The 67,244-nt window shown below is 42.5% G+C and overlaps 3 protein-coding genes across 3 annotated transcripts; 1 reads left to right on the top strand and 2 right to left on the bottom strand.

The window, feature by feature from the left end:
* Window positions 1-3,269: 3,269 nt before the first annotated feature.
* Window positions 3,270-15,473, bottom strand: LOC115369608 (cytochrome P450 2F5-like). Its single transcript, XM_030066236.1, has 9 exons — window positions 15,303-15,473; window positions 14,976-15,138; window positions 14,673-14,822; window positions 11,059-11,219; window positions 9,520-9,696; window positions 4,521-4,662; window positions 4,118-4,305; window positions 3,857-3,998; window positions 3,270-3,451 (listed from the first exon to the last, which is right to left on the bottom strand). The coding sequence occupies exons 1-9, from the start codon at window positions 15,471-15,473 to the stop codon at window positions 3,270-3,272; spliced, it is 1,476 nt and encodes a 491-aa protein (XP_029922096.1).
* A 4,708-nt stretch (window positions 15,474-20,181) lies between these two features.
* On the bottom strand, window positions 20,182-26,767 carry LOC115369611 (uncharacterized). Its single transcript, XM_030066238.1, has 5 exons — window positions 26,713-26,767; window positions 23,757-24,015; window positions 23,557-23,590; window positions 22,901-23,087; window positions 20,182-21,494 (listed from the first exon to the last, which is right to left on the bottom strand). The coding sequence occupies exons 1-5, from the start codon at window positions 26,765-26,767 to the stop codon at window positions 21,139-21,141; spliced, it is 891 nt and encodes a 296-aa protein (XP_029922098.1). The 3' UTR covers window positions 20,182-21,138.
* A 4,383-nt stretch (window positions 26,768-31,150) lies between these two features.
* On the top strand, window positions 31,151-66,643 carry axl (AXL receptor tyrosine kinase). Its single transcript, XM_030067699.1, has 20 exons — window positions 31,151-31,783; window positions 36,750-36,960; window positions 37,818-37,918; window positions 38,050-38,232; window positions 42,347-42,427; window positions 42,632-42,747; window positions 45,657-45,852; window positions 52,351-52,490; window positions 54,652-54,796; window positions 55,122-55,139; window positions 56,435-56,564; window positions 56,854-56,945; window positions 59,273-59,368; window positions 59,787-59,864; window positions 60,520-60,612; window positions 61,549-61,670; window positions 62,287-62,396; window positions 62,519-62,678; window positions 64,154-64,290; window positions 65,157-66,643. Exons 1-20 carry the CDS (start codon window positions 31,621-31,623, stop codon window positions 65,620-65,622), a joined length of 2,838 nt encoding a protein of 945 aa, XP_029923559.1. The 5' UTR covers window positions 31,151-31,620; the 3' UTR covers window positions 65,623-66,643.
* The last annotated feature ends 601 nt before the right edge of the window (window positions 66,644-67,244 follow it).

Raw genomic sequence — 67,244 nt, 5'->3', positions numbered from 1 at the left:
GGGAGGGTGTCAAATGCAGACCTGATGAGGAAGCTCAGCCTTGCCTGAGGGATCCTCCACATATCAGCCCATGTTATGTCCCTGTTGGTGACTGCTTCCCAGGTAGTCCACCTTCCTTGGTGCTGTTGACTCACAGCTATGATCTTATAGCCCTTCTCCTCCAGTCTGGTCACTTCCGACACCACAAGCTCTTTCCTCTCCTTTCTGGAGGCTCGAGACCACAGCTTAGGTGCTGGGCCCCATCCGAGCCCAGTCTTGCCTGCAACCACCCAGCTATCTCCTAATGTTTCAGCTGGCTGATGGCTTGTGCCACTGCTTGTTCGGCTTTCCACCTTCACCCTATTCGAACTGGGACCGCGGCATTTTCCATGCACCGGTAAGCTGAATCTTTCAGCTCGAAGATGATATATAAGTTCAAAAATAGCAAAAGGAAAATCAACCAACTTACAAAAAATGCTTAGTCTCAAGCAAACAGTCCTAAAAGAACAGCTGTCTTTCTGATTATAATTTAGGGCAGAGCTCTCAAGAGCATCGTGCTGCACACCATCTTCACTCTCCCCTCACTCAAGGCAGACTGATCTTATATTACCTGAACCTGGCCTCTCCTTATTGGACCAAACCATCTATTCTGCAGATGGCACCTCAGCCACATATGGGATAACAATGTTATTGTTATTGTTATCCCATATAAGGCTGAGGTTAAACACCTGACCTCCCCACCAATTAGTTAAACTAACCAGTCTAGTCTAGTGAACAGCATGAACTGATGAAGCCACTTGGATAAGGGGCAAAACGTCTTCTAAGACATATAACTAAGTCCATTCGACCTCATTTCAATTTCCTTGAGATCTCTCTGATAGATTTTTTCGCCTTTTGAGCCTAATGATGGCCTCCTTCACTTGGTTATGATAAACAGCTAACAAATGCAAATGCAAACATTTGGAATGAAAACATTTATTTTCTTACTTTTTCATGGAATAACGAGGGAAAAGGCTACACTTAGCCAAGAAACTGTCTTTTAGTCAAGTGTCCAGTTACTTTTGAGCCTCTGAAAATGGGGTGACAACATAAAAAAATGGCTGTAATTCATAAACAGCTAATGCCATATTTTTGTTCAACCCCTTAAATCAAAGCTCAGTGTCTGACTTCAATCACGTCTTGATTACTCCATTTCAAATCCATTGTGCACTGTGTGATGTACAAGGGCAAAATTGTGAATATTGTGTCCCTGTACAAATACTTACGGACCTGAGTGTAAAATAGCCCTGCTTTGTCTTTGCTATTGTGTGTCATGTGTTTGTTTCTGTTTTCTCCTGGTTTTGTTTTGCCTGACTCAATGTGGACCGGTTAATTTTAGGTTGGCTCATTTTTGTCAGACATGTTTGTGATGAACGACTATATGAATGTGAACTTAGTACTGTTTACTTACCTCTCTCACTTTAGTGCAGGAACCAAACCCCCAAAATTAGGATATACCCCTATGCGGGGTAGAACACAATGGGACAATTTTTATATCTTTAAGATGTCCCCGACATGAAATGGATTGTCCCAAATTTTACTTTTACTGCAAAGGTCATGAAATTTATCCATGAAGTCCAAAGGGCCCCTTATTACACCATTTGGTACAGTGACTCACCACATAGCCAAAAAAAAGTGCTAAAAAAAAACAAAAAACACCTGCCCTCAAAGAGGGACAAGTCAATGCTTTGTCATTTTCTACCTGCTGGTTGGTTTTACTTCATACTTACACAGATGGTCTACAGGTAGTGTCCCTACATCCCAAAGCAGCCAGAATGCCAATATTTATTCTATTGTGAATCAGCAGCCTTTTATGTAAGGCCTTATTATAGGCGAGAATAGCAAAAAGTTACATTTTCTGAGGAATATTCACATGTAATTCTGGTCCTACTCTTCTATCAGGGGTAGAACCAAACTTGACCTTGTTTTTTCATAACTTTTATTTGTCCTCTTCATGAAATGGATGGTCACAAGTTTTACTTTAACTGCAAAAGTCATGGAATTCTTCAATAAAGTGATTCATCACATTTGCAAAAAAGGGCATAAAGTATCCACCTTCCCTGAAAAAGGGAGTTCAAAGTTATTCCTGAACCATTTTCCACCTGCTGGTTGGATTTATTTATTTGCACATATTGTCTACAGGTAGGACCCCAATAGCCAAGCAACCAGAAAAATATAAAGTATGCTTGTATTGTGAATAAGCCGGCTTTTATAGGCTTCTAGGCCTTGTTAAAATCAGGAAAAGTCTTTTTTTTCCCCCCAATTTCCCCCAAGTTACCCTCTAATTCTGATCTATTAACACTGAAAAATGTCTACAAATACAACAAAATGACTGCTTAATAACAGGAAATACAATTTGATACCATGTTTTTTAACCAATTCATATTCATAATTATGGAATCTATTGATGATTTTCAGGTAGGCTTAGGGTTAGGGTTAGGTTTAAGATATCAGTGAAGATATCAGTGTCTCAGGGTTTGGGTTGGATGGGTTGGTTTGCACATAATACATATGCAAAAACTGAGTTTGAATTATTGCTCTATTCCACTCATAGACTGTGTTATCAAGTAACTAGTGATGCTACTACCTTGATGTGCACTTAATACATTTATATTTGTTGCATGTAAGGGCATTTTTGTAATAATCAAGAATGGGTTGAAACAGATATTAAAAATTATATACAATATATAGCCACAAGCGGCAATTGACAGGGTCCAAGCAGCATAAGAACATTACAAATTCACAATAATTTATCTCTTGTGGATAAAATTCTGGGGGGAAAAAAATCACAGAACATTCTGCTCATATGGCCCAAAAAAAATTGTTTGATTGAACATTTGACAAAATAATAATGTTGTGCATACACCAGTAATTACAGTAAGCCAGTGAAAGTCACTGCTGACTCATAGCTGAGCACTATTTGTAACATGTAATATCTAGAAGCAAGATGTTGAAAATAGGATTTTGAGAAAATCGAGAAGAAGTTGCAAAATTTGACTTTTTTTTTTTTTAACAAAAGACAGCATATCGAAAACAAAAACAAAAGGGTTGTAGCAGCTTCACAGTTTGGAACCCTAACTCCAGAGCACTCTCAAAATCGTATTTGAAAAGCGGCCATTCCTTTACTGTAAAGTTTCTGATGTTCCTGCCTATCACATCCGAGAGTTAACAACAAGCAGCCACACAGTGTTTCCTGCTGAATCAAAAGCAGAGGCCCCGATGATAAACACTGGATGGAACTCCTGACTGGCTCATCTGGGGGTGGCGATGATTTGGTGTCTGCGGGGCAGATTGGCGAAGCTGCTGTACTCGGGACTGAGGTCTACACTGTCAGGGCCTCCAGGGCAGGAGAAGGTGAACCGCTGCAGCAGAGCTACCAGGAAAAGGAATAATTCCATGCGAGCCAGAGACTCTCCAACACAGGCTCTCTTTCCTTGAGTAGAGAGACAGTAATTTATTTGCAGGAGGTTGTTGTTGATCATTAACATGAGCACTGATAACCTCACCAAGCACTGAGATTTCTGGCTCTCAAACTCTCTTTCCAGCTGATTCAGTGTTTTGGAACAAAATATCCAATTTGACCATAGCTCTGGGCCATATAGATATGCGGATAAGTACTAAAACATACCCATAACTGACTCAGCCATATATTTTATATCCTTGATTTAATTGTTAGCTAGACTGCATGCAACATTACAACATCGCTAATTACTGGTATGAGCCAAAAAGGCTGAAATCCACTCCACTACAGTGTAGTGGGTAGTTTTCTCACAAATATTAATGCATTACATATATTTTGAAACTTTTAATGTGAGAGTTTCTGAGTTTTGTCTTTTACCTGCAGAAAATGGCAGAAATGCAGGATTTTTCTTAAAGTTGCCATTCTGGTCCAGGAAGTGCTGGGGATTGAAGGACCATGGGGTCGCCCACTGCTTGTCTTCTCTCAGTACAGAGTGCAGCATGGGAAGGATAACTGTGCCCTGTTGAAACAAGCTATGATGTTTACCTGATAACAAGATTATGCAGTAGGTTGTACAGGCTTCATTTAATTCTCTGACAAATATTAATATATAGTTACAGCCTGCATCTATCTCTATACCTTGGGAATTATATAGCCTCTGAAACAGATGTCCTGGAGTGCGTAGTGAGGGACGCTTAAGGGGACAATGTCCAGGAAACGCTGCACCTCATGGATAACTGCATCTGTGAAAGGGAGGGATTTCCTATCCTCCATACTGGGACGACACTCTTGTCCAATGACAGTGTCAATCTCCTGCTGCATTTTCTCTGAAAGGTCAAAATACATTGACTGTAAACAATAGTTTGTGTGTGTGTGCGTGTGTGTGTGTGTGTGTGTGTGTGTATACTGTATATACATACATATATAATTTTATAATAATAATTAAGTGTAATTATATAAGTATGTAAGTATATATAATTATATAATAATTATATAATATAATTTTTTAATGTCTTTGATATACTAATTTTTGTGGACGTACCCTGTATGTTGGGGTATTTGATGAGTACGCTGAGTGCATATCTGAGAGTTGTGCTGGTGGTCTCTGTTCCTGCCAGGAACAGAACCAACACTGTAGACACCAAGTTGTCATAGTGAAACTCAGATGTGGGTATGTCCTTTTCCTAGAGTTACAAAATTGCAACAAATTCATTAGTAAAATACACATTTGATACAAAATTATATTGGCATACATTTTGATAAAATACATTTCACATTACATGCTTCTCTGGAATACATTTCAGAAGCAGAAATATATTTTGGCATGCATTTGTAAAATGTATTCTGAAAACCCAGTGCATTGGAAATTGATTTGAAATGCACCATGGCTCAATAAATAAATAAATAAATAAATAATTGTCTTATATCAATGATAAAGGTACCATTTGCATTGACATAGGCTATATAAGCAGTCACCTAAGGCAGCCACTGGCAAGGTATAGCACACTGTTTTGTTTATCATTACATTATTTATTTTAAAGAAGGTTTTATGCTCATGTGCAGCCCATTAGCTGTGTCTCACTACCACTCTCCTCCTCCCACTTGGCACCTGCCTTTGGTGCACACAGGAGTCGGGTAGCAATTGACTCAGGTGCTGGGACAGGAACTATATATCAAAAAGCACTGCACCACAATAGAGGGTATATCTTAAGTTGTCAACACACAAAATGCAGGGAGCCATAGGTGACTGGTCCCTCCTCTATTTCACAAACACAAAAAATGCTTCAATCCATCCTTGAGATGTATCTTAGAACCTAAATATCTGGATCAACCAGTGACTACTGGGAGCAAACCAGTTGACAACCAAGAACAGATTGGTGACTACTGGAGAGTCAGTTGACAGCACGGAAAGACGGCTACTTGGACAAGTCGGGCTAGAACCCCTACTTGCATCCCCAGTGAGGAGGAAACCAAACTAAGCTACAAGCAAACCTTAAGGAACATACCCCCAGGGGATCCCGAGAGGGGGGTGGAATGAGATCCCCATCAGGATGGACCCAAGGCTTTTGACCCATGCAAACGGACAAACGACGATGACTGGAAGATGCATCTGTGGCAAAGAGCAACCTGATCTCACAGAAATCCGTGAAATGAGCACGACCTCTTAACAGCGCATTGCGTGCTCCTGGCACATAACCTGTTATAATTACGTGTGGCCACCACAGAAACAGTGTCCACTGAAAGTCTATTAGGATCCGTGTTGTGTGGTCACCACGCAAACAGCGTCCACTGAAAGTCAATTAGGATCCGTGTCGTATGGCCACCACGCAAACGCTGTCCACTGAAAGTCACTTTCATGTGGGTGGTAGTTCATAGATCCCGGAAGTGCAAATTTAATCAAAATAAAATAATAAAATAAAAAATAAAAAATCGCCAGTTTTCTAAACTAGGCCTACCATATTGACCCGCATAAAAGACGACCCTGATTTTAAGATGACCCCTCTTTTTCAAGACCATTTTTTGGAAAATAGGCTACTTTTTATATGGACAAAATCTTGTTTGAATAAAAAAGCCACCGGCCTGCATCAGGCGGGTCGGCCGCGGCACCGGCTGGTACCGCGCCCACCCGGTCAGGTCTGCGGGATCTGACAGGTGAGTGGTCAGTGCCGCGGTTGGCCCGCCTGGTGCCATGGCCGGTAGGAGTAGTAACATGGAAGGGCGCAAGCCAGTAACCGCCACTGTATAGTTTATAATGTCATCATTTTCATATTTTTCTAGTCCACAAAAATCACATTTTAAGCCATTTTGAAATCAATGAATGAAATTTTATTTTAATCTGAAAAACACCGGCGTTACCAAGGCAACGCGCTTCATGCTACCTGATGACTCCCGGCTTCTCGGCTTCAAAGACGTCACGCCGTGGGTGGTGGTTCATAGATCCCGGAAGTGCAAATTTAATCGGTATTCTGAAAAAAAGGTCTGATTATTAGCCATAACGTTGTAACCACCCAAGGCAGACTTACCACGAGCTATGAGGTTGTGTAACGATGGCATGTGTCCACAAGTCCCGTATAATATCAACTTTATTTTAAGAAAACACGTTTTATTTGCGATATCATATCACGGAGAAGCACTACATTACCCATAATCCTAGTGTTTATCAGCGACGTGTCTGATTTGACAGCTTTCATCAATAAAGTCAATAAAATCTAATAAAGTGCATGAAAGTTGATAATATGCTGATATGTTACGCCATTGAACACAACCCTTTCAGTCAGCGAAACAGAGTGGGTGGAAAAACCATGGAAACACGTCAAAAATAGCACTAAAGATTTATATAGCCTATATATATATTTTTTTTTTCATAACACATCTTTACTCGTGGTATAAACATAGGCTACATGTTAAGGTTATGCTTTTGCTGTTGAAAAACTACCTTATGTATGGTTTTTAAACCTAAATTCACAATGTTTATCCTAACCCGAAAGAGGGGTACCAGAACTACAATTCGTGCAGAGTTGCAACACACAGAGGTGTCCTGCGCCATAGCTTTTGTAGTTCTAACATGTTATGTCTATTATGTGATGTTGTGATCACTAATTTTGCAATCTTAATCAAAGTTTTTGGGTGTGGGAACAACGCCTGAATGGTCAGATTTTAATTTTTTTTTTCTTAAGATAGTGACATCATGTTTTTTCCATGTTTTGACACTAGTCGGTGGCGCCCCCTATTGGTTTGCCATCGGGCATGATAGTAGAGGTCAAGAGCTTTCCAAAAATGTTGACCCCATGTCTGTGCCATTTTTTGTTGCTGCACTGTAAGCCTTTAAAAGTGTCTCAGGTGCAAGGTTCAAAGGGCACTCGTGGGGAGCAGGAACTGCTCCCCTGGAGAGCTCCCGCAGCACTCGTGGGGAGCAGTAACGGCAAGAAACGGCAAGAAACCCTACACCAAAAACCATAGGGCCATCAAGATCCAGCAGCTGCGGCAAGAATTGAGAACACTAACAAAGCAGTACAAGGCGGCAAGTGAGGAAGAACGCCAGCCACTTGCAGAGTTACGTGAAATAAGAAGGAAGACGCTCATGACAGCTCGCCGTGCAGAGTGGCACAGAAGACGAAGGAAGGAGAGGGCTAAGAAGCGAGCATCCTTCATTGCCAACCAGTTCAGCTTCACCAAGAAGTTGCTTGGTAACAAGCAGAGTGGCCATCTTGAGTGCTCCGCAGAGGATGTTAACAACTTCCTACTTAATACCCTGACTGACCCGCTAAGAGAACAAGAGCTTGGCCCCAACAACAGTGTTAGACACCAAGGAACCAAGCTGGAAAGAGGTCCAGGAAGTCGTGAAGACTGCCAGATCTGCCTCGGCCCCTGGGCCCAGTGGGGTTCCATACAGTGTGTATAACCGGTGTCCGAAACTCCTACAGCAGCTGTGGAAGATCCTAAGAGTGATCTGCCAGAGAGGGAGAGTAGCCAACCAGTGGACATGTGCTGATGGTGTGTGGATCCTCAAAGAGGAGGATTCCAAAGAACTTGACCACTTCAAGATCATATCACTGCTCAGCACAGCGGGCATGATATTTTTCAGCATCTTGTCCAGCATGACCAGACCTGGTCATCTTTTCAGATTCCACCAAACAAGTGATCATGTGGGAGCTGACCGTGCCCTGGGAAGAGCATATGGAGGAGGCACATGAGAGGAAGCTGGCCAAATACGCAGAGGTAGTGGAGTTGTGCAGGAGCTGGGGATGGAGGGCTCAGTGTGAGCCAGTGGAGTTGGGATGCCGTGGATTTTCGGGATGTTCCATGTGTAAAGCTCTGACAGGACTTGGCATTTCTGGAGCTGCAAAGAGGCGTGCTTTACGATCAATCGCCGACACCGCAGAGAAAGCCACATGGTGGCTTTGGTTGAAGAGGGTGAGCCCGTGGACTGTTGCTGCTGGGATGCAATCCGGGACTTGATCAACCCCGGATGGGTCACGTGGGTGAGGGGGTATGACGTTGAAAGACCCGAAACTCCAAATCATCCCAGGAACATCACTGATGACGTATTGCAGCACATACTTGAGATGTATCTTAGAACCTATGGAATTGTACTGTAACTAATGAAAAGCTGCAAATTGCACAATTTGTACAAAACACATAAGTTATTGAAATACCAGAGTTGGGACATCATCCTTTATCAACAGGGGGAATGGGCACTCTCTGTTTCTATCCTTGAACAATATCCTTACATGTTTTTGTAAATCGTTACTCTTGTGCCCTAGTCGCTTCTTGACTCAATATAGACTTCAATTATAATCACGAGTAACCAAAAAGGAGCTGGAAATATGTCATATAATTTGTATGTGATTTTTGAATGCTCAATAAAGAAACATGAGAAAAAAACAGGGGGAATGGGCAGTTACTCAGTCAAGCATGCCATTTTGATGCACAAACAAGAAGTACCACAGGGGAAAGAAGGAAATCCTGCAGCATCATTATGAGCAAAGTCTGTCTTGATGGTACGTTTCCTCCTATTTCTGGTTCAATCTGCAATGTTGACAGGCCCAACACAACAGCAAAGACAGTGAAAGAATTACAAAGCAGACAGTCACATTTCTTGCAGACTTAGTTTGCCCTGTGCACAGTGGCAGCAAATATCTGTAGAGCACGAGATTTCAACCAATGGTCTGCACGCCAGGTCCATGAAGGTATTGCGGGTGCTTCCTGACCAAACGTTAAAAAATGATTTTGCATGCTGGAAGTGATTTTATTGATTGATTGATTGATTGATTCATTCATTCATTCATTCATTCATTCATTCATTCATTCATTTATTGTATTGACTCATTTCCAATGATTACCTCTTGAATAATCAAATTCACCACCCTTGAAAATAGTAGCTGAAAATATTAACTGATCATGCAAATGAAATACAATTTGCAAGTTTCCATTAAATTTAAGTCATAATAATTGAGTCATAATAAGCTGACAATAAACTTTTCTTAAATTATATTGTTTCGATATGATAACATTGCAAGTAATGATCATCAAAGACCAACCTGACTGAGTCGTGTGAGGAAGCAGTCAATGTAATCTCTTGGAACACTGGGGTTTATTGTTTCCATGTGCTCCTGGATCTTCGTCATGATAAACTTTTTCACCTCCTCAGCCTGGGAGAAAACGGTGTGCTGGTGTCCTGGCAAATGTTCCATGAGCCAGGGAAAGACATTGTACATCTATGGGAAGTAATCAGAGGGAACCAGGATGTAGTTTTGGGGATTTTTTTTTTTTTTTTTTTGTCATGATTTATGATAGGTACAAAAAGTGCTTTTAAGAATTTCATGTAAAAAATAAATAAATAAATAAAAATAGCACACTTTGTATGTGAGATCAAAGTGGTTGTATGGGATGTCTAAGTGATGGACAAATTTGCTATTGGTGCGGTACTTTTGTCTGATTCCTGCGTTTAGTTTGATTTTTGATCCCACAATATTTATTTAATATAATAAACATTTAAGTATGATTTACAGACCCTGTACTGCTTTTACAAATATCTCAATGATAATAATTGTTATTTTTCTACTTTATCTATGTATCTCTCTATGTAGTAGATTTTTATAATGTTGTTTTATTTCTTCTTCTTTTTTTTTTTGGATGACTTATGTGATTTATGATATATATTTGAATTAACTGTTGATGTGTTGATGCAAGTATCAGATTCTGTCCAGTTGCTAGGCTGAGCCTACCTGGACTCTTAAAAAAATGGGGCAAGTAGTATATGACTATTTTTTTCTATTTCTTCCATGTATTTTTCTATGCACCTGTATACGCTGCTTGTTGTTTTTGCTCTTCTCATAGGGGAATGCTCTGTCCCACATGTGGGAGCATCAGACAGTGTTGTCCAGCTCTGCTCTGATTGGTCCAGTTTGAGATTAGACTGACTTTCAATCATGTAGATCACATCAATGTCTGATGAGGATCTCTGTTAGATCGAAATGTTCCTCAAATAAAATTGCTGGAAGCTATCAGTGCAATGTCTGAGTGATATTCTGTTCAACAGAAATATTGCCTTGTTTGTATTGTTCGTATGGGGATAATTCTACCTCTTGTTGTTGTAGATTTTCCAACCAGAGTAAATTCTTCCTACGACAGTGTAGCACAGTCATACAAATACTGTGCTCGCCCAACTTAACAATGAACATATAATATGACACAGAAACTTTTATTGAACTTAAAATTTAAAAATTCAAATTCATTAAAAATTTCAGTGTTTTTGTTATTTTATCTCATTGTATTATAATGTTTTATTTTTGTGAAGTGCTATGTGTGTTTTATTTTTTTTCAAAAAGTGCTATAGAAATAAAGGTAATAGTAGTGGTAGTGGTGATGGTTTTTCTTCTACACATTATTTTTCAAAACAATAACTGCATGTACCTGCAATTATCAGGTATCATCCAATGCTGTCAGTACTGAGGATTGATCTGTTTTATAATTTGTGATTTTGTCGGTTGTTGATTGGGCCATCACTTTCATGAGCTATTTGCAAAATCAACTTCTGTTTTGCTCCTGTTCCCTCCCTGAATGTCATTTGCTCTTACCCCACCGAGAGGACTGCTTTCAAATTCAAGAATTTCAGAAATTATCTTGAGAAGACGGAGAAAGTGTTCGTCATCGTAGCTGAAGCGTTGGCCAAACACCAGGCAGCAGATTACATTGGACGCCGTGCAGCTCAAGAGGAAGCTGGGATCAAAGGGCGCAGCTGGGGAAGAGAGAAAGACACAAGCAAAGCCTCAGTGGGACTTACAGTCCTGTGTTACAGCAGATTATGTAACATTCTGCATTCATGGTCGTCGACTTTCGGAGAATATACCGAAAGGGACAAAGTCGGCTACGCTTGCTTAGCAGACTGAGATCATTTGGCGTCTGTAGATGACTTTTAAAGACCTTTTATGACAGTACTGTAGCATCAGTTGTTTTTTTATTCTGTTACGTGTTGGAAGGGGGGAGCTCAGAAAGGGACAGGAAAAAAAATAAACAAGCTGATTAAGAAAGCGAGTTCTTTCCTGACGTGACCTCTTGAGTCTGTGGAGCCGGTGGGAGAGAGAAGAATGTTGCATAAACTGTCATCTATAATGGACAACTCCTCCCACCCCCTGCATGTGACGGTAAGCACCCTGGAGAGCTCCCGCGGCGGCAGCCGGAAACAACCCCAGTGTAAAACAGAGCGTTTCCGGAAGTCTTTTATCCCGATGGCAGTCAGACTAACAGCTCCATGTAGTCTCATTGTAGTTGTTGTGGTTGTTGGTGTTGTTGTTGTTTCTGCTGTAATCATCAAGTGTCGGTCACATGACACACAGCCATCCACTGTAGCACTTTAACTTTAAATTGTTTTTTATGTTTTTATCTACCACTGAACACTTTTTAATGCTATTTTAATGTTATTTTATCCAGCAAGCAGAGCACAGTTTCTTTAATGCTTCTCATGTAATTTCTTTATTTATTGTTCGTCTGTCCTGTTGCCTTTTTATGATGTGCTGCTGTGATAAATGAATTTCCCCCTCGGGGATGAATAAAGTCTACCTTACCTTATCTTACCTTATGTTTAGATTGCACGTTACCACTCAAACAGAGACAAGGATTAAAGGGGAAACTGCAGAGAGAGATACCCTGCAAGTTTCCAAAGTCTCCAGTGTCTTCAATTTTTGACTTTAAGTTTTTGAGGGCCATTTTTTCATGTGGCTGTTTTGGTGTTTAGTTCTATTTTGATAGCCATGTTTAGTTGTCACTACTTAGAGGCTCCTGTAGGTTGATTATGAAAAAAAAAAAATCATTAACCCAATAAGTGACATTAAAGGCCTTCCCCCCAGCCTCTCAGTGAACTTCTTCTAACTCTGTCTGTCACAACTTCTCTTAGGTGATGTTGACAGCAGCACCATTCAGCAGGTCCTTGCAGGTCCTGCAACATAGCAGCACTTGAGTGTTGTTTTCAGCTGGTCCTTATGACTCTTCTTCTGGGCTCCTTTTGACCACTGGCCATGATGTACACTATTTTGCCAAAAGTATTCACTCAGCTATCCAAATCATTGAATTCAGGTGTTCCAATCACTTCCATGGCCACAGGTGTATAAAATCAAGCACCTAGGCATGCAGACTACTTCTACAAACATTTGTGAAAGAATGGGTCGCTCTCAGGAGCTCAGTGAATTCTAGCGTGGTACCATGACAGGATGCCACCTGTGCAGTAAGTCCAGTCATGAAATTTCCCCGCTACTAAATATTCCACAATCAACTGTTAGTGGTACTATAACAAAGTGGAAGCGATAGGGAATGACAGCAACTCAGACATGAAGTGGAAGGCCACGTAAAATCACAGAGCGGGGTCAGCGGATGCTGAGGCACGCTACAGACCTCCAAACTTTATATGATCTTCAGATTAGCTCAGATTAGCGTAGAGAGCTTCATGGAATGGGTTTCCATGGCCGAGCAGCTGCATCCAAGCCTTACATCATCAAGTGCAATGCAAAGCTTCGGATGCAGTGGTGTAAAGCACGCTGCCACTGGACTCTAGAGCAATGGAGACGAGTTCTCTGGAGTGACCAATCACGCTTCTCCATCTGGCAATCTGATGGACGAGTCTGGGTTTGGCGGTTGCCAGGAGAACGGTACTTGTCTGACTGCATTGTGCCAAGTGTAAAGTTTGGTGGAGGGGGGATTATGGTGTGGGGTTGTTTTTCAGGAGTTGGGCTTGGCCCCTTAGTTCCAGTGAAAGGAACTCTTGCTTCAGCATACCAAGACATTTTGGACAATTTCATGCTCCCAACTTTGTGGGAACAGTTTGGAGATGGCCCTTCCTGTTCCAACATGACTGCACACCAGTGCACAAAGCAAGGTCCATAAAGACATGGATGAGCCAGTTTGGTGTGGAAGAACTTGACTGGCCTGCACAGAGTCCTGACCTCAACCCGAGAGAACACCTTTGGGATGAATCAGAGTGGAGACTGTGAACGAGGCCTTCTCGTCCAACATCAGTGTCTGTCCTCACAAATGCACTTCTGGAAGAATGGTCAAAAATTCCCATAAACACACTCCTAAACCTTGTGCAAAGCCTTCCTAGAACAGTTGATGCTGTTATAGCTGCAAAGGGTGGGCTGACATCATATTAAATCCTATGGTTTAAGAATGGGATGTCACTCATGTTCAAGGCAGACAAGCAAATACTTTTGGCAATATAGTGTAGGTCACCATACAGGATCTTGGTAGTCAAGGTAGTCGGTCATGAGGTATTGACACGAAAATGTCAACCATGCTCCTGGTCATGCCCCTTTCTGAAGCCACACCATGACTCTGGCGGCAGTGCCTGTGTGATGCTGTGTATCAGCCTGTGCAGCATAACCCTAGCCAGGACTTTAAAGCTTCTTATAAATGCTGACTAAACTTGAGTCTTAAAGTAGCATTGCTAGGAAATAGCATCCCAGTCCTAGACCTCAGCAATATTGGTGGAACATTCTGGTACAGAGATAACCTCCATCCTTGAGTAGCTCTGCATGGATACTGACCGTGCCAGTGGACTTGCTGTTGCAAGAATCTGGATCCACATCTGCATTCTCCTTTCTTCTCATAGATGGTCTGAGTTTTTACTTTATAACATTAAAATGTGGATGTAAGACGTTGGGGTCTGTGAGTCTTCTTTCCACAATGCAGATTAAAGCCAGCCTGTTGTTATTTTCTGGATTTCAACTTCTACATTTCTGTATGGAATGGCAATAAGCTCCTCCTCTGGCCTCCTGCTATCAACGTCATGCAAAGCTTCTCTGAAACAGGGCATTCTGCAGATAAATGTATCCAAATTTCAGATGAATCGTGAGTGCTGCTGGCACTGCAATCAGCACTGCAACAACAAATTGCAACTTACCTTGCAGCTTAAAGTCTGCAGGTTCACCGCATTTTCAAATTGGGGGACAGAGACAAAATAAGACAAGTAATCCAACAAGAGCCTTGTCAGTGTGAAATGCATCTGTCATTGGTTCTCCCCTTTTGTCTACCGTGTACCTGCAACCAGGATTGAGTTTGAACTCTCAACACCCTCAAGAGGTCAGAAATCACTAACAGCATTTTTATCACATTACAATACTCCAAAAAAAAAACCAAAAAAAAAAAAAAACACATGTTTAAATATGTGGAGTTGGATCTAAGAGCTGAAAAGTGTACATACCTTTCAATGTACCTATGTGAGTCACTAGATGCTGGCTCTCTTCTTGGATCCACTCTTCCATCCCTTTGCGTCCCATCCCAAAGTCTCGAAGTGTTGTGAGGGTGAAACGTCGCAATTGGCGCCAACGTTCTCCATTACTAATTGCCAAACCTGAGAGGATGTAATATTGAAGCATAAATTAGGCTTTCTGACCAGCCACTGGTAGTATAGCATTACAGGAGTGCAGATGTTTCAATGGGAGCCACAAAAAACAAATCATTTATTTCATGACATTGAAAACAGATGCAAAGCATCCTGTGTTACCATAGCCCTTGGTAACTTTGAGGATGAAGGGCACTGGCCCCCTCCCTACGAAGTCATCTGCCTGGTCCACCAGTGCCTCCTTCACAGTGTCATATCCTACCAGAACCACAACCCGCTGCCAGCCTAAGTGCAAAGTCATCACAGGTCCATATTTTTCACTGAGCTGGAACAAGACATATAGTTTATTACTGCAAGAAACCTTTTCAATTTAATTGGTCAAAGAAAGTGCATCTTGATTTAAGGGAAAAATATGTGTCTTAAAAAAAGAAAATAAATGGCAGTCTGCCCTTAGTCTTTTTAGCATGTAAAACAGATTCAATCTCTCACCTTCAGCATGCTTTTGAAAGGTACATGTTTGTCCACCTGCAATAGGTTTCCTATGAGAGGGAGTCCAGTGGGCCCTGGAGGTAAAGGATACTTTCTACGATTCTTCATACTCCACAACCACAGTAGGGCTAAGATTAGCCCTGCCAAGATCATTGTACCAGAGAAGTCCATAATTCTGTCTACAAGAAAATATCCCATTTTGTCTTCTAGTTGTCTCCAAGCTGGTTAAAAGATCTTTGTGTTTTTTGCTGTTGTCCTGTTGGCTTTTCAGGATTTATTCAGAGGTCACCTTTGGACTGCATGTCAGAATGGTACAGGCGGGGGGTGGTGGATGATTTCAGAGAACAGGTCCAAAGGAAATAGAGAACAAAAAGATGACAAGAAAATTCAGCAAAATTATCACAGGGGCCAAAAAAGTATACAACAAATACAGTGAAAAAATGATGAGATACAGAGTGGAGCAAACACTATTGCTGTCACTCTGAAGCTGCATGTGTCCCAAAAGCACACTACTTACTAACTCTAAACAGTACCTAAAGTATACTCATTTCTACTGTGCACTCTTTTGGCAATTAGTATGACAAAAAGTCAACATACTGCACTAACCAGAAATGATGCAACAGATCAGCTGACTTTGGTGTCATATGATCCACATCTGGACGTCCTCTGCTGCCCTCCAACTTGCCAATTGAATCCAACTGAATATTGATCCAACTGAATATGTATGTTGACATTCTTGAATATATACATTGTGTACACATTACATACTCAAAATATGGTTAGAATCACTATGTAGTATGCCTTTAGGGGGTCAGCTTAAAGGCCCCATGGCATGAAAAATGCAATTTTTCTTGTTTTTGCATGATAGGGAAGGTCTCGGGGCCACATAAATACTGTCCCATGCATTAAACTTGTGATCAATGGAAAAGTGCACATTTTACAAAAAAAATTATGTCAAATAATGTCTAAAAAAATATAAGTTCAAAAATAGCAAAAGGAAAATCAACCAACTTACAAAAAATGCTTAGTCTCAAGCAAACAGTCCTAAAAGAACAGCTGTCTTTCTGACTATAATTTAGGGCAGAGCTCTCAAGAGCATCGTGCTCCACACCATCTTCACTCTCCCCTCACTCAAGGCAGACTGATCTTATATTACCTGAACCTGGCCTCTCCTTATTGGACCAAACCATCTATTCTGCAGATGGCACCTCAGCCACATATGGGATAACAATGTTATTGTTATTGTTATCCCATATAAGGCTGAGGTTAAACACCTGACCTCCCCACCAATTAGTTAAACTAACCAGTCTAGTCTAGTGAACAGCATGAACTGATGAAGCCACTTGGATAAGGGGCAACACGTCTTCTAAGACATGTAACTAAGTCCAGTCGACCTCATTTCAATTTCCTTGAGATCTCTCTGATAGATTTTTTCGCCTTTTGAGCTTAATGATGGCCTCCTTCAGTTGCATAGACCCCTCTTTGGATTGCATGTTGAGGGTTATGATAAACAGATAACAAATGCAAATGCAAACATTTGGAATGAAAACATTTATTTTCTTACTTTTTCATGGAATAACGAGGGAAAAGGCCACACTTAGCCAAGAAACTGTCTTTTAGTCAAGTGTCCAATTACTTTTGAGCCTCTGAAAATGGGGTGACAACATAAAAAAATGGCTGTAATTCATAAACAGCTAATGCCATATTTTTGTTCAACCCCTTAAATCAAAGCTGAGTGTCTGACTTCAATCACATCTTGATTACTCCATTTCAGATCCATTGTGCACTGTGTGGTGTACAGGGGCAAAATTGTGAATATTGTGTCCCTGTACAAATACTTACGGACCTGAGTGTAAAATAGCCCTGCTTTGTCTTTGCTATTGTGTGTCATGTGTTTGTTTCTGTTTTCTCCTGGTTTTGTTTTGCCTGACTCAATGTGGACCAGTTAATTTTAGGTTGGCTCATTTTTGTCAGACATGTTTGTGATGAAGGGCTATATAAATAAATGAATGTGAACTTAGTACTGTTTACTTACCTCTCTCACTTTCCTGATCATCTGTGAATGACAAACATCTCCTAACTACACACAGGCTCAGCTTCTCATAAAACAACAAATGAGAGTACTGTGCAGTCCAATCTTATAGTTAAAATAAAACCCATCTGCAGTAAACATGTCTGATAGTAAGTGGGACAGAGGAGAAAGAATTTATGGCATATGTGTGTGTGTGTGTGTGTGTGTGTGTGTGTGTACCTGGTATTGCTAATGTTGTGGGGACATAAATCTGTTTACACAGTCATGTTGTGGGGACTCGCCTCCCTTATGGGGACAAAAAGCAAGTCCCCATAAGTGAAAATCATTCATTTTAGGGTGAAGACTTGATTTAAAGCTAAGATAACTTTAGGGTTAGGTTAAGGTTAGGGTTAGGGTTAGGCAGGTAGTGGTTAGGTTAGGGTTAGGGTTAGGGTTAGGGTTAGGCAGGTAGTGGTTAGGTTAGGGTTAGGGTTAGGGTTAGAGTTAGGCAGGTAGTGGTTAGGGTTAGGGTTAGGATAAATCTCCAGGAAATGAATGTAAGTCAATGTAATGTCCTCTGAAGTGATGGAAACACGACTGTGTGTGTGTGTGTGTGTGTGTGTGTGTGTGTGTGTGTGTGTTGGAGTGCTTGCATGTGAGTGTGTCTATGGCAGTGATGGTCAATTGGCGGCCTGGACAATACTACTGAATTCAGAAAATGTGAGGAAGAAAAATGTATTTTGGTAGTTAGGATATGTAACATTTTTTTTCATCATATAATGAAGAAAACGTTAAAACATTAGCCATGTGCCTTGGTCACCTCCCTGACTAAGGCCCTTCTCCCCCGATCGCTCGGTTTAGATGGCCGGCCAGCTCTAGGAAGAGTCCTGGTGGTTCCGAACTTCTTCCACTTACGGATGATGGAGGCCACTGTGCTCACTGGGACCTTCAAAGCAGCAGACATTTTTCTGTACCCTTCCCCAGACTTGTGCCTAGAGACAATCCTGTCTCGGAGGTCTGCAGACGATTCCTTTGACTTCATGCTTGGTTTGTGCTCTGACATGCACTGTCAGCTGTGGGACCTTACATAGACAGGTGTGTGCCTTTCCAAATCATGTCCAATCAACTGAATTTACCACAAGTGGACTCCAATTAAGCTGCAGAAACATCTCAAGGATGATCAGTGGAAACAGGATGCAGCTGAGCTCATTTTTGACCTTCATGGCAAAGACTGTGAATATTTATGTACATGTGATTTCTTAGTTTTTTATTTTAATAAATCTGCTAAAATTAAAAAAAAAAAAAAAAAAACATTTTTTTTTCACATTGTCATTCACTTTTTTTTATACCTTACTGTTTTTTGAATATTGGTTGACTTATGCACATGGCCAGCTCCGTCCGTGGCATTTTTTAGGATAATATCAATAAGCAGAACATCGAATTGATAGCGCAGATTTTTCCCCACTATAGTGGTATTTGTTGGCCAATGCAAGTGTTACACATCCATCATGTTTGGTCCATTACCTCTTTCCCTGTCATGAGAACAAGAGCTTCATTGGGTGTGAATGTGGAGGGATCACACTCGCTTTGACCAGCAAATACCACTAAATGGGTAAGAATCCAGACTACCACTTTGTGGAAATCAGGGTTGGAGTCCTAATGGTACCTCCATGCTCAATCAATCTTCCTCTTGATTTGCATTTTATGTGGACTACATAAAAACAACCACAATGATACTCGGGGCAGGTATCTCCAAACCAATTTGTCCTCATGATGAATATCTCAAATACTGTTTGAAAGTGTTCAGCATGTTCAGACCTCCCAAATTGCTTCCCAATTTTTGGGGGATTTAAATTTGTCTTGGGCTCTTCAAAATTCCCACTCTGATTCTCAACTACTAGCATTGTAGGTGTATCACAGTGCCACCAGTATGGCACATAGATATTGCTGTACTACCCATTGAAAATTAATTTTTGTTCACCTTTGGCTAGTTTTTCCACTTTAGCAAGTACAGAAAGAGAAAACAAGTAAAAATTACAGTAAATTTATTCTTCTGTGGATGGCATGGAGCAGGGGTAGGGAACAGTGTACCATGGAGGGCTGAGAATCTGCAGGTTTTCATTTCAAACAAAAACTCCACCAGTTGATTTCACAGATTACCTCCCTTCAAGCAGGGAGAAAGGTGTAAGCAGTGAAATCACCTGGTAGAGTTTTTGGTTGGAATGAAAACCTGCAGACTCTCAGCCCTCCATGGCACATACTGTAGTTGCCTAACCCTGGTCTAAATGCTGTGTCAGAGGTTTTTCCACACTGTCAAAACATAAATTTGATAGATTTTTGGATTTTCTTTTTTTCTTTTCTTTTTTTTTTTTTTTTTTTAATTAATGAACCCTTGCTCTAATTTATGGCATCTGTGCCATTGCTGTGTAGTCTGAGCTCTTACTGTAACAGAGGAGTTCTGGTTAAAGTTGTACGTTCACAGACAGTGCCAAAACATTTGCAGTTGACATTTATAAGGCCTGCCTCTCATCAGCGGTCAGTAAACACATCATGTGGTGCTGTCAATCTTCTCAGTGCCTAAACCCACTGTGCTGCACATAAACATACACAAGTTGAGTGTATACACAAAGACACATGCACATATATGAGTCTAGTTTATGAGCTCTAAGCCCAAGGGATTATTTTTGCTGTAATATAAAATCTCAGATAAGCACACATAACCGTCCAAGCTCCTCTATCCTCCTCTTGCACAATTCTGCTCCATCATCCATCCTTTCCAAACTTTGGCTTGCTGTGTGTATGTCACCCCATGCTAGCCAACAAACAGCAGATGGACGCAGAGACACAGAGTCATGATGATAGCAGGATTTATTCAGAGCTCACCTTTGGACTGCATGTCAGTGTGGTACAGGAGGGTGGGGGGTGGAGTGGGGCGTGATTTCAGAAAACAGGTCAGAGGGAAATAGAGCGAAACAATGGAATGGACAACAAATAGATGACAACAAAATCATCACAGTGGTCAAATTTAAAAAAGTATTAAAAACAAATACAGTGAAAAAAAGATGAGATGCACAGTGGAGCAAACACTATCGCTGTCACTCTGAAGCTGCATGTGTCCCAAAATCACACTACGTACTAACACCTAACAGTACCTGCAGTGCCTCATTTCTACAGTATATTATTTTGACTGTTGGAATGAAAGAAATTCAACATACTGCACTGACTGGAAATGATGCAATATGTCAGCTGATTAGTGTCATGTGACCTACTTCTAGACATCTTCTGCTGCCTTACAACTTTAAACACATCCTGTGCACAAATACCAAAAAAAGATGCATCTTATGAACTTCTCATTCACTGTTGCCCCACGAGTACCTCCGCCTTTCCCTCAACTCACTACATTGTGGGAAAATAGTGTGCAATACGTACGTACAATACTTACATACTCAATACTCAAAACATGATTAGAATCAGTGTGTAGTATGCTTTTTGGACTTGGGGTTAAGAGTTCTTCATAAATGGCCTTATAAATGGCATTTGTGTAGTTTGGAATCATGTAACCGTTCACCCAATTAACCTCAAGCCGTTCTGTGGCGTGGAAAGAGTGATACAACACAGACACATTGTTCAGAGCAAATCATGATCATGAATCATTTACCTGAGGAGCATGGGCTCAAACCCAGGAAGATCACCTTCATTAATATATATATTAGAAGAACAGACTTCCAAACAAATAATTAATAATTAACAATGCCCTTTTGTGAAGAGATACTAACACAAGGATTCTGATGATAGTAAAAGGTCTTTAAAAGAGGGTTTTTTCCCTTAAAAAGCAAATCCTCCACAGTCAAACGCATCAAAGTCGGAGTCTCCTTCGAAGTCAAAGCTGTTGAAGTGTGGGGAGTCGACATCCTGGCTGCAGGCGTGGAAGGAGCTTCCTGTGGGGAGCTCTGAGAAGCCCCCTGTGCTGTGGGTGATCTCTGTGGCTCTGCTGTTGAGCGGGGAGGAGGGGGTGCAGGAGTTGAGGTAGCCCAGAGCAGAGGAGGCTGCCGCTCCTCCCATCAGCAGGCACACCGCCCTCACCGCCCGAGCATCACTGCTGTTGCCGTGGCGAAGACAATCCGACACACGATGGGGGGGGGCCACGGAGACACTACGCAGAGGTCGCCGTGCTCCACTGGCTGTGGAGGAAAATACACGTCACTGACAGATAATCACAGACAGTACATGAGTACATCATATTTTTGCCCACTGAGCATCTTACCTGGTAAGTGTTGAAATCACAAAATTACCCATATGCTCCCAGTAAATCCTTTGCTCCCCATGCAAGTACATTAGTATACCGAATAGTGATAGTAGGTGATTATTATTCCATATTTGTTTGCTTTTTGTTTGTTTGTTTGTTTGTTTTTGGAGGGTTGAATCTAAAGGGTCCCCTAAAGAGTGCACACCTTAATTATGTTGTTACTTGCATTACATAAGTTCATCAATTATCTGCATAATGGGCGGATAGAAAAAAAAATCATCAGAGGTGCCTTTTATGCAAGCTTGCGTGACAGTTGCCAGATCTCTCTTGACTTTGGCTAGCGTTTGTAAGGGACACAGGACAAAAATGTCAGAGCGGTCTACAGCCTTTGAGGGGTGGAGGATGCACATCACTTCAAATGTGTTGCGCAAAAGGAGACGACTGTGAAAGTTAAGTGCAAACTGTGCCCAGCCAGGGCAGAAACAACTATCTAGTGCTGTGGGCACAACATCAGATCTCTCCAAGCACCTGCAATGGCAACATGCTAACACAAAGGTAGTAGCAAATGACCCCTGGGTGCTTGATTTTCAGCTGTTGATGAAATGTTGCTATTTGTACAGTAGAATCACCGTCTTTCTTTTGTATGTCCTCCTTAGTAGGACAGGATTTTGGTTGGATATGTGGGCATATATCTGCTCAAATGGAAGGTTTAATGTTATATTGTTAAATGGCAATTACACGGCAAAGCATCTCAGGCAATGTTGTGGAGTAACACTAAAGTAATGGTACAACTCCTTGTAATAAGTGTTTGTTAATAGGTAATAAGGCCCTTATGTTCTTTCTAAGATGATTAACCACATTAATAAGTGTTAATAACACTACATAAGTGTATTAGTATTAGTAATAGTATCATAAACTATAAAATATTTATTGTTAGATTATAGAATATTTATAAGTACTTCCAAGAAACAGTTTATAGACTGCTTATGATATTAATAAAAGCCATATAAGTTGCTTTTTATAATTATTTTTCATATTGTTACAAATAAAGTTATTGAGTTTAACCTATCTAAGATGTTAATATTAAACCTTTACTAAACTTTTGTTGTTGCTTTATGAAAGTGTAAGAAATGTTATTCTTTTATTAGCAGTTAACTATGCACTTATTAATAGTTAATAAGTGCATGATTGATCTACCTGGGACACATGGATAACTCTGGTGTGTGTATTCACTTGATGGGTAAGCTGACCAACAGTACAATCTCCCATAAACAATGTTAATGTTTGTAAATGGTGAGCAATTACACCTGTAAAGTTACAGCACAATAAAAGATTGCTGACCTGGACTCTGGCCTCTCTCTCTGAAGGAGCCCCCCCGCTCAGTGACACGGGACACAGGAGGGGTGCCATCGCTGACTCTGGGTGACCCGGGGTCTTTGTCACTGGAGGAGTCCGGCAAGGGGTCTCTGTCTGTGATGCAGGGAGCGATGCTTCGCTGTCTCTGAAGGGTTAAGGGTGAGGTGACACCCTGGAAAAGGACAGACGGTTATTTAATCTGGAAAAGGTGAAAAGGTGTGATAGACACACACAGGTCACATGCATGATGAAACTTTGGGATTAAAAGCATGAAACCAGAGCTAGATGATACAAGAGCAGGGCCAGTCCTGTGTCATTGCTGTATCATGTTCTACTGCATCATATGTTCCTTTGTCTTTGTCCATGTCACTGTTCATTTGTTTGTCCTGGCACCTGTTGCACGCTAAGCTGTCTTAGCGGGAGATCCCTCTTTGCCCTCGGCTCACCAAAGCGTTCTTCCGTTTTTTCACCAATAAGATTTCCATGGGAGTTTTTTTTTCCTGTATGCTGCAGAGGGTCTAGGGCAAGGCTGTGTCAGTAAACCTCATGGGCTCTTTTTTTTTCATCAAAGTCCTTTGAGACATGTTTGTGATGAGGGGCTGTATAAATAAATCAAAGTGAATTGTGAAGCGTTAACTTACCTCTCTCACTTTCCTGATCAACGTCAGCCACAGACTGGAAATAACAAACAACACCTGTCAGTCTCATTTCACTAGTCCCTGATAAAACCCATCTGCAGAAAACATGTCTCCTAGTAAGTGGGACAAAGGAGAAAGAAGTTCTAGCATCTGTATGTGTGTGTGTGTGTGTGTGTGTGTGTGTGTGTGTGTGTGTGTCTCACTTGCAGTCATCAGGGTTGTCTGAGAGCAGCAGGAGGAACTTGTCCTGAGGCAGGATGAGGGCGAAGCAGCAGTCCCTTCTGCCCCCTGGAGGCAACTTGGGCAGGTCCAGGATTTCCCTTCCCTCTACTATGGACTCACAGTGGGTCTGTAGCGCCACCACCTGGTCTGGTGGAGACCCAGCATCACGGCACACCAATAGGCTGCCCTCTATTGTCAGAACCAGGTACTTCTCCTTCCACTGTTTAAACATGAAGCCCCCTGCAATAATAAAAGTAACTCAGACAAGAGACAGGTGAGGAGGATGAAGCAGAGGGCCGAGGCTGTCAGGGGTGGTGGTCACCAGCTGGTTCAGATCGTGAGCCTGGGAGTAAACATTTATCAATTTTTACTTGCATTTGAGACATTCAGATAAATGCGCTTATCCTGAGTGATTTATTATGAGTGCAACAGAAGGTTAAAAGTAGATTAAAATCCCAGACTGGAAAAAATCAAAGTAGAGAAAGTGAAAAAAATAGGATAATACTGGTGTTTTTTGTTTGTGTGTTTGCTGTACTAAGAATCTAGGTTATTCCTCTCATTTACATTATTCCTGGTGGTTTCTGCACACATTTAGCATAATAGGATATTTCAGGGCTTTCAGAGTTTCCTGCTTTCAGCCGTTTGGTCTGCCAGTCATTGGCATACAGCAAGAAAAACTACTTCCACCAGCTTGGAAGGAGCCTCTGCTAGGTAATCCATCACAGTAAGCACAAAGCTTTCAATTAGTTTTGTTATTTCATTATGCCAGAGATGAGTGTGTTCATAGCACGTGACACCTACAGGAAGAAATGGAAGCCTCTGTCAGTGAATGATCAATTTAAAATTTTATTGACTCATCCATGTTTTCTGATTTGCAGCGTCTTTGTTAATCAGGCTAGCAGTTCATTTCAAGCTAAATTTGACACAGTAAAGTTTGGATTTTGAAAACAACAATGAGTAAATGTTAGGAAAATATAACATATAATCTCCACTGGAAAATGATTGGAGAAAATGTAAACTAGACAGACAATTTGGTAGTTCACCACTCCTAGTGGTGAATAATTCCATCAACCTGCTCCTCTCTCCCTTGCAAACACTACCCCAGTGCATTTCTGCAAACAAGAATTTTCAATATTAAGTCAAATTTTCTGCTTAAGGAAGGATTAGAGAAGTGAAAAGATGTGTATCTCTCAAAGGGAACCTTTAACCCTGCAAACTGCAAACAAAAGCAAAAAGCTCTTTTTGAACACAGGATTTTAGCACACAGGTGAGGTGGCAGACTGTAAGTGTGCCAGACAGCCATCCATTCTGTAATAATGATTATAGATGGACCGCACAAGGGAAGGTCTGCTCTATTTCTCCATACAGCGGATTAGCGATGAACAGGTGGATTTTGCATGAGAGGCAGAGAGAGAGAGAGGTGTGTGAGTTCACATGGACTGCCTGCTGCTGGGAGTCAGTCTGTACTCTGAAACAGACACACCACCAATGTTCTGCATACATTGCATATTATAATACATTATGTTTTCACAATTTACTATTACTAGGTTGCACAAATGAGAGAGACAGGACAGATGAGAGCGAGGGAGTGTGATTTCCTATGTTTTTTACAGTAACCACAGTTTTATTATGATAACAAACGATTACTGTTTTCCTAAAAGCAGCCATGGTTTTACCATGGTACTTTAAGGTAACTATGATGAGTATAATCCTAACCATGGTGCAACTGTGGTACTTTATGGTAACAGTACCATAGTACTACTTGTATTTTAGGGAAGCTATGATTAATTGGTAGTAATACTGTAGGAAAAACAGATGGTTAAACCACTGCATGACCATGGTTTTCGAACCATGATTTTACTTTTTTGTTTTTTTACCAAAAAAACCCCAAAACGAAACAAAAACAAACAACAACAAGCAAACAAACAAACAACAAAAAAACAAACAAACAAACAAACAAAAAAAACAGTTACCATAGTTTGCTTGCCATAGTAAAACTATTTGAACGATTGGCATTTCTAGTAAATAGTATCAGTCCACTTCGTATCAAAGGAAATTGAGAGCGATATAAAACAGATGCAACATGAGCACAGAGACATGAAACGCGAATGTGGTCTTGTGTCATGACTTGGCTTTAAATTGAACATCTCGTCATTCTGCAAAAGCACATCTGGGAGCGATCACGTCTGACAGAGTGACTCCAAGGCTGTAAGATATCAAGTGTCAGAGTAGGAGTGCTGATCTCAGACTGTTTCTCCTCTTAAGTCATAGTTAAGAAAACACTCTTATCACCGCTGCTATTCTTAGAAACTTAACACATATTATGAGTTCATTTCACCTTTGGAGAAAAAATATGAATACAAATTCTTTACTCAATACATCTAAAATATAGAGTCCTCATTTTGTTAATCAAGGACTTATCATGATCATACAAAAAACAATTTGTTTTAATTTTCTTATGAATCATTTTGTAAGAGCAGGTGTCACTTTTTCCAGAAGGCTGATATCTAATTTTTAAACATAACCCTACTCATGAAAAAAAATGTGGTTCATCATGCATGATATCAGTGCTTATTGCATAATGTTACTTATTATATTGTAGAAGGTACGTGCAAAAACACAGCAAAGCAAACACACTGAGATTTTTAGTACAAACTGCAATGATAGAGAAGTGAAACCACAGATCATGGTTGTGCTGGTAACCCCAAGCATTTTAACCCTAAGCAAATTAACTAAAAATACAATACAAAGAGATGCAGTGAAATGCAGGTGACCTTGACCCAAGGCATGTAGAATGAGCCCAAAAATAGACTAAAAACAAAAAAACAAAAAAACAAAACAAAACAGAAAGCTGGTGTGACACAGAGTCATGGTGTATCATCCACCGCATGATAGCAGACAACCTGCATACAAATGAAAGAAAAGATGCTATCCTACCATATTTCCTCAGGAAGCCCCGATGTACGCCTGCCGTGCTCATGCCTGCAGTCATCCAAGCAACAGGAACTGAAATGAGGGACAGAGCTGATGCTCAAAAATAGGGTAAGAGAGAGAGAGAGCAAGAGAGAGAGAGAGAGAGAGAGAGAGAGAGAGAGAGAGGGAGAGCGAGTGAGAGAGAGAGAGAATAATCCCCACTATTTAGGCCTTCCTTAAACCCGTGTTGTTGTGAGTGGAATTGGAGCTGTCCCCGGTCATGCACACATAAACATCATATGAGTGAAAGAGGCCCAAATAATCATAACAGCGATGGATAAATCCCACCAGAAAGATCCCAGGATTTTTTTTTTTTTTTATCGTGGCCCTTACCAGATGTCACGCTGGACTCTTGCACTCTCTCCTGCACTGCCCCCCTCTCTCAGCAACACACATGGATGAAAAACGTACACAAGAACACAAAGATTTAAACCCCTATTTGCAATCCTACCCACAACATATGGTGCAATTCATAACATTTTATCATTTAACTGTCATCAAGAACTACCTGGTCCTCAGTTGAGTAACTTTGGGTAGCTTTCCAGCTGCGCCTTGGATCACCTCCTGCTCCAGCAGATTAGGGCACAGCTTATCCACACCACGGCGACACACACGGTGTCGCTGTGGTGTGGATAGGCTGGTGTAGTAACTGTGTTTCAATGTCATATGCCAGAGTGGGATTAAACCCTGCTCACTGTATCCGCCTGTGCTCGCTCATCACAGTTAGAAATAAGATTATGTAAGAGGGGATGAAGAACAGGCCTCTTGTTATCACAATCACAGAGGTCGTGTATTCACAAATGGATGATTTGTAAGATGGTTGGCAGAGAGAGAGACAGATGGAGAGAGAGTGAGACAGAATGCGGGACAATGAAGTGAAGCAGCCTGAAACCAAAAGTAGCATAAAAGATGACTGATTTCTTCTCTCTCACTCAAAATAAAAGGAATCTTTATTGATCCTTTATTGATCAAAAGTAATAGGATTCCACAGGTGAAAAAGATAAATATGCCAGTGCATCACATGCAGTACTAAGGCTGGGCTCGAATCTGTCCCGGTCCCTTTGTTGCTCTCATGCCCCCTCTCTCTGCTCTGTCCTTCTTGTCTCTCTTTATTGTGACTGTCCAATAAAGCAGAACTATCCCAAAAAATAATCTTAAAACAACAACAACAACAACAACAAAAACGTTAAAACAGGCCAACAGCTGAGCAAGATCTGTGCTAAAGTCACAGCTGGAAGTTAAGGCTGTTTTGTGCTAAGCCCCACCCCTTTCTCAGCAATATTGTTGTCATAGGACACGCCCCCAGAAAGGTGGTCAGTGCTAACTTGATGCATGACCAGCCTCCCCACCACGCTTTGTGATATTACATGGATCCGTTTAGAAGCTATGGCCCCGTTGGTGCTAAAACTTGGCCGCTGCCATATCCCTCAAAGCCAACTGGCCCAAAAAGTCAGTCACTTCTCCACTGGACCGGGATCAACGTTTCCACCAACTATTGTGCAAATCCATCCAGTGCTTTTTGAGTTATCCTGCTGATCACATAACCCACTGCTGATTTCTGTCACTGGAGTGCTCTAAGGATTTAAAAAACCAAATATACAATCAGTAATAAAAACATTAAAAAGTAATGAAGCAAAGCAATGATGCCAATAAAAAAGGAATGCAAACAACACTGGTTGTTACTCCCTGTTGATAAGTTCTCTTATCATTTGACCTCATCCTGCGAGGTCAGAGTCACATTCAGCCACAGCAGAACGCCCTTGGATCTGGTAGCAGTTCAGTGACTTACCTCAGCAGACTCAGCGAGCCTTACGCCTGTCGTCACAGGTGATTGAAGCCTGGAAAGCCTCCTTAGGTCTCTCTATTCTCACTATTCTTGCTCAGACAGTGCCTTTCACACTGGAGTCTGGGGATGTCCAGAAATCTTTGCATGGTTTCCAGGGTGTCCCCAAGAAAAATAACAGTTTACCTCCACATCATAATTCACTAGAAATGATCTTGATTTTGAAAATGTATATGATTAGCCTTTCCAGGAAGTTTTTGTCTTTCTCTTGTCTCTGTCTACAGTGTAGACAGTTCTACAATTCAACAATAAATCACCTATAAAAAATCACTCAAAGTTACAGGGAGTTAGTTTTAAATGACAGTGGCCTGATGTGAGGAGGATTTCTGACATCCCAGAGTACTTGTTCTGCGTAATAACCACCAGAAGGGGGCAGGAGAGCCTTGCTGAACCTTAGGCAGTCAGATCACAGTCACTCTGGTGGAGCAACCTGTTAGCTTACTGTTAGCTGCCACCCATGGGACACCTGGTCGTTGGGTTAGCTGGGTGGAAAAGCAGTATGGCAGGCATATTTTCATTCTGTCATTCAGCCAATAGGAATTGGCCTCCAAGAGTAACAGGTTGTTTTGTTAAGCAGCCAAAGACACTAATGGAAACTAACAAAGATACAGACACTGTAGCCTCCCTTTGTGGAAGAACATAATAACTGGTGTCTGGTGATACTAGTGTGGTGATAAATAACTGGAAATATATCCTTTGTGCGCTGAGAATCTACTGTGCTTCACTTATACATGCGTAAGTCTTGAAGTCGTAGTGTAGAGTCAGTCAGGTTTGCTGGATTTTGGTTTGGCATAAACCTAAACACAGACCCAAACCCAGAGCCGATGCCCATCCCCCATGCCTTACATCCCAGCAACAAAACCCAAACACTCGCTCCTCCCTGGCTGTCCAGCCCCAAAACTTTGTGTTTTTGAGTAGAACTCCCCTCTTTCTTGTACAGGACCCCCTCCGTGACCCTCTTCCCTCCCTCCCTGTGCCTCTATCTGGGAGCAGTGAGAGCACCATTGCTCAAGTCCCTATTGAAAAGAGAACATATACAATGGGGTCTTTCTCAGTCCCTCTCTGTCTCCATTAAAGACCCTGGGAACACAACACTGTCCACACAGCCACTCTTAAAGGGCCAATGGGACTCAGGTCTTTGCAACCTGAGTCCCGGTGGCTCCCATCATTTTCATGGGAAAAAAACAAGGATCTACGCTTCAAATCAATTATTCATGAATTGTACGTGAACTCTCCGGGCCCTTCTCCCAGGCAGCGAGCCAGGCTCCAGCATCACCTCTGTTGTGTCGTTGCCCAAACTCGTGCAATCACTGCAGACATCTGAAGTCGCACAAGCCCCACACTGCTCCCCATCTGATGGGAATCAGGGACATGGGTATTTATTTAGACTACAGTGGCTGATGACGTTAGTGTCTGTCTAGCTGAAATGTTATGTTCAGATGTTTTGTTTGGAATCTGAGACATTCTGATTACATAATCCTGTATATATTGAACAATAATAAATAAAAATGATGATGATGATGATTCTTCTTGTTACTGCATTTCATTCTTTTTTCAATCTTTTACCTCAGTGATCCATCAAGAGGAATTTTGGCTCATTACAAAAGTTTTTAACTGTAGATAAGACTTTTTTTCTGGTTGACTTGTATGGTTAAATAAAGACCATTAAACAGTGATGTTTGTAAGTCAGTTGATCAAATTTAAACTGTAAAGTGTTATATAAGTCAAGTTTATATGCATGCTAGTGGTTTGCCTTTTTGTCATTTTGTCAGAAAGAAGATAAAGAAAGTTATAAAGAAGCCTACTGAACAAACTGATGTCCCATTAGATTTCATTTATTTGCTGTTTTTTTGTTTTTTTGTTTTTATAGGAACAGTGCACATCAGTCAACATTACTGAGCCCAGTGTGTGCAAGTCATCTGCTCTCCCTAAATAGCCATTAAAAATCAACAAAGCAAAATACCATGTGATGCAGAAAGCTGATAAGATATTGTATGAAACAATACAGTGATGGCCACAAGTCTAATAAAAGCCGGCAAGATTGCATCATGCTGGCAAAAAATAACCATGAAAAATTGGCTTTGACATGCCACTAAATCTGGCATGTAAAATATTAAAACAATGAGACAGACAAACAAACAAACAAACAAACTGTGTTGGTTCTCATATACAGGCCTTACTGGTTACTTTGCAGCAAACACTAGGAAAGGAAATAACTGCCTTTGTTGCATTTGGGGCTTATTTATTGTATCTATAAAGAAGCAGATCGATTTAAAGGCATGTTTTTATAGCACCTATGGCCGCTGAGCAGAGATACTGCTGGTTCAGGCGGGAAGGGCTGATCTACGGAGCTATTTACAACTCGTGGGGATCCGTGTGTAATTAAAAAGGGAACCGGGGATTGTGCTGAGACAATCAGCATGCAGCAGGGTTTCTCACATCCTCTGAGAAAAGGAGGAGGAGGGGGACAAGGAGAGGGGAGGAGGGGGAGGAGGGGCAGGAGAATGGAAAGAAGTTGAGTTGAGGAATTTGAATCCTGAAGGGGGAGAGAGGGAAAAGAAAGGGCTGACGGAGAATGTGAGTGTGACGGACCTGTGGGCAGGAGTGAGACTGGGGACACCACGCTGCTGAAAACACTGCTTTAAAAATACTCCACCGACTACTACAAATAGACTTAGAACTCTTTCAGAAGTGGCTGAAAACTTTGGAGGACATTCTGCTGCGCGCTTTCGGTCCGTCCTGCTCCGGCCGACCTGAGCGCGTTTCCTCCGGGATCAACCAAAACAACAGCACGACTGGAGAGGCAACGGGACACTTGAGCGGCGCTGAGATTTATTTTGATTTTTTTTTCTTTCTTTCTTTTCTTTCTATTTTTTTTTTTTTTTAACAGACTGCCACGGTCAGAGGGAACCGAAACAGGATCCGCTCTGGTTCCTACCTGTGGATAATCGCAGTTTCATCGCCTGTCGGAGCCTTACCAAAAAGTTTCAGCTCACAGCTTGGGGTTTTTGCGCTGTGGAGATGCGGTGATGTGGTCTGGTGATTTTCACAAGATGTGTGCTTTTATGATGCAGCGTATTTTCAAAGGTGCTCTCCTCAGAAGAAAAACAATGTGCAGCTCTAAGTGGTCACTGGTCCTGCTTACGGTCATTTTATTCGCATGGAGGCCAGTAGCTGCCGGCGAAGTGACAGGTCAGTCGTGGCTCCTTTATTTTTATCCAGTCCGGTTGCTGCTATCAGCTGCTGCCTACAGAAGAGCAACATAATGCGCAATTAGTCAGTTTTCTGCTCCTTCCCAGTAAAATCAATTTGCTCTGGGGTGGAGAGAGCAACCGCAGCAGCAAATGTGTTCAACATCTGGCCAAATCGTATTAAATGCACATGAAGCAACAGAACGCCCATTAAAACGGGGTTACGCAAGTCATTTAGAACAAGGTGTGAAAAATAAACATGGAAAATAAAACATCAGGTGTATAATTTCTGCGAGCCTTTGTGTAGTCCACCTCAAATAGAGGTAAAAACTTAACAGTGTCTGCTGCTGGTGTTGTTGATGCTGGATCTCTGACATGATCATGATCAATTTCTAAAGAAATGTCTGGAGAGCATTTCCTACTAATGTTGTGCAATGACGTGTAATTTACCTAGTAAGTGTTAATAAATGGACTTGGGAAGGACAATTGGTGGCTACCAATTTTAAAAGTGGCTGGTGTTTTCTGAGATCAGGTACTTCCTGACCCCCTTGGGTTGAAAATAATCTCCAGGTGGCAGCTCAGATCTGGTAAAGTTTGACTGTGGCTGAAAAGAACTCTTATTGGCCCACTTTTTCAGGTGTCTGATGCAGGGCTCCTACTGGCCAAAGACTTCTGGGATGTCATGGAATTTTTAAAGATGCATTCCAGGCAAGGAATGTTTGGGAATTTGTGAAATTTTCTGGGGAAGTTAGTGAAGATCAGATAGGTTCCTTTACTGCAGCAAAAACACATTTTACAACTGGTTTCATCTCACTGGTTTTCAGCAGGGTTTTTTTTTTTCTATTCACAGTAAGCTCAGCTGTAGCCTTGTGGAAACCAGTCAGTTAACCCCTTTAGAAAAAAAAAAAAGCATAAACAAAGAAGGCAAGAATAACAACAATGATTGAAGTTTTTCCACTGTATGTAATGCAATGTATGTAAAAATGGAGTTCCCTGCCCTGCTGCCTAGTGTTGTCACAGGGGCCTACACCTGTCAGCCCATGTGTTTTGATCATTGTGGTTCTGCTGAAGAGAAGGGGCCATTCCTCTGCCCTCTAAAGATATATGATCAGGAGGGACAGAGATTACTAGACATCACTGTGATTTACAGGCTCAAAGTAATGGTTCCAAAGTAAAGTTTTGCCCTGGTTTGGAATACCGATGCCTCAGTTCTTATTTGGATGACGGCCTGGGTGGGGGAGTGCAGGGGTGTAGCAGGAACGTGGGCGTCTGGGACCGAATGCTTTAGCTTGTGAGTCAGAGCCGGTCTGGAGAAAGGGGCAGGGAAATGATGGATGGGGTACGGCGGCAAAAGTGGAGGAGAAAGACTTGGGAGGGGAGGTGGCAAAATGTGTAGCAATGAATCCAAAGAATGGCATGAAAAGGAGGGCAAATGAAAAAAAAAAAGAAAGAAGGGGAGGGGGGCATTGAATGGATGGGCTGAGTTATGTAGCATTAAAAAGCCAGAAAGATAAAGGAGGGAGGGGTGGAAGGATAAATGCTCGGTCTGTGTTGGGTATTTTTGGTATGTGCATGTCCAGTGACATTTCACATCTGAGAGTTTTCTTTGAAAGAGTGAGTGGGAAGAGAGGAACAGGACAGAGAGAGAGAGAGAGGTCAGGAGAGAGAGTGAGGGCACCTCGCTGGAAGATGGGGGGACAAAAGAGAGGAGATGGAGCAGTTAAGCTCAAGTGAATCACTGCAGACAGGCCACACACAGTCACACACACACACACACAGAAATGTACACTCATACTGTTTTATCATGGCCTGTTCCATCTGTGCACCTCTGCATTCTTATAAAAGGTTTACAAGCTTATTATTATTTGAACGTTGCGCTAACAGAAGGAGACAGAAAAGTAGAGTTCTTTTGACCCAATATGTCAGTGAGGGAAGAAAAAGAAGTCCAGGCTGTGCAGGTTTCTAAAAGAAATCAGCCAAGCTTAAAGATGGAGGAAGGAATGACTTTTAATGCCAAAAAACACAGAGACAGAGAGGCGGTAAGGCAGAGATTCAGTGGGCCCCTTCATTTATCGTATGCTCCCAGAACGAGCTGTTTGAAGCTGTGTGTGTGTCTGTGTGTGTGTGTGTGCATGTGCGTGGATTATGTGTAGGCTGCATTGCCGAATCAGTGTCATCATGTCTGTTGACATCTACTATTTCAGTTAAGTGAGTGCTTGACGTGTGTGCTTTTTGCATTAGATGGTCTGACTGCTTTCAGGAGTCGAGAGAAGCTGAATTATGTGTGTTTGTGTGAGGGACTGGGTGAAACGGGTTAAAGGTCGAAAGGTTGGCCATGAAACAGACTAGGAGGGTGGGTTGACAAGCTTGAGAAAATCTTTACAGGAGTCAACTCAGTGAAAGAGGGCCTGTGTGTTCCTGTTCTCCACATCCAGAAATAGAAATTCAAGCCTGCATGTTCTTTGTATCTTTAAGAACATATGGCCCGGCTCTCGCCAGCTACACGGATGCTTAGCATTTCTGGATGATGCTGCAAAAGACAGAAAAGAAGAAACAAGAGAGATCTATGTCCATATTTATGACTCCTTCTCAGCTTTGCATTGGAACGGAGATCAAGGCCTCAGCTCTTAAACAGAAGAGCATGCACGCCTTACCCTTGCCAGCTACAGGAATACCTAGCATTTCTGTTCAGTGCTGCAAAAGCTAGGAAAGAAAGAAACAGCAGGGGAGATTTATGCTCGGCATACTCATGAGCCTTTTATTTTGGACATTGAACAGATTCACAGACATCTTGGCAAGCCGCCTGTGGGCCTATCACTGCTGTTTGAGAGACATTTGAGAGAGAGCCTGAATGTGTTTAGTGTTTACGTTGAGCTGGCTGCGCTCAGGCACTGTTGGACCTGTAGGAGCGGTCGTCCCTCAACAAGGAGCCATTGTCTCGGTATCAGCTCTGTCCTTCTCAGGTCAGGCCGTCTGTCTGGCTGGGACAGAAGATGAATGGTCTGATCCAACAGTCAGCGCACAATGGTGGATAAACGCTCGCTTACCTATCCTTATCATATCTCAGCGAGGGCAGGACCAAGGCTCTGTTCTGCTCACACATGCATCAGAGCAAGTACACGGAGCAAAGGACGCCTATTATAGCAGATTAGCAGCTTTTGAAAGAATAACTGCACGCTGTTTAAAGAGAAGGGTTTAGTTTGCAAACATGAAGCAGGGATGTCAAGAGGTGTCAAATTTGAACTCTTGCAAATATTTAAACATATCAGCTACATTAGAATAAAGACAGGAACAGCACGGCCTTCGAGTAGAAAAAAGTAACTCAACAAAATACCAATTTCAAATGAGAGGAACTGTATCATTGTATTTGCTGTAACAGTAAATACAATGTTATTATTATGTACTTTTCTCATTTTGAGTTACAGCCCTGTAAGTGTGACAAACACATTTAGGCGTTTCACAAATTTTAAGCAATACTCAAAATACCCCTTTTCCAACTTACTGACACTGAGAGACGATGTTTGATCCCACTTTCACTTCTGTACATCCACTGGTTCGGTTCCTTCGGGTAGCATTTCATGTTAGCTTAGCATAAAGAATTGAAGTCTATGGGAGTCATTAGCCTTGCTCTGTCAAAGTGAAAAAATAAACCTTACAGCAACTCTGAAGCTGCCCTATTTACACAATATGCCTGTGAATTTGAAATACTAATCTTGGAAAAAAAATAATAAATAAACTAAAAGAGTTGTTTTAGGAGAAGTTTATTTGTGGTGGATCTTGCTATACCTTCAGTCCCAACTTAAAAAAAGAAAAAAATCAAGGTGTCTACTTCGAATGTCTATGTGAATGTCTATTTCTATTTTCAAATAATATCGAACAGCTTGTGTCAGTCTGGGTACGCTGGAAAAAGGGTTTTCTACCTTTAAACATTCAGGCTTGAACTACAGTACAATTCATAGTGTGGTGTCAAGTTGACCACTGATACCAAAAAAAGACTAGTACTGGTATCGTTTTCAAAAATTTGTTGTTGTCTTGGTACATAAACAGCTATTCTTGTGATATCTCTGATACTGTACAAGAAATGTGCTGCATTCAAGGTGAAGTTTATTTTTGTCATAGTCATAGTCATAGTCATATTTATTAACTCTTCACCACAATTGTGGTATGGAGTACAAACAATACAAAATAAATGATGAACAGTCATAATGAGTCATCACAGGTCGAAGTAAAAAGAAAAAACAAGCCTGCACTTGATCATTTAAAGAGTGGCAAAACCTTATTCAAGAAAGCACCCAATTTACATATTGTTTGTAAATTATCAGTCTTCAATAAAGCTATACATTTAAACATAGATGGGCGATTTAAAAAATATTTTGGCAAGTACTTATTTCTGGTCTCGGACAAAATTAGATTTTTACATTCAAACAAAACATGATATTCATCTCCCAGGTGGCCGTCATTACACAGGTTACAAAACCTTTCATTCCTTTCCAGACCCTTGTATCTACCTATTATTTTAGAAAGTCTATTATTAGAAGTTCGGAGATTACAGATGGCCTGACTATACTTCTTATTTTCACAGAGTAAATATTTTTCAAACTTAAAAACTTCTTTAAATTCACAATATAAATCACATGAGGACATATTCTGTAGTTCATAATGCCATTTCTGCACAAACTGATCCTTTAACCTCTGCTCAACTTCCATCTTCAGCCATTTAATGTTATTACACCTCTGGTCTGACCAAACATAAGAAAAACTGCATTCATCTAATATTTGCTTAACAAAGGAAATCCACGGTGATACATATAAATCATTAATATATAAATTAAATAGACAGTTATACATCACCCTGCTGATCTTTGTTTCCTTTCCCATCACTAAACTCCCCCAATAGCCAATAATTCTGTCATTGGTTACATACAAATTCACCCCCCGCTCCTGGTTGCCCTCTCTCTTAATCACAGAACTGCAGTTTGTACGGAGCCCCACGACTGTCATCTCCTCTCTGGGCAAGCCTGTGACGATGCACTGCTCCCTGATGGGCAAAGGGGGCGAGGAGGAGGACCCCCCCGATGTGCTGTGGCTGAGAGACGGCCTGCCGCTGGAGTACGCCGACACCAACCAGGTCCAAGTGCCCATCGGCAGTGACAGCTGGATGGTCATCAGCACACTCAGGTAGGCTTTTCTGAAGGGCCCGATAATCATCGTCAGTCTGCCTCTTTTTCAACGCAAGTCTGTTACTTGCAAAAACTCTCAAGTTATTTAGTCCCATATTGTGCCTTAAAATATTGGTTTTTTTTAAACCAAGTGAGAAGAATCTGCCAGTGGGCTGAGACAATCCCACTTGTTTCTAATGTAGTTTGACTTTTTTCTGGCAGCAAGTATAAATATGTCGAAACAAGGTAGAAAAAGGCAGGTCGGTCCACTAGTATCAAGAAAGTCATACATTAAAAAATTATACATTATTCATTATAATTATTCATTTTCTCTTCAAAAAGTTGATTACTATTGGAAACAAGAGGCATTATCTCATTCTACTGGCAGATTTTTTTTCACTCGCTTTATTATCAAGATTGCATGACTTAAATGGTTTGGAGAGGTAGAGGTGTTTTGTAGTGGCTTTCTGCTATGTGATGGTAAAGACTGGCTCTTATTAGGGTGCACTGCTGAGCAGCCACACCTGGCCTAAAACATCAGCACTGCAGCTGCTGTTGTTTTTAAATCTGTGTGTGCATCACTGCTTCCTCCATGTAGTTTAACTGTAGTTTACTGGATTGCATAACAAGCATGTCGAGTGGCAATCCCGCAAGAACCAGATTGAGTCTAGAACATCTGATGTAACACCAGTAAAATCTCATTTTTGTGCGACTCCTCAGGTGAATTTAATCCGGGTGTGACTGGATTGCAGAATTCGCAAAGAAAGTAATCAGGATCTTATTGTCTTTGAGCCTGTGTGTGTTTCACCAATCCAGTTTTTGCTTGTTTGATCTTTGTGACACCTGTCATGTTACATCATTTTCTGCACATAACAGGATTGAGAAGGTCCAGCTTCCTGACATGGGCTCCTATCGCTGTGCGGTGCTATCAGAGAGCCACAGGACTTTGTCCGACGAGGGGAATATCCAGCTGGAGGGTGAGCTCAGTTTGGCCCAGCTATTGCTTATGCACAGGGAGACAGCCGCAAGCATAAACACGCTGCATTTGAGTTATACTCTCTGTGTTATTTGTATTGTTGAGAGTCTGATTCTCCTCGCTCCTTCCCAGGCCTGCCTCATTTCTCTGTGGAGCCCGAGAACATGTTTGTAGTGGCAAACGTATCGCTGAGCCTGCACTGTGTGGCCCACGGCCCTCCAGAACCGGTGCGGGTCATCTGGCTGCAGGATGGGGCGCCTCTCAACACCCTGTCGCACCCCGTGGCCTTGTCACCCTCCACGCTCAACCTCACAGGTATCAGCTTTCACTCGCTGTTACTGCAGCACTCAACGCCACGTGCCGGCCGCTTAGTTAGACCTGTGATTAGCAGCAAGAACACACCACATCAATCAGCCGCTCCAAGGGTTTCACTCTCCCCTTGATTGATCAATAAATCAGTCAACTAACAAGTGGCTTGCGTCCCCAAGTAATCGGGCAATTACATGTGTGGCAACAGGATGTTTTCAAAAATATTGGTTTTCTGTTAATCCCTTCAGCTTCCTTATAATTTACTGCCACAAAAGTTAGAGAGCAACCACCTTCTTTATTTTCAAAGGCTTCCCAACTCCCCCCACCCCTCCTCTTACTTAAACACGGCCACCAAGTAACCACCCTCCTCGGAGTGCGCGAGTGTGCTTGGCACGGTGCCACAGGATCCATTGAGGATATGCCTTGTGGTTGTGTGGCTGCTGGGCAAAGGGAGAGCGGCAGGCACAAGAGGGAAAACTGGGGGAAGGAGACATGGCTGGAAAATAGAAGTGAAGAGAGCGCAGGGAGATAAAAGAGGGACGGAGAGAAAGGAGGAGGCGTCTGTTGCTGCTTGAAGGCAGACCGCAGCTGCCTGCCAGATAACCGGCCTGTGTAAAGTCCAGCTGTAGGAGGACAAGCTGAGTGGATGAGTCAGATGGAAGGAGGGATGGACTTGGGGGAGAGCGGCCAGCAGCGGGCGGGTGAAGGGGTCTGGTTTGACTCATCAGAGCAGGTTGGCTGGTGTTGGCCAGTAACCCTTTGACGGTAACCTACACTCACTCCTCTGGAATGGGCAGCTGCTCCGGCAGTCCACAAGCTCAAAACACCACAAACACAAATATTCATTCAACAGAGCCATGAAGAGAGATGGCACCATTCCCATTCCAACCGACCCATGCAGACTCGCATGCCAGAGGCATTCCCGATTCTTCAGATACACCCTTAAACAGAAATCCTTTCAGTCCCACCTCCTTCCCCCTGGTTTTACACTGCAAAAAAATCTGCACCTCAACACGCCACCACACTCACATTCAGTGTTGAAATCCTGTTTCACTTGAAACAAGAGAACAAAATCTGCCCGTGGAATCAGATCATCCCCTTTGTTTCCAGAAAGAAAAAAGACTTTACGAGTCAATATAAGACCAAATAACGTATTACGTTTTCTTGCAGTGTATTCCCACTTTTTCAAGTGTTCATTTACTTGATTCCAGAATTTTCTTAATACTCGTGGGCTGATCTGTCTTATTCTGCCTGGTTTCAACATACTTGTACTTGTTCCCAAAAAAAATTCCTGAAGCAAAGTGAAACTGTATTGGAAACAGGTGGGACTGTCTCATCCCACTGGAAGATGTTTTTTTTTTTTTGACTTAACAAGGTTGTACGGCAGAATTTGACACTAAATACCTTGTTAAAACTGAGTCATTTTTGTGCTCTTGGGACTAGGGATGGCGAAAATGGACAGTTTTCTTGGTCGACCACCGGGCCTCATTAATTGGTTTATTTCGGTTAACCGAGAATATTATTTGACTGTCTGTAAAGTTTACAGACAGTCAAGAACGCGACCGTGTCCGTTCTGTAGCACGGATCTCCCCTCATGATATCCTCCAAACATTATGTAAATTTACGCACGTTGCTTACAGTGGTGTAGAAGAAATCTCTCTCTCCTCGTGAAAAATATTGTCTCCAGATTCCTCGATGAGTCTGCTTGGTGGTTTTATGACTCTTGCAGACTTGCATGACAAACTTTGTTCAAAACTCTCCATGATCACCATGAGCTTGGCTCGTTTCTCCGGTCTGTCTCTACCGAGCTGAGCTCTGAGCGTAATGACGTTATCCAAGCCCGGCAGAGCGTCCCGTCGCCATGTTTACCGTATTAAACTGTATGTGGGTTCATGAGCAACTTCTTAGCTTTCAGGAATAGGTGGAATTTTTTTGATAGAGCAAACTTTACACAAGTTATGGTATTTACAATATGACATGCGCATTTGTGTCTGCGATGACATGTTCGGCCTTAAAATTAACCGACAAGATTGTTCGGTTAAAGTTCAAATGGTCAACAAGCGGTCAAATGGCCACCGGTTAGCATCCCTACTTGGGACATTTGGACACACAAGCAATCATCGCCCACCTGCATGGATGAAACTGTTTGTAGCTCACGTGAGATAAACTTTTAAAGCCGCGTTCTGTTGGTCAATCCTGTCATGCACAAAAGCTCAGGAGTTCTCCCTAGTGACTGATTATGACACTGGGGGATGGTGTGCTGCGGTTTGCTGATGAAGGCCTAAATGGGGAAGGAAGGAGACGGGGAAGTTGCGCAATTGCTGGATGGCCTGATGTGCAGTTCATTCACCCACACAGTCAGCAGTCAGTCCTCATCCCTCGCTCGCCCAGAGATCAGACCCCCTGCGCTCTCTGCGGCCACAACACAACGGAGACATGGAGTCAGAGCTGCACAGCACATTGTCTCGGTCTGCGGCTGAGTGACACTGTTGGGCTGTGAGATAAGCGTGCTCGATCTTGAATGTCACATGTTTTGAGTGTGTTTTTGTGTGCCTCTGTGTAGTTTTTGTGTGTGTGTGTGTGTGTGTGTGTGAGCGCCCTGTGAGTCACTGCGTATGAGAGGGCTTATTCACTGCTGAATGTCAGTGAATGTGTCACAGCGTCGGGCCCCCTCTGAGGAGCCCCGGCCTCTCGGACTCAGCGGCTCAGTTCTTCCACCTGGATCTCAGCAGGACCGCTCGCCCTCTTCCACATCGATGTGGCACAACAGAATTTTTTTTTTAAATCATTTTGTCTCATGTTGAGTCTAGAAATCTTGTTTTGCTTATAAACAGCTGACAAAATCTGCCATCAGAGTGAAATCAACTTTCCAAATGTTTCTTGAAACAAGTGGCAGTGCCTTGGAATAAGCCAAGCACACTCCATTAGCAAATAAATATTGTTCTGTTGTCCACCTATCAAACATGATAATGGATCTGCTGATGCCAATTTTGATGCAACTTGGGGGGCAGAAGCGTTTTGGCTCTGTTTTCTGATTGGCCTGAATATAATACCATAACTCAACTCAACGCAGCTTTATTTATATAGCACTTTAAAACAAGCAGCTGAAACAAAGTGCTGTACACAAATGATAATAAAACAACAAAGCAGTAAGAACAGTAGAAAGAATAAAAACAATCAAACAAATTAAAACAGAGAAATGTCTCAAAGGTCAAATTTCTATATTATGAAAGAAAAAAACCACGACGACACTGGTTTGAGTTTCATGAAGTTTAGAGCAATGATGCATTTTGTTGCTGACTGGCCAAGGGAAGGTGTGCATGTTTCACTTGTTTTATGAAAAATAATACTAGTCTCGCACAGATGCACTCTCACATCAACAAGCCCATGTGAGCATCAGAACTGACCGTAATCCTTTTAGTCCAGTAATTTTAGGCCAAATTGGGGTCAACCTAGGACAAACTGCAAGAGAAGCAAACTCAACTGATTCTGTATCCTCAGTTTGTCCTGAGTGAGGGGAAAAAAGTCCCAAGAAATCCCATTGGTGGAAAGTTTTGAAAATCACCTCTATATGACCACATATTACCAAAAAACACTGTCTTTAACACACAGGGGAAAGGGGTTCAACATTTTACTTTCAGATATCACTATAAAAATTCACAAGTTGATTACACACACAAAGACAAGAAAAAAAGTCAATTACAAGTTCTTTGAATTATTCTGTTTACACATGCATATCACACATTATCTGATTTGATATGCGCTAATAAGGAATATAAGGAATAAATGCCAGAAGAGACATTTAAACAGTGAATTAAAAAGTTACTATATATAAAGTAACCTTGAATTAAAAGGTTACTATATAACATTGAATTAAAAGGTTACTATATATATAGTAACCTTTGACTGGACTGGACTGGACTATTTGTCACTGTTGTCACTGTTGACAGAGAAATAACATTACCTTGTGGAAACTGTTTCCCCCCCAGAACCACAACCTCAGTCTGAACTTTGACCCGCTTTTCTCACATCCGTATTATGACCAGGTCGTCCTGCTGAGCAAAGGATTTTGGCTTTGAAAGACTCAGGCTTCACACCTGTGTGATTTTTTCCCCCCCAGGTTTGAACAGGACCAGCACCTTCTCCTGCGAGGCTCATAACCGCAAGGGCGTGGCCACCTCTGGCTCTGGCACCATCACAGGTAGGTGTCGCACACTGTGGAGGAGACAGATGGGACGATGGGAGCTGAAATCTGGACATTTATAAAGTGCATCCGTCTGCGGCACCTTTTAACCCTCTGACTTCATTCAGTTTGGATTCTTTATGTTTGTGACTGCGTCCTAATTGACCTCTGTTGTCTCTTTCTTTTACTCTCTCTGCTCTCTCTCTTTCTTTCTCTCTCTAGTTCTCCCATCCCAGCCTCAGAATCTACGGGCTGTAGAGATCACACAGACCAGTCTGCGCTTATCATGGCAGCTTGGTTTCGGAGGCGACTACCCCATAATCCGCTGCTCTGTCCAGGTGAGACAACATCAGGAAAAAAAAACAGGGAGAGGAGAGGAGAAGCACGGGGAAAAAAAAAAAAAAAAAAAAAAAACTCCACGAGTATTTGACCTGAAAGCTGAACAAACACATCATTCTCCTGATCTATAAATGGGGCCCTGATTTCTGACGACCGTGGCCTTGCCTTTCTGCAAAGCCGAGTTTAGAGAAAAGAGAGCTCGCCTTTTCATTTCTTCCTTTCCTTAATTCATCCTCGACCCCTCCCTTATTCTTTTAGCCGCGGATCAAGTTTCACTCTGGGAAAGTGGCCTCCTGGACTAATCTCGTGTAGCACCACTCCCTCTCTCTTTCTCTCTGCCTCTCCGTCTGTGTCTCTCTCCCACTCTCCTGCTCTGGGGCCATTACAACTCAACGCAGTTCAGGAACATTTTCTCCTGGAGAAGGGAGCAGCACAGCACCACCCCTAAACGTCTGGTTCTAATAAAGCTGCCCCTCCTGCACCCCACTGCATATACAGCCCCCCCCCCCAAGTACCCTCCGCCCCTCACCCACCCACCCACCTACCCTCCCGCCCCATGGGGGAACAGCCAAGGGGCCAGTTCCAGCAGAATGGGGCAAAATCTGAATTTAACGGTTCATTGTGTGGCCGAAGAGAAACATGAAAAAGCTACAGTGCAGTGGGCTGAAAGATATTATTGTATTAGTGGAAGAGAGAGAGAGAGAGGGAGAGAGAGAGAGAGAGAGAAAATGGGGAATAGAAGCAAGAGAAGGAAATACAGAAAGGAAGAAAGTGGATGACAGCAGGAAAGGAAAAGAGGGAAAAGGCCCCGGCAGCAGGTCGTGTGGGTCTGAGCCATGCGAGGGGAATGCTGTGTGAGTGTGAGTCAGGCCTGAGCTGGACTCGTAGATTAAGCCGGCTTGTTTACGGGCTGGATGGCGATTCACTGAGTCAGGAATGACTCTTTCTCTTTCCTCCACACACACACACACACACACACACACACACACACACACACTCACACACTCCTCATTTATATACACTGGGCTAAACATTCCTTTGTAAGTGCCTCACGCCTCGGGGGAACAACAGAACCTGCCCTGCTGCCTGCACTGTGAGACTTCTCAATCATCCTCGTCTTATTATTACATTCACCATCAAAGCAGACGACAATGGCACCTGCTCACACACACACACACACACACACACACACACACACACACACACACACTGATCCTTTATAAGCAGGGTATTACACAAAATGATTTTTACTAGTTTTGGCACAGATGCTGCAGTCTGTTAAACTCAGGCTTTGGTATTTAAACGGGTTCTCGATGGGAAAAACGAGCCAGTCAAGAAACGGCCGGAGCTCAACTGTCACAACCACGCCTGATCAAAAATCAACCAATCACTATTGATCTTAACTTTGCCAACTGTGAAGCGGCCGTCATGCACAGCCTTTAGCTTCCAACAGCATCTGCACTTTTGTAATGAGTAATACCACAGAGAAGCTCAAGTCCACATGGGAGACTTTCATGTGGTTTTAGGATTGTTGCAGAGCAGCAGGTTTTTGTTCTCTCTCCCTTCTCTTCCTCTTTAACTGTGTTTACCGCAGAAACTTTGCCGCGTCGGCAGGTTTCTGCCTCTAATCTCCGGCTGACGAGTCCCGCTCTCGGTGCACCTTGCTGAGCCTGGTTCACGTCCAGCACACATGAAACAGGTTCATCATTTCTGACTGCCAACACCAGACCCCCACCCGGAACGCTTTGAAGTGATCTCAAGACATTAGGAGACACTGCATGCTGCTTTTTTTTTTTTTTTTTAATTGTGTAAAGTTTTATGATTTGTCAGTTTCTTGTACGATCCTAAAGCAAAACTGAAAGGCCGGTTTAAATGCCAAACATATGTGACATGTAGCATTTAACCATCAGCGTGGGGTTGTCAGATTAAGTGTGATACCTTGGTTCAGCATCTTGTTTAACTCAGTTTGTTGGTTTGCAGCTTATCAGGACGCTGCTAAAGCGAGTGTTTCTCAAAGATAAGACCAGGCTGGAAGAGAAAACACTGTCACGCTGCTCTTATTGTGTTGCCTGCTCTGTTCTCTGATTTCAAGACTGCACCTCGTGTTAATAATCGACAAGAAGCAGCACACTTCACAGATATTGCACACTGCAAGGCAAGGCAAGGCAAGGCAAATTTATTTGTAGAGCACAATTCAACACAAGGTAATTCAAAGTGCTTTACAGAGACATTAAAAGCAACAAGACACAATTTAAAACAATAAAAACAGTCAATAAAAAGGGAAATAGTATTGGGAATGATAGCGAAAATAAAATACAGTAACATAAAATATCAACAGGCTCAGTACACTGCCTGAGCTATACAGACTTCCCGGTCACCCCCTGCAGGGATGCCGACAGCCCAACCTCTTAATTCCTTAGACTCTGAAACCTCTCCTATTGGAGATTTCAGTCCGGACTCAGTCCTCAGCCCTGGAATCTCTGACATTTGACATCGCAACTTTTCCCGACATCAGAATCTTTTCCCGACATCAGAACTTTTCCTGACATTCCCGACATCAGAACCTTTTCCTGACATCAGAACCTTTTCCCGACATCAGAACCTTTTCCTGACATCAGAACTTTTCCTGACATCAGAACCTTTTCCTGACATTCCCGACATCAGAACCTTTTCCCGACATCAGAACTTTTCATCAGAACCTTTTCCCGACATCAGAACTTGCACTGACATCAGAACCTTTTCCTGACAGCTCAGTTATTGTTGCATGTTTGAGAAAAGAGAAAAAACACAATAATAATACAGTTCTTCACAATAAAAATATTTAAAACAAAAAGTGTAGCACTTTAAAGCTGTCAATCTGACGAATCTTGTGATTGTAACTTGGACGTTTATTATTTGAACGTTCCAGGCCAAGCGTTCAGGAGAGACCTTCGCCACAGGCCCAGATCAGATGATCCACAACCAGAACGTGAACGTCCCCCCGGCCACCCACCTCATCGGGCACCTGGAGCCCCACAGCCCCTACGCCGTCAGAGTGGCCTGCCACAGCAGCCAGGGGCCCTCTGACTGGTCGCCCTGGGTGGAGCTGAGCACCAAAGAAGGAGGTAAGAGCCGGCCGAGTGAGGAGATGTTTGTTTTCAGCCTGGAAGTCACATGTGCGATCGCTGACTCTGACGCGGGTCAAGGTCGGGGCTGAGTTATCTGGCTGGTGCTTGAGGTCCAAGTCCAGGCCTCCTCCCGCTCCTCCCGTGTGCAGCTACTGGTGCGGGACGGTCCCATCGGCTGCTGTGGGCGTTAAAGTGCTGTAACTCTGAGGCACAGTCAGAGAGGAACTTTCCTTCAGAGGGCATTTCACTGCTCCCTTGATCTTATTTTTAGGGGCATTCTGGTCGTTTCATGGACAGTTTTATTTAACTATGAAACAATACATGGGCACTGCGTAGTGGCTGACACTTCACTTTTTTCCCTCTGCTGGGAAATCACAGCAGGATTCACAGAAGAGCATGGACTCATTTTCTCTCGCCCTCTCTGTCCATTGTTAAGTTTTTTTGAGGATATAAACTGTTGAATTTTTTTTTTTTTTTTTTTTGGTTGTTGTTGTTGTGATTTGAGGTTTCTCTGACCTCCGGCTGCATGGTGCCGATGTTTTTTCTGAGCACTCTGATCTAAAAAAACAATTTTTCATGCCAACAGCAGTCATAATGCTCCCACAGATCACCTACGGCGGCCCTCAAGGAGCTGCAAATGTTTGAAAACAGAATGAAAACAATGAGAACAATGTGAAGTTTTTCCATGAGTGCCTGTTCATTTGTGACCCTGCTGCAAGGTGAACTTCGAGGAAAGGATCTGTGTTTTTCAACCCAGGATGACTTAAATATGTTGATATCCATCTTTCAGTGATGAGAAACTGAGCTCCTCTCCAGCCTTTCACACACTCACACAGGATGCTCGATGTGAAAAGGGGAAGCACTGGCAGTAAACCCTTCGTACCACCTGATGTAGTCTCATTTTCAGTGTTGCAATCTTTGTTTTCCTTCGAACAAGTGACAGAATACACCAGTAGGATCGGCTAATCACACTTGTTTGCAATGCAGTTTAACCTGTTCAGGAGCAGGTGTGAATACGCTGCAACAAGGCAGGATAAAGCAGATCAACCCACTGAGAAAATGACACTTGGGTCTAGAAAATTATGGAGACAAGTTGAATAATCTTACCCCGCTGGCGGATTATTTTCATTTGCTTCAAGAAAAACAAGACTTTAAGAGTCAGTATGAATCGAAAAGATGTTAATTTTATGTCACATTTACAATAATACATGGCAAATCTATCCCTTTATTCACTTGCTTTTGACTGATGCTGCCCTGTGTGTGTGAGTCACAGCCTGAAAGTTAGGATTATCAGATGTCAGGAGACTCAAGTGTCTGTGAGTCACTGTATTCTTCCTGTGCCCCTTTAACTCAGTCTGTGTTTATGAAGAATGCCAGACACGGGACGCTGCACCGCTCTGAATTTACCACCCGGCCTAAACTGTAGAGGCAGAGAAAGGGCTCGTACACTGCAAAAAGTCAAAATCTTACCAAGATTATTTGTCTTATTTCAAGTAAAAATGTCTTATTTCTAGTCAAAATATCTCATTACACTTAAAATAAGACATGATCAGCTCAGAAGTAACTTGTCTTTAGACAATTTTCACTTGTTTCAAGTGAAAATCTACTTAAAACAAGTGAAAATTAGCTTGAAACAAGAAACAAATTTTGCCAATGGAACAAGCAAATTTTCACTCAAGTAAAAATTTGCTTGTTCCATTGGCAAAATTAGTTTTTTACTTGAAATAAGACAAATAATCTTGGTAAGATTTTGACTTTTTGCAGTGTAGTGCCGGGGCGGTGGAGGCGGAGACAGGGGGGGGGGGCACAGGGTGGGAGGGAGGCCGCCTGGTAAACTCTCCTGAAAGGCTCCAGTGAGAATCGCAGCGCTCCGTCCAAACTGTAACGCTCGGCTGCTGAGTGCTGGAGTTTAAACGGAGGTGGGATTTTCCATGCCAGGTCATGCCGTCTCTATGCCTGGATGAGGAGGGATGGAAAAAGTGTATAGTAAGCAAAGAGCGATGCCACGGGGGAGATGACGGGGCTTTCCATAATGGAAGTTGCTTGTAATATAAAAATACCTCAGCTTAGCGATTCTCATAAACTGAAAGTGTGAGGGGGTTAGTGCTGCTTTAACACGCCTCTCTGATGAGAAACAACAAAAAAAAGTGTTTTTTGAGCCACGCTGGCAACATGCACAGGATTTCTCCTCTTCCTCTTTCTGTTCTTCATTCGGCAAATTCAGAGCAATCTTTGTTTCGTTTCAGTGGAAAAATCCTCAGATGTCCAAATTATATAATTTCCTTTTGGACAGTATTGTTTGATTGTACTCCTGGCAGCTCCCTCTGCACTTTGTAATGGGACAGAGGGTGAGAAAAAACAAAGCAGATCAGATTCAGCTGGCAATCAAAGACAGTTAAAGTGTCTGGAGGTCAAAGGGAGTGACAGCAGAGCGAGACCGAGTGAAGACGACTCAGCCATATTTTCCACGTCTTTCTCTCTGGTCTCCCTGCTGGAGCCGATGACAAACTCCCATGAGGGGTTTTAGTCTTTCATTTGTGTCTCATTAAAAAATAGTGCAGATACAAGCCGTTCTGTCCTTGACATGTGTCTTAAGTTTCTTGCCACGCCTCTGCCTCCTCTATTCTTCTCAAATTTTTCGCCTCAGCAGAGAGACTCCTCTCCTGCTGAGCACTTTTTTTTTAAAATCTCGTCTCCATGCTCCCTTTCTACAAGAAGACTGGGCCTATGTCTTCTCTCAGTTTGCTCCTCTCTCTCCCTTTTTCTGCACCTTCCCTCGCAGCTCATTTCTCGTTCCCAAATCCTGCAAACTGCACAGAGGAATGTGTTTCCTGCATCACCAAAGAAGCAAAACTCTGTTCCCCTCCTTCTCCTTTCTTTCACCCCCCATTTTTTTTCTTGTTTTGTTTTGACCCCATATGACCTGTGATTCCTCTTTCCAAAGTGGGAGAAAAATGAGGAATGAACACCCAGCGAGGCACTGTGGGAAAAATGAAGGAGCGGGAAGATGGTGGGTGTAGGCAAAGGATGGAAGTGCAGGGAAATGGGGGATGGGGGGCACTTTAAAAAAAAAAAAAACAAAAAAAAACATGCATTTTGCTATTTTCCCAAAGCCCACTTTTTTTTCCCTGAGGGATGAGAGAATAAAGAGAGGGGTTAAGGCCGGGGTGGTGGGAGAGGAAGCGACACGACCCATGTCCCGCTCCAGATCCTGAAACTGCAGTGAGATTATGCTTCACGGGATGTTTCTGTACATGGGTTTTCCTTTCCCTGCTCTAAATAGTTCCAGAAATGCAGGTTTCCAAAACAAAAAACAAACTATTTGCTTTTGTGTTGTAAGGTATGAAGGCGCTGCATGTGCACAAAACCCAGACTTGAAATCTGGTGTCCTATTAAATCTCAAAATCTTCTTCCTCCAAAAAAAAAAAAAAAGAAGAAGTGAAAATCTGCCAGTGACGAGAGTGATGAGATAATCCCGCTTGTTCCCAGTGCTGATTTCCAGAATGTTCTTGAATCACTGAATCGTGAATCATTCACTCATTTTTTTGACACCAGTGGGCCGATCTGCCTTATTCTGTCTAGTTTCAACGCATTTATACTTACTGAAAAAAAAAAAAAAAAATACAGAAACAAGTGAACTGAGAAACGAGGATATGAGAGTAAATGACTTTTGAAGATGGAGATTTTTTTTTTTGTTGTTGCTGGCAAGAGGTAACAACATGAAATTAAAAATGAGCAGTCACAGGATACTATTACTGTGTACTGACAAGACTTCATATATGTTAACCCTTTATAGGCCACTCATTGAAATACATTGAAATTCAAAAAAACAACCCTAAAGGGATAGATTTGCCATGTAGTATTGTAAATGCGACATAAAATTAACATCTTTTCGATTCATACTGACTCTTAAAGTCTTGTTTTTCTTGAAGCAAATGAAAATAATCCGCCAGCGAGGTAAGATTATTAACCCTTTATAGGGCACTCATTGAAATACATTGAAATTAAAAAAAAAAAAAAAAAAAACAACCCTAGACTGTAATTAGAGAACATGACAGGACTTTATTACTTCTATAAAATTTTTCGAAAATTTTCATTTTGTAATAGAAAATCAAAGCCAGTGAGATTGGTCAAATGCCACAATCATGTGACCTGGGATGTAGAGCGATCTTTGCTGATTGGCTGGGTGAAGACCAAATGATTATTGAACTAACTGAGACAGGGGATGGGCCTGATATGTAAAATTTCTGAAATTACCAAAAATGGTCACTATAAAGGGTTAATTACAATTGCCGGTATACTAGAATAAAGTAAAGCTCCCTCAGTGGCTGCATCACATCTGTCCATAATTAGCCCTCCGTTCCTGCACAATCACAGGACGTCCACACTCACCAGTGTAAATTCTAGGGAATTGGAAATGAGTCACGGTGACGTGGCGCGACTCACACACATTGGCATCACTTTAATTCGATTTAATACCACTGACTTCGAAAAAAGGAACCACGATGCTTTAACATGTATGATCCGGTTTAGTGTTACAGGACGCCACAGAGAACAGACCGTGTTCCACTGGGAATGCTCTTTAAAGTCAAGTCAAGGCACTTTTGATGACACTGACATTCGTGCCCCGCCTGATCTGAGAAAGATTTCCTGAGTGAGGTTTTATTTATGGAGAACAGACGATGGCGAATCCAGATCCCAGGGTTGTGAGTCAGGATTTGGCTTAGAGATGACCCCTTTTCCGTCTCCATGCTGACCCTCGCACACACAAACAAACTGAGGGTGACACACGAGGCAGAGGAGCGCAGCACGCCGCTCTGACGTGACGCCGCCTCATCAATAACAGGACGTGAAACGGAGGTTTACCGCTGAGGCACGTTCGCCTCGGGTTGTTGTGAACAAGTTGTGGCTGAAAACAGTTTGTTTCAGAGCCGCACGCCCGAAGCCCGCGCCGCTTTAATGTGGAACACAAAGGAACAACACCGAGCCACCGAGGCTGACGTTTGTTTGCTTAGCAGGTCTTGTTTCTCCATTTCAGAAAAAAAGGGCATCGGCTCACATCTCTTTTTCAGTTTTCCTCTTGCACAAAAAAAAAAAAGAAAAGAAACTTCCCAAATCTTGCAACTGACTAAGTAAGGGCTTTAAACGCTCTAAAGTTTAACGTTATAAATTAACATCTTTGTTCAGCTGAAGTCATGGCTCTGGTCCTAGTTTGAAGAGAGAGAGAGAGAGAGAGAGATTACCACAGGGAAGGCAGTGGAAGAGAAGAAAACTTGGAAGGAGGGAGATGTAATCATGCTGAACGAAGGACAGAGAGAGATAAAGAGGGGACTGGAGCCCAGGAGAGGGAGTGGGGGAAGCCGAAAGAGACGGCGATGAGGTAGAAATGGCGGAGACGGGAGAGAGAGAGACAGAGAGAGAGAGAGAGAGGAGAGAGAGGGATGACGGGCCGGAGGTGGAGACGCGCCGGTGGAACGGACAGACATGGGGGTTGTTTTTGTTGCTGCTGGCAGTCCACAGCGGAGCGGAGACCACATGTGGAAACAATCAGCCGCCAAACACTTCCTGATAACATCATCCATAGGCTGGGCCGTGTTTCTCAAACTCACACTGACTTGCTCTGTGTGTGTGTGTGTGTGTGTGTGTGTGTGTGTGTGTGTGTGTGTGTGTGTGTGTGTGTGCTTTGTGAGCTTGTAGAGAGCGAGCAAGAGGCAAAGACAAAGAGAGCCTCAACTCAAACGGCAACAAAAGAAATAAGCGCTGTCACCTCCTTGTGAAAAGGTTCTGGGACGCCTGTACAACCCAGAGGACTAACATGTGCACATACATACACACACACTCTACTTATACACACACACACACGCACACACATGCACACATTCCTCACACTATTTCTAGAATGTTATTCAGATAGTTTTTCTCTCCACTGGGCTTTTCTGCTGCCAGCAGGCTCATTTCTCCCCTCGCTCTCTGGTCCAAAGGGTGAGAGAGAAAAAGGCGAGCAGCAGAGAGCGAAGCTGAAATAGGGAAGGACAGAGAGAAAGGGAGAGCGTGAAGGGAGAAGACAGAGGACGAGAGCAGGAGGCCTCAGCGTGTGTCCATCTGTGTTGAGCGCCGCGCCCTCTGAGCTCAGCCGAAATGCCCTTCACTCGCCTTTTTGCCATAAGAAAGCCGAATTCGCCGCATTTCTCTGACATCTCCTCCCTCCAGCTGATGGAGTCATCCACACCCTAGAGGCTCCAGGCAGTCAAAACAACACACGCCTGGCTAGCCCCCAGCCCGCCGGCCCCTGGCCCCACGCCTACTATCGCACCATTGCCGGCTCCTCACTCCCTACCCCAGAATCCTCTGACACACCACCGCATCCCGAGCTGCACATGCCTGCCCTAACCTCAGGCTAATAAAAAGACAAATAAAACATGGGGAAGACAAGTAGCTGTGTGAAATGTGAAATGCCTGAAATTTGTTGTCGTTGTTGTTGTTGTTGTTTTTCAGTGCCAGATAGCCCCCCCGTCAACACGAGCGTGGTGCTAAACGGGACCGAGGTGCTGCTGACGTGGGAGCCGCCTCCGGGAAAGCTGAACGGGGAGCTGAAGGGCTACATGCTGGAGTACAGCACCCCCAACATGGAGCAGGTCAGTGTGAGGGAGCCACACAACACAACACCACATGGACTTTGAAAGGCTGGCGCTCTTACATCATGATTGATACTTCAGGGGCCGGATTCTCTAAAGGTTCTTAAGATTAAATTTCTTCTTAAGTTCCACTTTTTTTTCTTAAGTTTGGGTTTAAGAAGAATCTTAAGATATTTTCGAATTCACAAACAAAATATCTTAGGAATCCAAACAAAAGATCTTAAGAATGTTCTCAACTTTATTCTTAAGATTTTTCTTAAGAATAAATGGGATTCTTGAAAGAAATTATCTTACTATTTTTCTTTAATAGTATCGTAACTTTAAGACAGGTAAAGGTCGTCTTAATTAACCACATGCTGTGTGAAGGTAAGCTATTTTTCAAACATCTTTGATTAATTTAGAGCCAAATTTGATTATATAACATAGATTAATGTAGTAATACCTTAATAATTTGACATTGTATATGTTAACATAGTGATAATCGTTATCTAAATTGTAATTCAGCCTAATATCTAAGCCAGTATTTAGACACATAGAGGCACATATATTGTTTCTGAGTCTATATGAGGACATTTTGTTTTGCCACCAGTCACCATTCATGTGTCAATTATATTTAGATTCTATTAACTAATAGGTTAGTAATATCGTCGCTGTCCAATACAAAGTATGTATCTCAATTTTTGAGAAAACACTTTTATAACATCAAATCAAAGTTGAGACTATAATGGATAGTTAATGGAAGTTCTTAAGATAATGTGCAGTTCTTAAGAAAATAATGGGGAATAGCACTTTCATTCTTATGAACTTCTCATTTTTTCCTCTTACGAAACGTCTTAAGATTATTAGTAAGAACTTTTTGGAGAATCTGGCCCCAGATTCTAATATTTCTCAGAGGTAAAGCTGGGCAGCGATGAACTCACTGGTCCATGTAAACTCCAAGCTCAGAATTTCCAACTCATACATTTCCAACCTACGACAACATTACATCCAGAGTGTCAAACTGGAGAAAAAAAATAGATGCCAACAGGAAAAAAAACAGCATTTTCCTCTAGAGGGAATACCAAAGTGCATGAAGTCATAAATAAGTGTGCTTATATTGATCCAGTCCTTAAGATGAACAACAAAAGGCTGTTGTTTTTGTGCGCCCTGATGTCACCTGAAATGAAACTGATGAAACTGGAGCTCTGAAATGATATGAGAAGTTTGAAATTGCAGTGTTGAATTGGATTCATTTCATGTTCACATGTCGGAGCTCGTTTTCAGTGAGTTCCCAGGTGAAATGAACACAGCATGAGATCTCAAGAGCCATAACCTGAATATTAAAGAGGGAGCTCTGGTCAAAATAAACACTATAAATGTCGGCGACATCTCACTATGTAGCATTAAACTGAAGCCCAGTGAAATCAGCAAGAGGTGAGGAATAGGTTATTATTATAATTCATTTGATTCAGTTGAATTCAGTTTTAGAGAGAGACAGAGAGAGAGAGAGAGAGAGAGAGAGAGAGGCACATTGTAGAACAATGCAAGTTTGACATAGGCCTGTATAGTAATGCTAGTGGTGACAATAGCAGTAACAACAATAATAGTGTTTGCAACAACAGTAATAATCATAATAACACCAACAGCCATAATAATACCACTTCTGATAATATTAATAGTAATAGAACAATGATAGCAAGATTAGTAATAATGATAATTACAGGCCTGATTGTAGTGGGACTGGGTAATACTAATAACTGGAGTAGTAATAATATGACTAATAACAACTAAAATACATATTGTAGAAATATGTGTCGAGCAGGATCATTATTAGCACTCTCGCCTCTAATTAAAAAAATCTCTCCAGCCAAACTGAGTTATCTATATTATCTATCTGTCTGCCTGCTCTATCTATAGCCTGGAGCTGTCTGGCCTATCTGTGCCACTTCTGAATGCCGTGGTTATTAAGTAAAGAAATAGACTCACTGCCATTAATATTTTTTCAATTTATGAAAAATATTTTGACCCTCTTTACTATTCAAGTTTCTGCTCCAGAACCTGTTGTTTCCTGGCTCCACTCACCGACATTTAGCTGAGCTTCCTTCAGTGCGCCTCTACCTTTGACACTTATTTAGAGACCGGACGGTCCTCTGACTGTCTGCCTCTGCCTCTCTGTCCACAGGCGCTTGTGGATACGGGTTTGGACACTGAGCTGTCAATCAACCTGTCTGCCCCCCTGTCCAACGTGTCATTTCGGATATGTGCCTACACAGGGGCGGGGCGGGGGCCCTGGACGCCCCTACAGACCCTGACCCTCGTTACTCCCGGTGAGTGACATAAATAGGGGAAAAAAGAACTTAAGAAGACTGGTAATAATTAACTGCTGGAATCCATTTTTTAATATTTCATAAATAATGGTGATTCCACCCTCAAATGTGTCACTATTTTGTAAGCAAAGTTTTTTCATTTGGCTAGTAACTTAAACTATATGCCATAATGACTTGTATCAAGGTGTTAGATTTCTGTCCATATAAATTCTCAAAAATAGATGTGATGTGAGATGGTAAAGAGCAAGAAATGTTTTTTTTTTGTTTTGTTTTTTAGTCAAAAAGTCAACATATTGACAAAAGTTCTGCTTTTTTTCTCTCACAGGAATGGAGAAATCCAGAGGTGAGTAATTCCTGGTTCACACTAACCTGTAAACAGCCTCTGCTTCGTGACCGTAATGACACGGCGACAGTGGAAGTGAGCTCATGGTGTTTTTCCGATCAGCACTTCTCTTTCTTCTCCTCTCCGTCAGCGCCTTCCTCTGTGGGCCTGACAGTTCCCTCCCCGTGAAGCGCAGAAAAAAGGAAGGAATAGAAAAGAAGGGAAGAGAAAACCACTGAGAGACGGGAAAAGGGAAGGAGGCTGTGGTGGCGGCGGTGCTCATAAATATTTATAACAGGCAGAAAACAGTGTAGCATCTCTGTTTGCTTAGTCTGACAGAGCCCGGCAGACAATCCAGACGACAAAAGCGGCAGATAGAAAAGAGAAAAAGGGGCAGAGAAGGAAGGGGGGCAGGTGGGTGTGAATGGGAAGAAAAAAGCTGAAAACAGCGACAGGAGTTTGCAGAGAGTTCAGCGGTAGCTTTCGGGGCGGGGAGGGGTGCATTTTAATGTGAGAGATGGGACACTAACAATTTAGAGGAAGACTGGGCCGTAGATATTTTGAGAATGAGGTAAAGGAGCATATTCTGGGTGTAATGAAATGTGTTAAGTGTCAAGAGTGTCTCAGCTATGGAAATATGAAGCTGTTGACCAATGGAAAAGGGCTCAGTAACTTTGTGTATACACCAAAGATGGAAAGTCACTAAATAGATTCACGACAGTGCAGCTTTACTGCTCTGCATTTATCCAGTGGCTTTGGTTACTTGTTATTTTTTACATGCTGAACATCAAATCTGATGCAACATGCTTCTTCCAGGTTAATGCATCAATTCATTTAATAGAAACCATCATGTTTACTATGGATGCTCGAGTACATTTTACTGCTCATGATTCTGTAGTTTTCCTTCCTGGAGTATTTCTCCATCATGGTGTTTCTGTTTTACTAAAGTAACGTTCTCCACCACGTGCTTTACACTGAAGCAGGACACATTATGTGCGAACACCGTGAGTACAGCGTGTACACATGTAGCTGAACGGAGGTTGTGTTATTGCAGTCTTGTAAGGGCAATTATGGAAGCAGATTTCATTAAGCACTCACGCGGCGTGTATTTTTGCTGAGCTTACTGTTTCAGAGGTTAGCATGTGGGAAGAAGGAACCTTTGATCTGCATCACAGGAACTGCAACTTTTGTATCATTACATTCCACATCATCTGTCCTGAGCTTTCACTTCTCCTCTCACACTCCGCATAACTAAACCCTTCTCTCTCTCTCTCTCCCTCTCCTTCCCGCCCTGTCTTTCCCACCCGGTCCCTAAGGTCTGTCCTCGCCCCCGGCCTTTTCCTGGCACTGGTGGTATGTGGTGATGGCCATAGCTGGGGCCGTGTCCATCGCTGTGCTCATGGCTGTGTACGTGGCCAAGCTGCGGCGCAAGGAGACGCGTTACGGGTGCGTAGGCCGCTGGCGCTCCTTGTGGGCGGGAGCGAGGGACTCGACGGCTTTGCCAAACTGAAAAGTCTTTTTTCATTGTTTTTTTTTTTTTTTTCCCATGACCTATTTGCTTCAGCTCTCCATGCATTCTGAAGCTTTTGGATGAAGCAAAATGCATCTGTTTTGTAAAATCAGCTGTCATTGGTGCATGTTTGTGGAATCAGGGAGCGATGCCGTGCTCCCAGCTGTGTTTCTGCGTGTGCTGGAGTTTGACCCCTGATGGTGTTTTGGGCGTGTGCATTCACAGAGAGGCGTTTGAATCCATGATGGAGAGCGGGGGGCCCGTGGTGAGGTATCGCGCTCGCCGCACCTACAGCCGCAGGACGACAGAAGCTACACGTGAGTGACTCTCTCTCTCTCTCTCTCTCTCTCTCTCTCTCTCTCTCCCTGCCCTTGCACGTACCTGTGAAAGATGAAACTGTCTTTTTGCCTTTGCGAGCGCCTGTCCCTAAAGCAGCAGGAGATGAGAGCGTTATGCTGCACGCCCAGACTTGCATCTGTCCCCGGGAGAGACAGAGATACAAAAATGTAGCATAATAGAGTCTCTTATCTCGCCCTTGATCCAACAAGGAGGAGAAAGGAAATATTTGGCCATAATAATGACACCTCAGACAGCTCGGCTCTTAACAGGAATCATGTTTCTGGTGCTTTGATTGATCAAAGGCGCTGATCCAAAGAGCGAAGGGTTAATGAGAACACCTGTGGAAAGAGTCATGCAGCGTTCAGTCAGTCGCCCTGTTCCAAAACACTGCGCCTCTTCTGCTGTATAATCTAATGTTATAATCACATACCAAGCGCTAAATGTACTGTGAATCACTTTAGGGAAACCATACTGTGTGAAATTAGATTTCGAATGCCGTAAATAGAGGAAATACGGTGGGACCCTTCTCAGCAGAGCAGGGCAAAATTTCACACTTTCTACGTAGATTTACATTTGAGATTTTAGGCATTTTAGGTGACATTCTGGTGCCGAGTAATTTATAGTGAGAAAAAACTGCAGAATTAGCTTCAGTTCCTAGATCAACAGCATTGCAGGCCACCGGAGGGAACATAAGGAACGGCAATCCATCATGCATGAGAATGTCACAATCACTGAAGAGGAAAGTGCAAGGGGGGGAAAATAAAAACAAGAGTGAAGGAGAAAAGTGGAGCGGGTGGTGTAAAAGTCCAGAATAAGAACGCTTTGGAGGAGGCTTTGTGTAGTGAGGAGTTTTCAACCTTACAGTGAAAGATGAGGAGTGGCTCCGCTGGTCTAACTGGAGTTGGGAGGTCATTTCGCCACTGGGGAGTAAAATAGGAGTCGAGATCCGAGCAGCAAAATCCAGTCAGAGACACACACACACCTGTAAACACAGAGCGCAGAGTCAGATTTCACACAGGCAGGTCACATTCAAGTCCCGACATCGTCCCTGGTTTAGCCACAGTTTAGGCAGACACCACACACACACACACACACACACACAAGTCTCAAGGGAAAGAAAAAAATTGGAGTGGAAGAAAAAAAACACAACAACTTATTCAGTGTGTAAAATGAGAGGAGCCAAGAGAAGGAGATAGGGAAGATAGCGATAATGTGGTCTGGAGTGAATGAGGGAGCTGGGAATAAAGCAGAGGGTCAAACTGGAGGAAAGGGGCGTGATTTATGCTGCAGGCCCATTCCCACTAACAAGCCAAGCCCTGGGGTTCCAGCCGTTGCCTGTGTTGGATAATAGCCGGTCACGCTAGCATGTGCTGGGACATGCCTGCGGACTGAGCACATTGCTGTCCGACGCGTGGCAGATTGATAGCGCGGCAACAGCTGGAAGGGGATCCACCGGCGTGTCGTCCCCCTTGTCATCTCCGGGCTCCAGATGTGAAAACAGCGCGGCCGTCTGTGGCGCAGGCTGTTCCCGCTCCGTGCACAGCGCTGACAGCCAGCTGGGGGAAGCTGAAGGGCTGCAGGGTTATCTCATACAGTTAATACCTCTGACCTCATTTCCTCCGCTGACCTCCCCCGAAACTGGTCCATCCAGAACTGATGACGTGCTCATGAGCCTCGCACCTTCATAAAGGCTGCAGAGGACAGAGGAGTCATTTCAGACGCTAATCTCTGGGTTAATAAAGCTTTATATTTTTCATTAGTTTTTTATTTTTTTGCATGACTTTTTATTTCAATTTCAGTTACTTTACGTTTATAGTTTTCAGAGTGGGTTCATTAGTTTTTATTCCTTTTTGTTTGTTTGCTAAGTTTTTATTTACAACCAATAAATCAGAAATTGTTGAAAAAAAATGTATTTACATTGCTTTTCAATACATCCTCACTTTATCCCCTGCCCATAATTAATCTCCTTTCTGCAACCCTACCACCTAAACAAAACAAATGGAGCCCAAAAGCATTTTAATGCTTTTATTTTATTTTGCAAAGTTTTACATGTAGTTTGAGTTTCACTGGTAGAACAGTTAAAGTCCATTTTTTCCCACAGTTTATTTTTACTTCAGTTTACGACATTGTTTATTAAAACTAATTGTCGTCTTGGCTTTAGCGTGAAGCTCGTGTATTGTTTTCTTGAAGAGGCGTGGGAGGCTGTTTTGGCTTAGTCTGTTTTCCTCGCTGTCCTGTGTTCTTCATTAAAGTTTTTCACTGCTGTTAAAATTCCTTATGTTTTTTGTTTTTTTTTCCCACTCAGTGAACAGCCTGGGCATCAGCGACGAGCTCAAGCAGAAGCTGCAGGATGTGATGGTGGACAGACATAAACTCACCCTGGGAAAGACCTTGGGAGAGGGTAAGTTCTTGCCTTGTGCCCCAAAAAGCTTTGAGTCGAATCGCTGTATCAGTGAAGTTGTATCAGTTAAATCACAAGAAGTACTGCGACATTTTGACGTCGAGTGAAAACTTGGTGAGAAGTTATCTTCTGTAGCAACAACTAGCCGTCAGCCTTCCTCTTATCTTAAGTCACTTCCGCCAGCCTGATGCCTCCTGGCCTGGTGAGAGTTAAACAAGGCACCATTTGATAACCTTGTACCCTGTGACCTTCCTCCAACACCGAACTACATACTCCTCAATGCTCATTAAAAAACACAGCAGTTAATCCAACAGACCATCTACAGCAGTGCAGAAAACTGGCTCACGGTCCAAGCCCGAGAAGGAAACACCTAAATCTGGGTTTTTGTTTGAAGGTGCTTTTTGGTTTTTTTCTTCAGGGGAGTTTGGCTCCGTGATGGAAGGGCTGCTGACTCAGGAGGAGTCTGTGCTCAAAGTCGCTGTGAAGACCATGAAGAGTAAGTTGTCCACAAAAAAACACCCAGCAAAGACTGCAACCAGTCCGTCATCACAGGCCATGTTGTTGACGTTTGTATCCAGAGCGCCCCTCAGTGCCAGGAATACAATTATGTTTATTACGGGTGGCCGTTAGAGTTAGAAGAGAATAAAACGCCTGTGAAATTAAAAATGACGGGACACAATATGCCCTTTCATTTTAATCGAGAGAATTGGAACATTTTTCTGATCAGAAAACAGCCAAGCGCCGACCCCTGACACACCAAGGCGCCAGCCAGAATAAAACCCAACACAACAACTGATGCTGTAAAAAACTCAATAACTGGGGAAAATGGATTGTTTGGGGACAGAGACTTGGGAAACGGCACCGGCCTCTCTCTGTAAGGCCCTCTGCCAGTTCCCAGCTGTGGCAAAGTCAGTTAAAACAAGCCTTGGTGTTAATACTTGAGGGCTAATTTCTAGTGCGCAACACTTTTTTTTTTTTTTTTTTTTTCAAATGTCATTGTTCTGGAAAATCATCCGAGGAGCAAAAAGAATGTTCTCAAAAAATAAAAGTTTCAACCCTTCAACCCGGCAGCGTCAGTGCCGTTTTTAATACACACCGAGCCCAACAGCTATCACACTGTCTCGTCTTTGTACCTACCATCTCCTCTCCAGTTGCCATCTGCACGCGATCTGAGATGGAAGACTTCCTCCGTGAGGCTGCCTGCATGAAGGAGTTTGACCACCCCAACGTCATGAGGCTGCTAGGTAACAATCAGGAAAACACAGTCAGGGTTAATACCACTTCCCTTACCAAAAAGAAGTAAACTTCTAGTTTACCTTTCCAAGTATACTTAAGTGGAGTTTGAGTATACTTTATTAAGTATACGTTCCTTACCAAGTATACTTGTATTTATGTACTAGTAGTGTACTTACATATGTACTAGTTAGTATACTTATACTAAAAGTACCCTGATTTGGCCCATTTTTGAGTATACTTGAGTAAACTTCAAGGTTACTTTACTTATATATAAGTATACTTAAATTACACTATTTCCTGTACTTGAGTTGTACTACTCTTTTACTTAAAGTAAACCATTTGTATACTCAATGTACTTGAAATATACTTTACTTATACTTGAATTAAACTGTTTTCATATTGCATAAGGATGCAAAATTAGTTCTCTGCGTTTGACCCATCCCCTGAGGGAGGGGTGAGCAGCAGCAGTGCCGTGCTCGGGAATTATTTCATGATCTAACCCCCCAATTCCAACGCCAAATACTGAGTGCCAAGCAGGGAGGCAACGGGCAGCATTTTTAGAGTCTTTGGTATGACCTGGCTGGGGATTGAACCCCCAACCTCCCAGTCTCAGGGCAGACTGAGTTGGCATAGCCTTACTTGAATCAAATAGCTGAGTGGAGAGGTATCTGAAAAGTATACTTACCTAAGTATTAGTTCACAGAAAGTATACTTAGTTCATAAAAAGTATACTTATAAGTATACTTGAGTATACTACTTTTTGGTAAGGGTTGGTTCTCTAGTAGCATCTCCATTCAATTTGCAGATTCAAGATAGAGGTTAGGTTTGGAGTCATGGGTGAAATCATGTCAACTCTCAGTGTACATGTATGCAATCCATGCAGAGAACACTAAGCCTGGTGTCGGTGGTGCAGCTGTCACAGAAAGTCGTGTCCTTGTTTTCAGGTGTGTGTCTGCAGACAGTGGAGAGTGAAGGTTACCCCTCCCCCGTCGTAATCCTGCCCTACATGAAGCATGGAGACCTGCACAGCTACCTGCTCTACTCGAGACTGGGAGACTGTCCTGTGGTGAGTCTGATGACCCACAGTGAGAGCACAGCAGAGTCAGGAAAACACATTAAGGCAAACACGCACACACAGTCACGTGCAGCGTAAGGGTTTAATGGTTTCATGGGTTCACACCAGTGTCAGTCAGCCAAATAATGACCCAACGTCAGCAGGGATGTAAACGGCTCATCACAACACAAACCCCACCCACATCTTCTTGGCCGCACATACGCTTGAGATAATGAAAACACAGGATATGCATCTGCCTTTTCTATCTGCAGTTGTGGTTACTAATGGATGAAGTGGTTATTTGGAAGCGGGAACTGCTATACGCAATAAGTCCCCAAAGAGCCGGGTTGAGAAATACAAAGCTAATCAAAACAAGGTTCTTTTTGAATGTTGAAATATGCATGATTCAGGCAAATGTTCAAAAACCACAGTGGTGTTGAATCCTATCCCTCCCAGTGGAGCAGGCTCTAATATCTGGAGCAGGGAGCATGCATTGCTGCACACATGTTTCAGATGGGCTGCACATCCTCAGAAAGATGGGCTGTAGCGCCCTCTGCTGTACAGAAAACAAACATCAACTGTTGTTGGTCTGTGAACAAACGCTGTTTTCCTCCGTGTTGTCCTGTAGTACCTTCCATCTCAAATGCTGGTGAAGTTCATGACTGATATTGCCCGGGGAATGGAGTACCTCAGCAGCAAGAACTTCATCCACAGAGACCTTGCTGCTCGCAACTGCATGTGAGTTCAATCTCCTCTTCTGCTCTCTCAGTTCCTGTATCTGCTGTTGCTCCACTGACTTTCACCCTGCGCGTTCTGTGTCAGATGACGCCTTTAACTCTTTGATCCGTCTGTGCCTACAGGCTGAATGAGAACATGAACGTGTGTGTGGCGGACTTTGGCCTCTCCAAAAAGATCTACAACGGAGACTACTACAGGCAGGGGCGTATCTCCAAGATGCCTGTCAAATGGATTGCCATCGAAAGCTTGGCTGACCGTGTCTACACCACTAAGAGTGATGTGGTTAGTTTACCTCACCTGATGTGTGTGTGTGTGTGTGTGTATAAGTGTAAGTGTGCATAGTTGTGCAGAGGCAGATATTCCACAATAAGTGCAATATCACTAACACGCGTGTTTAGCACTAAGCTAATTTCAGCACTGACTGTGTACCAAGTCTGCAGCTCCTGAATCGCATTACCGGGCGTCAGGTTCTGTGGCTTGGTCCATTTTATATTCATATACACTGTTTATATATATATATATGTGTGTGTGTGTGTGTGTGTGTGTATGTATATATGTATATATATATATGTATGTATATATATATAGAGAGAGAGATATATAGATATATAGATATATAGATATATATATAGAGAGAGAGAGAGAGAGAGAGAGAGAGAGAGAGAGATAGAGATATATAGATATAAAGATATATATATATATATATATATATATATATATGTCTCTCTATATATATAGATATATATAGATATAGAGATATATAGATATAGATAGAGATATATATATATACCGTTTATATTTATATAGGCTGTTTATATTTTTCTTTATATTTTTATATTTATTGTTTATATATATATATTATATTTATTATACATATACTACTTATATACATAGGCTGTTTATTTATATTTATTATATATATACTATTTATATTTACATACGCTGTTTATATTTATTTATATATACTGTTTATAGTTATACATACTGTTTATATTCACATATATTGTTTATATATACTGTTTATACTTAATTCTATATTCTATATATACTTATGTTCTATATTTACACTTCTTTTTTTACCTTGCTTTATTTATTTATTGAGGCTTATACCGGGACCTGAGTCCTAATTTCGTACCACTAACATGTAAATGTGAGCTGGTATGACAATAAAGTTCCTTGAATCCTTGAATCCTTGATACAGAATTTCAGGTCCAGTTCCTGTTTCATAACTGCAGAATATTTGCAATATGATTATTCCCCAAGCTTGATGTATAAAAAAATCATTATAGGTCCCTACTTAAGACCCAAAGACAGCTCTGTGTTTTGAGCCAACTGTATGGCAGCCATTAGTCAAACACATACTATTACTGGGACGTGTGAAAGACCAGTAATACATGGGAATATCTGTTTGTCAAGCTCTGGCGCCCATTTACATATAAATGCATGTTTGCACAGCATTAGCCTTTTTAAAAAAATGTACATTCTTTGGCAGCTTGTGCGTGAAGTAGGATGTTCTGAAAGCGTGGACAAACATAGCGATGTTATTTCCGTAGCCGGTGTTTGCTCGGTGTGGATTTATGTTTGAGCAGTGTGTGGCGAGGTGTGTGAGAGCTGAAGGAATCCAAAACCGCTCAGCCCTTCCCCTTATGACTTACTTCCTCTTCTCACTCGTTCTCTTGGTATTTTCCCCTCCATCTCTCCTCTCTCTCTCTCTCTCTCTCTCTCTCCCTCTCTCTCTCTCTCTCTCTCTCTCTCAGTGGTCATTTGGCGTCACCATGTGGGAGATCGCCACACGAGGCCAGACGCCGTATCCCGGTGTAGAAAACAGTGAGATCTATGATTATTTGAGACAGGGCAACCGTCTCAAGCAGCCTCCGGACTGTCTGGACAGCATGTGAGTGTCTGGGCCTGGACTGCACATTCCTCTCTAAACACACAATCGATGGAGTGTCTTAGATCTCGTTTTCCTCATGACCGGGCAGTAACCAGCCCATCTATCTCTAACATTAGAAACCAAGGAGCTTTTCAGCCGTCCTGTTTGTTTTTCAAGATGCCAAGCAGATGATTTGAATGTTTTCTGTAATTGTATGATTCTTCTGATTACGTTAAATTTACTGTTTAACATGCAACATAAAATGTGACTGCTCAGCCAAATTACAGCACAGTCAAGTGTAGCACATCGGAGTTTGTTTGGAGCACAAAAAATGCAAATTCAAGCCCAGTGGAGGTGGTTTGAACTCCACATGGTTTTGTCAAAGTCCAGGTTGGTGACAAAACCCTGCTGTTCCACCCTGTGTGGACACAATAAATATAGATACTGACCACTGTAATATACATATTGACCAATTAAAGGAAGTGACCCCTACTCATTCAAAGTTTTTGATAACACTATATTAAAATAAATTATTGTAAAGATCTTAGGCAATTCACATCCTTTGTTGACAAAACTACAGCAGCTTTACAGGGAAGATCCTCTGTTTTAGTAAAATATCAGAAGGCTGATTTAATTAAATACCTTTTAGACTCATCTCACAAAACCGTGGTATAAACATGTAAATGATCAGTGAGATGGGTCAATAACAAGCACCATGTCAACTTGACTATCAAATTATTTTCTTATTCCATGGCCTCACTTGTAAATCATCTCTTGACAATTATGCATTTTAAGGTAATGATTTTTCCCCTTAAATTCAGTGCTTGAATTATTGCCGAATCCACGTGAAGCGTGCACTAAGTGGTTCTGTGTTCTCTCCTCTGCAGCTATGCGCTGATGTTCTCCTGCTGGCTGCTGAGCCCGAAGGATCGCCCAGGGTTCGAGTCACTGCGCTGCGAGCTGGAAAAGGCACTTGAGGATCTGCCAGACCCCCAGGACCCTGACGAGATCCTGTACGTCAACATGGAGGAGTCTTCCTCAGAGCTCGGGGCTGTCGGGGGCCGTGACCCCATCAGGGGACCGTCCCCTCCCTGTCTGAAGGTTCTGGACTCGGTGACCACAGTGGAGGTCCACCACCCCAACCGCTACGTCCTCTGCCCCCAGCACGAGACCAACCGCGCCCTCTCCGAGTCCCTTGAGAGCCTGGACATGCCCGTGTCCTCCTCCACGGCCACGCTGCCTCTGCAGCTGTCTTGTCAGTCCACGCCCACTCAGACCCCAGCGCCGACCCCAACAGTAGAGCTGCTGGAGGACAGGGACACGCGCGGCCCCAGGAAAGCACCCTGGCAGTGATGTCTTCACCCTCGTCAAAAGACGTAAGACCGTTCACTGCCGACGTGTGCCATCCCTTCACCACGAATCAGAGAACCAGCCTACACCTCTGACTAGAATAAACTCAACGTGCCCCTACATACATGTTTTGCACAAATACACACACGGCCTAAAGCATTCCAAGGAAGTGAGAGATTGGAATTATGTTCCAACACCGACCTCTCACTTCTGTCGTCTACAATGCGTGCATAATGAAGTGAGTGTAAATTTTATTAGTTGATTGCTGTAGTGGGAGGAATTCGATTCCCAGTGAGCAAAACCATTTAGAGCACAAATCAGCTGTTGCCCACAGACACTGCAGCACAATCAGAGAAATTAATTTGTGGTCAATATTGCAATAAGGTGTCACCTCTGCCCAATCAGTGTATGAATGCAATGTAGTGATGTCTTACATGTAACTAAGCTAAAAAGTCAAATGTATCCATAAAACCAGCTCAGACACTGCCATACCGCCCATAGAAACTGAACAAACTGGTGAGCCAACACAGGAACTTGAATTTTTCCAGTGAATGAGCACCAACACAGAAGACACACACCGACGATTGAGCGGTATTTGGGACAACCTCACCCATGGGAATCCCTGCTTCTGTGTAATTTAGAGCAGAAATAACTGCAGGACCGATGGGAACTCTGAGGGAGAGAAAGAAAGGGAAAAAGTAGCAGTTGTCTTCCATTTAAAACAGTGCTGCTTTTGAAGGCCGATACCAAAATTAGCTAATATCTCATGCCAAGTGTTCGGTGTTTCCCTCTGAAACAGCACTCAGACCGTCGAGGGCGTCACGGCACCCGTTCAGCGGTACAAGAAACAGTGTCGGCCTTAAAATGAAAAACCAATGAGATTAAATCCCACTTCAGGTTTTACAGTTTTTTGTAGCTGTTGTCTGGGTGGAACCTCCATCATATCAGCAGCGGACTACACGACTGGCCAATGTCTGATATTTAATAAGCTAATATCAGCCCAATATATTGATCGAAGCCTGTACTGTGTGCCTCTAACAAGCCCATGAAAAACCTGTAGCATCCTCTTCAGGGGTTTTCCTCTTGTACGTCCAGCGCCGTGAGCCATTTATAGTGCACACAAGGCAACTTCTTCCTCACTGACAGGTGGGATCTGTGTACAGGGGAGAGGCCTGATTCAGCCCGGTCCAGGTGCTCTGTCATGTAAGCTTTTCCACCTTCCCGTCTTTGTCATTACTCAGGAGACTTCGCTCAACAGGGACAGAGGTACCAGTCACGTCTTGTTGCATTAGGAGGGTACAGATGGTTGGGTGATGTGAAGCGGTACAGAGAGACTTACAGTAATGGTATGATGGAGTTACCTAAGACAAACTGTGGATTACACTCCTCACCGTTGGTTTTTGCTAAAGCACAGTGTTACTATACATTTTGTATGATTTTATTAATGCTGTTTTTTTTTTTTTTTGTATTTTTTCGACACCCTTTGCACTAATGACATGACATGCATTTTTGTATTGATGAACGTTTTGTTTATATTTTGTATATCTTCTTCTACGCTTTCTCATTTTGTTTTTTTTTTATTATTTTTATGTGCATTCTTAGTCAGCCTGTAGACACTGTTGTGC

This window comes from Myripristis murdjan, chromosome 13 (genome assembly GCF_902150065.1).
Source record: "Myripristis murdjan chromosome 13, fMyrMur1.1, whole genome shotgun sequence".
NCBI lineage: Eukaryota > Metazoa > Chordata > Actinopteri > Holocentriformes > Holocentridae > Myripristis > Myripristis murdjan.
Note: the sequence above shows the minus strand (reverse complement) of the source record. Positions and strands in the feature narration are given on the sequence as shown.

Bases quoted from the DNA above. Each gene is read 5' to 3' on its own strand.
- LOC115369608 (XM_030066236.1), bottom strand. From the start codon at position 15,473: ATGGACTTCTCTGGTACAATGATCTTGGCAGGGCTAATCTTAGCCCTA. The intron at 15,139-15,302 runs GTGAGAGATTGA...GTCTTGTTCCAG, and splicing joins CTTTCAAAAGCATGCTGAAG to CTCAGTGAAAAATATGGACC. The intron at 3,452-3,856 runs GTAAAAGACAAA...TCTCTACTCAAG, and splicing joins ATTTCTGCCATTTTCTGCAG to GAAAGAGAGCCTGTGTTGGA.
- LOC115369611 (XM_030066238.1), bottom strand. From the start codon at position 26,767: ATGACTGCAGGCATGAGCACGGCAGGCGTACATCGGGGCTTCCTGAGG. The intron at 24,016-26,712 runs GTAGGATAGCAT...TTATTATTGCAG, and splicing joins GGGCTTCCTGAGGAAATATG to GGGGCTTCATGTTTAAACAG. The intron at 21,495-22,900 runs GTCAGCAATCTT...TTTCCTCCACAG, and splicing joins AGAGAGAGGCCAGAGTCCAG to CCAGTGGAGCACGGCGACCT.
- axl (XM_030067699.1), top strand. From the start codon at position 31,621: ATGTGGTCTGGTGATTTTCACAAGATGTGTGCTTTTATGATGCAGCGT. The intron at 56,565-56,853 runs GTGCGTAGGCCG...GTGCATTCACAG, and splicing joins CGCAAGGAGACGCGTTACGG to AGAGGCGTTTGAATCCATGA. The intron at 59,369-59,786 runs GTAAGTTCTTGC...TTTTTTCTTCAG, and splicing joins GGGAAAGACCTTGGGAGAGG to GGGAGTTTGGCTCCGTGATG.